At 36.2% G+C, this 71886-nt stretch overlaps 2 protein-coding genes and 1 pseudogene across 8 annotated transcripts; 1 reads left to right on the forward strand and 2 right to left on the reverse strand.

The window, feature by feature from the left end:
• Positions 1 to 1511: 1511 nt before the first annotated feature.
• LOC121235785 (cellulose synthase-like protein G3) lies at positions 1512 to 30103 on the reverse strand. Of its 6 annotated transcripts, none has more exons than XM_041132197.1 (6): positions 29401 to 30089; positions 4425 to 4577; positions 4076 to 4201; positions 3516 to 3959; positions 2447 to 2794; positions 1512 to 2256 (listed from the first exon to the last, which is right to left on the reverse strand). In XM_041132197.1, the coding sequence occupies exons 1-6, from the start codon at positions 30013 to 30015 to the stop codon at positions 1702 to 1704; spliced, it is 2241 nt and encodes a 746-aa protein (XP_040988131.1). In that variant the 5' UTR covers positions 30016 to 30089; the 3' UTR covers positions 1512 to 1701. The 6 variants fall into 6 exon arrangements, with proteins under 6 accessions (XP_040988131.1, XP_040988132.1, XP_040988133.1 ...); XM_041132198.1 differs by lacking the exon at positions 29401 to 30089 and adding an exon at positions 6013 to 6773; XM_041132196.1 differs by lacking the exons at positions 1512 to 2256; positions 2447 to 2794; positions 3516 to 3959; positions 4076 to 4201; positions 4425 to 4577 and adding exons at positions 23816 to 24554; positions 25800 to 26147; positions 26882 to 27325; positions 27452 to 27577; positions 27801 to 27953 and having other exon boundaries at positions 29401 to 30103.
• Positions 30104 to 58134: 28031 nt separating this feature from the next.
• LOC121234846 lies at positions 58135 to 63364 on the forward strand (annotated as a pseudogene).
• Positions 63365 to 63792: 428 nt separating this feature from the next.
• On the reverse strand, positions 63793 to 70422 carry LOC121234845 (cellulose synthase-like protein G3). 2 transcript variants are annotated; one of them, XM_041130970.1, is made up of 6 exons: positions 69756 to 70422; positions 67481 to 67630; positions 67090 to 67215; positions 66293 to 66763; positions 64683 to 65030; positions 63793 to 64477 (listed from the first exon to the last, which is right to left on the reverse strand). In XM_041130970.1, exons 1-6 carry the CDS (start codon positions 70392 to 70394, stop codon positions 63926 to 63928), a joined length of 2286 nt encoding a protein of 761 aa, XP_040986904.1. In that variant the 5' UTR covers positions 70395 to 70422; the 3' UTR covers positions 63793 to 63925. The 2 variants fall into 2 exon arrangements, with proteins under 2 accessions (XP_040986904.1, XP_040986903.1); XM_041130969.1 differs by having other exon boundaries at positions 63793 to 64579.
• Positions 70423 to 71886: the final 1464 nt, after the last annotated feature.

Below are 71886 nucleotides of genomic sequence, written 5' to 3' on the forward strand. Positions count from 1 at the left end.
ATACTTTTCTTGTTCTTGACCTAATTCTTCTAAGAGATTTTTCATCCATAACAACTATTTGCTAGCTTCAGCGATGACAATATACTTTGCCTTGTGGTATACAAAGCAACACATTTTTGTAGTCTGGATTGCCATGACACAACTGCCCTTGAATAAGTAATCAAGTATTTTGAAATAGACTTTCTGGAATCAATGTTGCCAGTTATATCTATATCTGTAAACCCATCAAGTATAGGCTTACAATATCCAAAGCACAAATATGTAATGGAAGTGCCTCTAAGATGCCTAAGAATCCATTTAATAGCTGCCAATGCTTTTTTCCAGGATTAGAGAGAAATTGACTAAAACCTATAACAACATGAGCGATAATAGGTGCTGTGCACACCATGACATACATTAAGCTACCCACAGCTGATGCATAAGGCACATTTTGCATGTTTTCCTTCTCTTTCTCCTATGTAAGACTACTATGAACTTAGCATCGAATAACTTTCACGTAGAGAACTCACTATTTTTACCTTGCCCATGTTGAACCTATCTAGTACCTTTTTGACATAACTCTCTTGAGATAGCCACAACTTGGCATTCTTTCTATCATCAGAGGTCTTCATACCAAGGATCTGTTTTGCAGGCACGAAGCATTTCATAGCAAAAAAACTTGCTCAACTCTTTTCTCAATTTGTCAAAATTTTTAGAATTATGACCAACTATCAATATGTCATCCACATATAGCAGGAGAATAATAAAGCCACCATCAGAGAACTTTTTAACAAACGCACGATGGTCAAAAGTAGTTTTTATCATACTCGTGCTCAACCAAAGGAATCAAATCTTTTATACCACTGTCTAGGTGTTCGCTTGAGTCCCTATAAACTCATTTTCAATCGATACACAAGATTTTTTTTCCCTTTCTGTGAAGCCCTTTGCTTGCTTAGAATATATTTCCTCCTCCAATTCACCATAGAGGAAAGCAATCTTCACATCAAGCTATTCAATTTCTAAATCATACTAGCAGCCAAACCTAAGAGAAGTTTGATAGAAGACATTTGTGATGACGTCTAGCTCGATGCGGTTCAATTTTATTTATATGACACTTTAATATAAGAGCTATCTTCCTTCATCCAAGGATTGTGAGGACATGAAGTGGATCTCCCCAACGATCGCTCCAGAATAATAAGGTGCAATCACACCAACCACCATGGTCTCTGCCTTAAGGTTCATAATCCGCTTATCAGTTTGTACTAAAATCGACATTTTTTGCAGCTCCCCCTTAGAGGAAAGGTAGGTAACATTTATTTGTTCCCAGTGCCCGTCTTTTATTTTCTTTTGTGCGGTACTAGTTTTAATGGGTGTTTTTCAAGATCCATTTCCACTATTCATATATTCCTGATCTATCTGTTAATCATTATATGTAGAGCTTGCTTAGAAAAAAAAGAAAAAAAGAAAGAAAGGAAACAATAGAGTCTAGACTCCATGCAACAGTAGAAATGCAAAATAGTAGGAAGATGCAATGAAAAAATCTCTAAATCCCATTTCCTTTTTCACAAGACATTCAACTTTTGCCATGCTTATTTTCAACTCTTAATACCACATAGCACAAATGTTGGCCTACTATATAATTTTCTGAAGGTTACAGATAAATTATATAATGTTCCACTCATATAAGAGCAAGAATAATATAGACAGTAAAAAGCAAATTGGCTAATTTGAATCCATAAGAGGAAGAGAAACTAGCCCATAAAGAGCCAAAGCTAGACATGTTGAAGTTGCAGTAGTTTTGAATGGTATTCTTCCTTTATCATTCCTCAAGACCATGGCTTCATAAATTGGCAAGGCATTCAGCACTACAAAACCTGCTAAGAACATCTGCAGAAATAGACCCTCCATTTTGCTACCTCTTAGAACTTGTACAAGCCCCATAAGAAATGATACCAAATTGACAATGGCTGCTGTTATTAATGGCACAAACATGTTTGATGAGTCTCCAAACTCAAACATACCTTGTCCATATCTTTTGCTTTGTTCATCATCGATCACTTTGTTGGTCAAACCGAAACCATATGTGGAAATGCCTAAACATTTTAGGAAGAACTCGAGGCTTCCATACCCAAAGGATGAGAGCCCTCGTATCATCCACATTCTCTGATCATTCCACCAGTTTTGAACTGTTCCTTCCTCTATCATAAATTCAAGGAGATCTTGTCCATAGGCTCCAAGGACAAGAAATACATACAAGATAAAACTAGGCTCTGATAGCTGCAATATTGTTTCACCAATAAGTAAAATCTAAATGGATGGAAGGTAGAATAATAAAAGGAGAGGCTTAATGTTCAAAAGTTTGACCATGAAAAAATGTGTTAGTAATCTTTTTCTATTCATAAAACAAAGTCTTGATTAGTAGCTAAGTAATGAATAAAAAAAAATCTATAACCTGTAAAAAGCATACCTTTGGAAATACAGAAAGTCCATGGAGAAGGCATAGTTGGGGGAGGAACGCATAGAGGGTGAGAGGAATAAACCACGTGGACCAGAAACAATAATGAGTGTAGGCAAGGCCCATATGAGGGCCCAAAGATCTAATACCGCAGGTTAAGGGACTAAAACTGGAGAAGGCAACCTGTAGAGAACCAATGGACCATCGCTGGACTTGGTTTAGGACATCGACAAGGCTGATTGGTGCATCACCCAAAAAGGCTGCCCTCTTAGGGTTGCAAAATATGGACCTCCATCCCTCGCATTGTAGTTGAAGCCCTGTGAAGAAGTCCTCTACAAGTGATCCATATCTGTAGCCCACCTATATATCCAATTTGTACATCCAGTCCATTTATTCTAATTCAGACCATAATTCTCCATTTGAATTCCAATGCTCTACAAATATCTTCTCATATTATAACACAATTAAGTGGATTGAGATTCTTGATTGTTTGGATGAATTGAATGGTTCAATACAAAGAGAAATATGTATAGTATTAAATGCATATCTGGAGTTCATACTGTCCGAAAATCTTATGCATGTTCCATTAAATGTTGTAGAATCTACATGATGTGTCTATCTCTTACCAAATTTAAATACAATTTAGTTAAAATGGTCAATTCATTTCCAATAAAATGAGAGACAATAAGAAAAAACTAAGAGGTTTCCAAGATTGTTTAACTGATGATTGAACCATGTGCTACAAATGGTAAACTCTTTTTTCAAAGAGTTTTATGATCAAGTATTGAAATAGTTTGCGGTTTACCATTTGCATTAGTTTATTTACCTTTTTTAAACCCTTTGCTTCTTATGATTCTGAATTTGATTAGATCAGCCTTTATCAAGCTCCATTACTATTTGACATGTGTAATTTAAAAAAAAAAACTATTAAACGTTAATTAATAAATAGCAAGTCTTGCTTCCTAGTAAATTTAAAGGCTTGAACTACTCCAAATAAAATGAGCTCAGATCTCTAGTTTTTTTAATATAATTGAAAGCTACTAATTAACACCATGGTGCTAAATAATAAGAAAAAGCTGACCTCATAACCCCATTTGGTCTTGTACTCATAGTTACACCTTGCAACCTTGTGTGCCAATTCCAAAACCGGTTGGGACTGGATGGACTTGTCAACAACACTGTCGGGGCAAAGTTCTGGGATCTCCGGTGGCACAATGGTTGATGGGCTGCCAAAGAAAGCTCGTCGGTTGAAGAAACATCCGGTTCCAATATAATTAGGGCCCAACACTCCATCCAATCCCAAGAGATTAGAACAAAACGGTCGTTTATATTCACAACTATAGGTATCGTTCTTGTTGATCCCATGAAAGATTTGAGGGAATTGAACATACGCTAATTTGGACATGAGTTTAGGGTCTAATAGGTAACACAATGCACGAAGAGGTGTTCGTGGGTCATTAGAATACATGTCACAATCCAGGTTGAGGATTATGGGTGCGTTGGTCATGGTGGCTGACACTCGAAGCTTCAATACATGATGACAAAGAGAAAACAAAATAAATACATGAAAATGAATGATAAAAAACAGTTAACAAAAGATAACATTGTGGAGCATTTTGGTGTAGATATAGGCAAGCTTACCATTACGTTGAGGGCACCTGCCTTGAAATTGTGGGATGAAGTCCTGCTCTTTTCCCTAGAGACATAGATGAGGTTCGGCATTAAATGGTTGGTAGCGTCTTTGTTTTTGCGACTCTCTAACAAGACCTGCTCATGGTTGATTTAAGCTGCCAATTAATATCTAATTAGGAACTAATAAACTTAATAAGACAAGAAAAATGTTATTTGTACTTATAATTTTTACTTACATAACAATCATACTGACATGTCAGTAAAAAAACTAATACAATGAGTCTAGTATATAAAATTGTAAGTATATATATATATATGTATATATATATAATGCTACTCATACGATAAATGTACGTACCTGGATTACAGTGGGATGGTCTTGCCGGGTAAATCCATGATCTACCCATTGGCTGAAAGCCTTGCGCTCTAGCTCCTCAGTGATATACTCTTCGTCAACTTTCCCTTTCTCAAGGACTCTCTCTACCCTTTGTTTCATGCTTTCATACATTTTCTGTGATAACGTACGTTTTGAACAAGAGGAGTATTGATAAATTAATAATCGAATCAACAATGAGACAATCCTACATCTAACCCAACAAAATTAGACACAGACTTTCTCAATAGAATGTAGAGAATTGAAATTTACAGAAATATTTAAGGGACGATCATCATGACCATATTCAACAATTGATGCATTGATTAATGTCTAAATAATAAATCGATTTAAAAACTTTTACGTCATACACCATTCAAGTGACATAATTTTATTTAGAAGATAAATTTAAATTTTAAATATTACAAATCAAATTATGCCATATGAATGATGTGTAGTATAAAAGTTATCAAATAACACTACTCAAGTGTTTCTTATTACACATTAAGTGGGATTAATGGGCCCATTTATATAGTATGTTGATTTAACAATATATATATATATATATTATAGTTATAAATGTAATATAATTAATCATATAATATGCGAAACATGGTAGATGACATTAATAGACGTGGCAAGATTAACATTGATTTTGTGCCCACAAAATTACTCTTTAATTTTTCTTAATGAACTAATGATTGGAAACGTCCAAATAAGCTTCCCAAAAAATAGAAGCGACAATTATTGTGGTCCATATACAGGTACTACTTAATTATCTCTGTCGGCCATATTTATCTTGTCTTGGAGCACGCTTCGTCGTCGTGCATGTATGGGGCAAAGCAAACACCTTTTTCCAGATCTTCGTACTCTTTTTGGCTAAGCTAGCAGCTTGGTTTCCGTTAATGTGAAGGCTTATCTCTGCCGAGAAATTATTTTTTTTTTTGGGGTAATCATTAGCTTTTCAACTTGCTTATTATGTGCGCTTATATGTGTGTGTATATATATATATATATATTTGGTTGATTTTACTTCCTTCGAGTATTTTCAGTCGAAACAAACATAGTCCGTGGTTCGAGTTTTCTGAAATTGTTAAAATTCTGAGATTGGTTCTCATATCTCTGCGTGAAGGCCGGAACAAGGATTTTTGGAAGAGAGAACAATTAGAGCATAGAGAATTACCTACCGTGCCGATGTGGACGGTGGTGGCCTGGATTTGTGTTTGAAATTTGGGGGAGACAGGTGATCAGGTGGTCTCGGTGCTTGGGTATGAAATTTTGATCTAGGCTTTCCGCGTATTTTTACTAGAGTAATGATTTTCTTTTTAAAAAATTTTATATAAAGCTTATGTATTTAGTTCTTGTACCTGACCTTACTCTTACTGAGCAACGCTCCAAAAAAAAGAAAAAAAGAAGAGAACTAATGCAACAATCCGACAATTGTGTAGAGTACATTGTGTCTACTGTGAGGTGGGTATATCATTTCATTTCTATTTATTGTGTGATACGTTAACATCTTATTCACAATTTAATAATTTATTATATTTAAAAGATGTTTAATCACTTATTATTACCTGAATCTCCTCTTTATCGAAGAACCATGAAGAATGATTTAATGCAAAATATGCTTCTGGGCTCCTCTCTATTATATTATTCTTCCTGCAGAATGGTAACCAGTGATATGCAAATTTAGCAGCTTCCATGCAAGCAAAGAGTGTCACCTGTGATCCCCCATCATCCGATACATAAACCGAAATCTTCTCCGTCGGATAGTCATAAGCCATGACCGATAAGGCTGTACTCACCAGCCTCAGCGGTGGCTCCTTGTACGGATCGGCGGTGCATATAAACACATCCAATCCTGGAAAGTCTGAAGAAGATTTTTTTAAGAGTAGTGTCTTCTGGAGGTTTTCAGGATATTCATCACGATAAACAATGGTCATGAGAAAACATTGACGAGTGAACCACAAGAAAGCAAGGAAAGTATCGGAGACGAGGAAGGAGAGGGAGATGAGGAAGGATGCGAAGGTGGTGGAGTGGATGAGCTTGAGTGCATGGTGATGGAGTAGCACTAAGATGGCAGAGAAGTAAACTGCCGCAAACATGCGGTTGAAGGCTGTGCGACTTGCATATCTAAGCCTGTGAAGGGGAGGATCGCGCGCAGGAGAGGTACTCAGGCCCTGATCCATGTCTGTTGGTGGTGTACAACAGTTCTAGAGGACTGACTGTAAGGATAAACTGGGGCTTAATTTATAGGCAAGTTTGGAATTTACTTTTTAATTATGAAAAAGAAGTTTGTTCTTCCGGGACTATTTTGATATAGCAGTATATTACTAAAAAACAATAATTAGTCTTGAGACTGACTATATACGATCTTTCAACGTTCACAGAACATTGAAAAACATAATCTTTTCCATTGCTGAGCACTTTTGTGGGGTGGTCTCTCAATGTGAATGTGAGGGAAACCGATTCAGCTAGGTAATTATTTGCTAATTTCTGAATAAGTAGTTTTGTTTAAACATATTTTAGTTAGAAATTTTTTTTATAAAAATAAATCTATAAATTGACGTAACTTAATGTAATACATTAGATTATAAAATTATTTTTATTGTAAAATAAATTTAATGTATTATATAAAATCATATCAGTCTAAATTTATTTTTATAAGATATTTTTGTGGTGACAACTTTTTGTTTAAAAAAATGATGTGCCATGTCATGTGTGGTGTGGAGAGAGAGGGGAAAAAAACAAAAAAAAAGGAAATTTATCTTTTTCATACACTTTCATAAGAGATTTGAGAAATCATATGTGGTTTGATTTGATGAAATTTTAATATGTTATTCTTGTTGGTGACAATTTTGTTTTGATTGGTGCTAATAATTGCAAATTTGAAATGACACTCTGGTTGTTGCAAATGCTCAACTGTTGAGATCTTTCTTATTGCTCTGGTTAATATCCAGTTATATGAAAATAATTATATGTTGAACCAAAAATATAATTAGCCTTGATGTATTGGCAACTTCTAGCGATTGCTCTAAAGAAAACAATATGTAAATGCATTAATATTGATAATAAAAGTTTTAACTGGATTAGATCCCATGTTTTTCCCTTCGCATTGGAAGGTTTTACACGTAAAAATTTTAGTGTCTTGTTGTCGGTTATTTAATTTTTTTTATCCTATTTGTGGGTTTATTTTTATTAAATTATCAATTAAATTACATAAAAAAATTATAAAAAATATTGTTGTGTTCACTCTAACAAAATGGTAGCATAACTTGATAGGGGATCACAAATAGTATGATTAAACTCAATTCTTCCTACTGATTAGAAAATTACTTAATTTGAAAAACAAGGCTAAAAGATATTATATTACTGTAAAGAGTTATTTTGACTTACTGTTGATTTGGCTGGTGTTCAATAAAAAACAATTTTTTTTGTTTTTTTTTTAATATTTAAAGAAGTTTAGTCAATATTTGAAAAAAGAAATTGATATTCGGGTTATTCGGTAACCCCACGAAGTGGATATAACATCATCCATATATATTTATAATTTTAATTGTAGATATTAAAGTTAAAATGAAGTTGAAAGAGTCAATAATTGATCCTTCGCGACTCCTTGCAGCCATATTTCCCCCGTAGAAGTGTCATTGTCTATGAGGGCCCGGAGTACTGTGCTCTGCAGTACTGGTCGATTTGGGATATCTTTCCCTTGGCTAATAACGATTTCCTCGCCAAAACATCTGAACATATTGATTAGATAAGTTTCACTCAGTTAGCCAATCTTTTCAGTGCATTATTTTCTGAATGAAACCTACTAGCAATGTCAGCTTCAGCTAGTGGTACCCATGTCTTATTAGATTTGAATCGGTCTCTTGACCGTAAAATATATATATTAAAAAAAAAAAAAAAAAGAGCACTCACGTTTCTCTGGCTCCACCATTTTGGATAGCATGGGTTGAGTTTGAAAAGTGTCGAATGCATTGTCTTTTTGTAGTTTTGATTTGAGTTTAATTGGCGAGGTTCTTTGAACTGAATTGTTAGTTTGAAAATGGGTCAAGTCTACTCCTGCCGGGGACAATTACTTTTGGAAAGAATATTTAGTTTCATATGCAAACTCTTAGGTTGGAATTAGTTAAATGCTTTAATGAAATAGCCATGTTGGTAGCTATGAGGGGAGAAATCCTCATAGGCTCGAGATGAGGCTCGAGTCCGCGTACAAGAATCGAGATGGGCCAGGATGGCACAAAAGGCCCGAGAGGGAGAATGCAGGGCAAGAGTCCTGACAAGAGAACTGGAGACCATGCAACTTGACACCACTAACCGAAAAGACAAGGGAGCCTGTGTAACTTGACACAACTAACCAAGAAGAACCGTCCGGAGCCACGTCGCATTTAATGGAGCAGAAACGAGCTTCATGGAGGCCATGTCGTATTTAACGGTGCAAGAGCAGGCAGGCATGGCAGGGTCACGCTGCATTCAATGCGCCCTAGGGGACGACATGCAACTCGAAAGCGCTCCTGGGTGTCAACAACAATTCTGGCCAGGCTTGACAAGACTAGTGGAAAGCAGGAAGTTGGCAGGGACGTACGATCCTAGTATGGAGCTGCATACGGCTCATCATGACCTCAGGATCCGCTCAGACCAAGTATAAATACCCTTCACCCTGTCGAGAGGGGGCTGACTTGCATTCTTAAACACTTCTTTGCTATCTCATTCTAGCTCTCACTTTCTCTCTTCACCTTCAACCATGGACTGACTTGAGCATCGCAAGTACCACAACCCCTGAGCTCCCCCATTCTCATTGTTGTATGAAAGAGCCCAAGTGCTGCTAGCGTGGAGTTGCTCAGGCCTGCAAAACATGACATCAACATTATTGCCATTTGAAGGATTTCTTTTCCTACAAGTAATGTATCCTTCGTATACCGACTACGATGCGCTTTCAAGTCTTGCGGTGAGAAGAAGAGTAACCTGAAGCAATGGAAGGGAGAATTAATGAGCAAGCGGCAACGATACAGAAACTCATGGAAGAGATGGTGGCCCTTCGCCAAGAAAACGCCGCCTTGAATGGGGGATAGAGAATCGGAGGGAGACCATCACAACCACAACTCCAAGATCCACTGTCCCCTGAGATGGAGACAGCCAAAGAAGAGAGGCGTAAGGTGGACCTCTGGTTCCAAAAACTTGAAAACAGATACGACGAGGTGGTCAAATGGGTAGGGCCGCCTTCCACAATAGACCAATTACTCACTAGCGTCGAGTTGCCGTATCACGCCGACGACATGGCGGTTCCTTTGACCCCGAGGTTCAAAGTCCCACTAATAGATGCGTAAGATGAGTCGAAGGATCCCCTGGAGCACCTCAAAACCTTCAAGGTGCACGACCCTGCATAGGCTCCCAAACGAGGTCGCGTGTCGGGCGTTCCCCTTAACACTGAAGGGGCGGCAAGAGCGTGGTTCAGGGCCCTACTACCCGACCATCACTAGCTTCACTGAAATGTCTCGAGTCTTCTTGACTTAGTTCATGGCGAGCCGAAAAAGGAGATGACCTACTGCCTATCTCCCGACCATAAAGTAAAGAGATGGCAAGAGCCTGAAGTCTTACCTCTCTCGTTTCATTAAGGAACGCATGACGACGAATGACCAGGATGAAAAAAGCACCCTGACAGCACTATTGAGGGGAATCTAGGCCTATAACCCCTTCATGGCGGATATTGCAAAGAAAACCCTGACCTCGTTGAGAGAGTTCATGGACCGCACTGACAGCTTCATTAATGTTGAGGATAAGCTTCGAGCTTTGACAGCCCCACGTCAAATCGAGCTAGACAGAACAGACAAGAAAGCGGCCGGTCAAAGTGATGAGGGAAGCCGAGAAGATAGCAAGAAAATGGCTTGTTTGAACTTGTAAGACTCTACTTTGAACTTAGCTTTAAATATCATGCAAGTGGAGAACTCATTGCTTTTGCCTTGTCCATATTGAACCTATCTAGTACCTTCTTGATATAACTCTCTTGAGATAGCCACAACTTGGCATTCTTTTTGTCATGAGAGGTATTCATACCAAGGATCTTTTTTGCAGGCATGAAGTCTTTCATAGTAAAAGACTTGCTCAATTCTTTTTTCAATTTGTTAATTTTTTTAGAATCATGACCAACTATCAATATGTCATCCACATATAACAAAAGAATAATAAAGCCACCATCAGGGAGCTTTTTAACAAATGCACAATGATCAAAAATAGTTTTGTCATACTTGTGCTCGACCAAAGGAATCAAATTTCTTATACCCCTATCTAGGTGTCTACTTAAGTTCCAATAAACTCATTTTCAACTGACACACAAGATTTTTTTTGCCTTTTGTTGTGAACTCCTCTGGTTACTCCATATATATTTCCTCCTCGAAGTCACCATGGAGGAAAGCAATCTTCACATCAAGCTATTCATTTTTTATATATACTAGCAACCAAACCAAGACAACAACGATAGAAGACATTTTTACTATGAGCAAAAAAATTTCTTCGAATCAATGCCTTTCTTCTAATTAACTCCCTTCACAATAAAGTGTGCCTAAGCTACTTGGCTCAGTATTCAATTTGAAAACTCATTTATTCTTTAGTTCTCTCTTATCCTCTAGTAGTTCTACCAACTTATAGGTATGGTTCTTATGCTGGCATTTCATCTTTTCTTGCACGGCTCTCAACCACTTATTTTTATGATCGTCTTGCATAGTCTCCTAATAACATTCTAGCTCTCTCCTATCTAAAAGCAAAACATATTTAGTAGCAGAAAATATGGTGGGGGGCTAAGCCTCTCTAGTAGACTTCTTAACTGATTTTTTGCATGTGATTTTAAAGGAGGTTGTTCTGCTTGTTGTTCTGATCTAATATCATCAATTCCAAGTTTAGCACTTTTAATAGCATCAAATTTTTCTTCCATGTAACCCCCATATTCATCATTCATAATAGAAGAAGGAAAAATTAAATCCATATAAACAAGTTTTCATTGAAAGACTCTAGTTTTTTTACTCTGATTTATGTCTTCAATGGTTTACCCAGGAAGATGCACTACTTGGATTTGCTATAAAGCTTGGATGTCTCATCTTTAGGAATATGTCCAAACCCTTTCAGGAATGTCACTATCCAAAGTACCTAAAGGAGAAAGGTTGGCTAAGTCAACTCTATCCTAATTGCCTTAACTAAAGGAATTAGGCAATTTTTCAAGAGAGTGAATTCACCTGATTCTTTCATAAATTGTTCTGTCCATTCTCTCTGCTACAATATTATGCTATGGTGCCTTGGGAAATGTTTTCACAAGCCTGATGCCATGACTTCTCCAACACATTTTAAATATCTTCTGGTTTTCCTTTGAACTTTCACATGTATGGTCTTGAACACATCTATCACTTGATCTTTATTTTTCAATGGAAAAGCCTACACTTTTCTAGAGTGATCATCAATAAAATTAATATAATAAAATGCACCACTGAGATTTTTGGCATTCATAGTCAAACATAAGTTTAAAAGAAGTCAAGAATATCACGTTTTCTAGATGGATAAGATTTATGAAAATAAATTCTTCGTTGCTTTCCCATAAGACAGTACAGGTCATTAGTTACATACCTTGGATATTAGATATGTTTTTTTACAAGAATCTGAGGTCCATTCTCAATAATGTGAGCAATCCTCTTATGCTATGAATCAATGGAGTTTTCATTGCCAGCAGCAATAACATCTCCAATGAGCAACCTTGCATCTGTTTTCTACAGAGTGATGATATTCCTTCCCCTGGCTAGAATAAGAGAACCTTTACTAAGTTTCCACTTTCCATCTCCAAGGTAATTATGGTAGCCTTCATCATCTAATTTTCTAATTAAAATCAAATTAAAACACATATCATGGACATGCTTGACTTCTTTGAGAAGCAATTTGCACCCAATTCTAGTTTCCAATTGCACATCTCCTATGCCCACAATTTGACAATTTGCTTCATTCCCCATCCTAACCCAATCAAAGTGACCATTGGTATAGGAAGAGAAGATATTTTTGCATTGGGGCAATATGAACAGAAGCTATTATATCAATTACCCAACTAGAATCCTAACAAGCAACATTAGCATGACCATCATCGCAGACAATGAACACATCAGCATCTGATGCAACCACTATAATTTTTTTTTTCTTTCTATTCTTCACCTTATTGTTTCAGCTAGTCCTTTTTAAACTTTATGCATTCTTTCTTTATATGCCCAAACTTACCACAATGGAAACAGTTTATCCATTTTCTTAAGTGGACTTTTCTCTTGAATCGTTACAATTGTTATCACTATGAGATTTTCTGCTTCTACTTCTCCCTCGATTTTCTATAACAAGTGCCTCTAAATGAGAATAAATACAATGGATCTTTCGTTCTTGCCTCTTCGTTGAACATAATGTCTTTTACTGTATTCATAGTCATCACACCATTAGGAGCTAAATTACTGAGAGACACAACTAAAGTTTCACTACTATCTGGCATGAAATTCAAGAAAAGTAAAGCTTGAACCTCATCATGCAAGACAAGTTTGATGGTAGACAATTCATTAAGCAATTCTTGAAAAAATTTCAGATGCTCTGCAAAACGTTGTCAATTCTATACTTTAAATTTACAAGCCTTCTTATCATAAATGCTTTGTTTTGTGCAATCTTTCGCTTATAAAGACTTTCTAATTTCATTTGCAGACTATAAGCACATACTTCTTTGGTTACATGATAGAAGACACTTTGACCAACCCATTATCTGATTGACCAACAACTTTCCTATTCAATTTCTTCCATTCATCATCAGTTTTCTTTTTTGGTTTACCATTGGCCAAATCAATAGGCTCAAATAAGCAATACCAAACATCAAGAAGTGAGTTTAATCATGCTAAAAGATGAATCCTCCATTTAATCCACATAGATAATTAGCAAAATAATCAACCAAGCTCTGGTACGACTCTATTACGGTGAACACCAAAAAATAGCAGAATATTTTCTACCATTCTTTGTACAAATTATATTGGCAATCTGATAATAATAACTCACAAGTAGAACAATGAAAATCAAGCAACCCATAAGCAAGACGCCAAGATTTTTACATAGAAAACCTTTCCAATGTGAAGGGAAATACCGCGGAACCTTGTCTAGTTAAACTTCTACTATCAACAATAATGGAGATACAGATTGTCTTCTCTAGAGCAATCCCTCGAGCATGGATTCACATGCGCAAAGAAAGATTTCCAATCCATAGAAGGACTAAGTTGCATCCTCGAGGAGATGGACCTTTTTAAATTCTTGAGAAAATTAATGAGCCTTCAATAACAATAGGTCTAAACAATAACTCTAATTCATGTCTTCCACAGCTTGTATCAAGTGGATCAAAACTGATTCTCCTTCTTTCAAGCCCATCTTGAGTTTTGGGCTTTTGGTAACTTCATCCCAAGTGGATTGCACCAAGCTTTGCATTGCTTCCTTGATCTTCTTGATTCTTGATCTTGTGATTGGCTCATCTGAAACTTGCAAATGATCTTTAAGATTAGGCCCACTTTGGTTCCCATCACTTCTACTATCAACAATAATGGAGATACAGATTGTCTTCTCTAGAGCACCCTAGAGGCTACTAGTACATAAAAAATATATATATTCTTGGTTCAACACATAATCATCACCATACAAGTGGATATGAGCCAAGGCAACAAGAAAGATCTCACCAAGTGAGTAGTTGCATTAAACGACAAGAGAGGAATCTCAACAATTAGCACCAACCAAAATGAAGCTCTTGCCATTAGGAACAACATACTAAAATTTCGTCAAAAACAAACCATAGATGATTCCTCAAAACTCTGGTGGAAGTGTGAGAAAAATTCCCACTCTTCTTCTTTTTCTTTATCTTTTCCTTTATCTCTCTTCACACGCAACAGACACGGCACAACCTACTTATTATAACAAAATCCTAACTTAAACAATTTACCAAATTAGCACTAGGGGCTTAAATGGGCTTCCCTCACATGGAGAGACCCACCAAACAAGTTGAATTGTAGTAAAGGAAATTTATGGTATATTTTTTTCACAGATGTTGAATCTGCCTTGGAGAGTTTGAGATCAAAGAAGGGTTGCTCCAAATTCCACTGTGCAAGCATGTGTTTCATGTTCAATGCATCCATCTATGACTGCACTCAAACTCAACTTGTCCACTTTGTAGATGCTTAGTCATCCCCACAAAACTTCACAATCCTGCACCACCAAGTATATTTGAGCCCTCTAGCAAGATGTCACAACTTCTAACCAGACCCCACCAACTCAATCATTGGAACAACAACAGCAGCAATAGCAACAAGAACAACAAGAAGGCGGTTCTATGTCAAACATCACTAATTTATCGAGAGATCACACTCTGATAGCTATTGAATGAGTATGATCTAGTCTCTTGCAGGGAGAATCGGATTAGGACTGTTCATCCAGGTTCTAGCCCGGGAACCATAGTTTCAAAATCGGGCCAGAACCCAGACCGGGTTAGCCCAAGTTTTAAAAAACCGGAACCCGACTTTCGGGTTGCACCAAGATTATTTTTTTTATTTTTTAAATCAAAGCCTACATGTTATGAATATTTTTTCATGAAAAGTTTCTTTCCAACCTCAATCATAGGTTGTCTCAAGCAATTGAAAATACTTGAGATTGATAATATTGGGGCAGAGAAAATTGTTGCAGTTGAAGGAGAAGTAGAAGTAGTAGCAATCTGCTTGAAGTTCCCTTAATTAACTAATTTTGCATCTTAACAAATTACAAAGGATTGCATGTTTCAAAATGGTCGAGGTTGAAAGAGAGTGAATTAAAGGATGTGAGACAGTTGTGAACCGAAAAAAAAAAAAAAAAAAAAAAAAAAAAAGAGCTGTGTACCAGGTTTTAAATTAAAACTCGATACCCGGACTGGGAGTACCCTAGTTTTTCTATGTGAGTACCAGCCCAAATTTTTTCTAGGCCGAGACTTCGATAACCCAGTTCAAGACCAGGCCTAAATCGAATAATTCGTAATCAAGAATTAGTAGTTTTACCAAGCAGAACGGCATAGGAGATTATGCAAAATAAGGCATTTTCCAAGTTGGAATAGAGTTATTAATTACACATAAGTTATTTAGGCATGCTGACAGGCACATGCCTGTTGACTATTTGGTAAGAAGGTAGTGGAGTGATCAGCATAGTTTTGGATAACCTCAATAGAGGCTTGTGTAAATTGTCTTTTTGTCTTGAGAGTTAAAAAAAGACTACTACTGCCATGCCACAATTGTGTTGGACTCTATTTTTTGTTGCATGAACTCAAATAAGTAAAAAAAGATAACAAAATTAGGATAGGTAAAACTAGAATGTGATCAAGAATACATTTTTCTAGCTTAATACTTTCAATAATTCACCAATGATCAAATAGAAAGAATAGAGTTTGGCAACCCAATTCCCCGTTTCTCTCCCAGCCAAACACCCCTTTGTAGGGGTGTAAAACCAGATTTGGATCCGGATTTTAAAAATCGAGCAGATAACTGCCTGGATAAGCCTAGAAAAAAGTCCGGGTGATAACCAAATATAAACTTGGATATCTGGGTTTGTTACTTTAAAAAAAAAAAAAAAAACTTTTATAAATGTTTTTATATTACTTTTTTTTCTTAATTGATATTTCATGTTTATTGTTTAATACCCAAATTTTTTTAAAAAAAATATATATTTTAAACACTTTTTAGAAGGGTTTTTAAAAAAAAAAAATCTTTTTAACAATTCAAAATGCTTTTTTTTTTTAATAGGCCTTTATGCTTTTTTTTTATATATAAAATAAATAATAATACATCAACACACATAATGCATGCCTACTACATAACTTGTTAAAATGAGATGAGATAATTTGTTAAATGTAGTGAAATAACTTGTGAAAAGCTTGGTGTGTTCTCACAAAGGGTTTTTACCCTTGTCTACTGCATATGCTGATCACATGCATTGGAATAGTATACGTTTTAAGTAGGGATCAATCTTGACCATGATCATCATGTACAACCTTTAATAGCGAGAGTTAAGAGTCCAACATAAGTTGTTGATTACAAAGAACATATACAAGCTGTTATGGGGTCAACAACATTCTTTTCGCGTTTGTTGCTGAGGCGATTCTAAGGCGATTTGGTGTGCTGTTTTTGGTAGTTCCGTTTTTAACGAACTTTCCTTTTTTGTTTTGTTTTTTCGAATTCTGCTCCTAGGGCTGCCTTGAGCCGACGTCCCCTGCCCCTCTGATGGCGTTGTCGTCGGCGGGGAATGCTGTAACTGGTCCTTCTTATGCCCAGGCATTAGTTAAATCGGGAGAATCCGCTGGTTTCAAAATTCCTATACGTTTCCCAGTGGATATTAACGGTGATCTGGGGTTTATTTTTACAGAACCTGAAATGGTGAAGGTGGTAGAGGATTTCCATTTCGCTCTCGTCATGAAGTTTATGCGTACTTGTCCCTCTATCGATAAGATCCGTTTGGCAGTGGTTAATACGTGGGGATTGGTAGATATTCCTACAATCAGTTTTATGGATGATTTGCATGTGCTCATTCAGATGAAGAATGAACGTGACTTTGTGCATGGATGGGCATGTAAAGGGAGACTTTTGGAGGGCTCTGTTTTCCGTTTGTTCAAATGGACGAAAGATTTTGATTTTGCTAAGGAATCACCGTTGGCTCCTCAATGGATCTACTTACCAGGTTTGCCGATGCACTTATATCGAAAGGATTGTTTGCAGATCCTAGCTACTCGATTTGGACACTATCTTGAGACTGACAATGCTACCCTTAACAGAACGAGAGCATCAGGTGCTAGAATTCGTGTATAAGTGGATTTATCAGTGGAACCGAGGCAGGGTTTTCCCATTGTTTTTTCCCCATCGAAGATTATTTAGCAGAAGGTACGGTATGAAAAATCTGGATTCTATTGTCACAAATGTTATCGTCAAGGACATACTTCTATGGTCTGTAGGGTTGGTGAGAGACGAAAGGCTGAGGGTCAAAGGAAGGAAAAACCGATCTGGCAACAAGTAGTTAAACCTAGTAAGGGCGAGTCCCCGGAGATTCAGTCGGAACTACCTATTACAGAGGAACCTAAACAAGTAGTTGTAGGGGAGGCGGAGAAGATATCTGTGGTTGATAGCCAGGCGGTGCATGAGTTGCAAGGTTCTGGGCAGATTGTGGTTTTACCAAATAATACAGAGGCTCATAACCAGTTAGTGGAAGGGGAGGCAGAGAAGTTATCAGCGCAGACTGCGGTTAGCGGACAGGTTGTGCTGGATGTGCAAGAAAATGTGCAGCAGATGGTGCTGCAAAATTTTGTGCCAGTTGAGGTGCCAAAGGATGTGCCTGAGGCATCGAGCAAGGGTGTGTTGGCGCAAGCTATGGTGCAGAATGGAGATTTGCATGAGGACGTGGTGAGTAATGTTCAGTGCAATGAGGCGGAGGGTGAGGAGTTTAGGTGCAATGTTGTTCGATGTAGTCCTGTTTTCCATGAAATTATGGTAAGTCCTGTTGAGCTGGGCAGTCCTGTTTTGACGTCCAATTCGGTGCGTCCGCATAGCATTGCTAGTCATGCAGGAGTTGCTGGTTTGCTGCAAGATGAGGAAGCTCAAGGGGTTGCGTTTGTGCAAGGTTTTGTTTCTGACCGAGGGGAGGGGGAAATTCCATCGGTTTTGGGGACCAAAGGCTACGAGTCAGATGTGGAACCGAGTCATATTTCTAGAACACCAAAGGAGCTAATAGGTAAGGCAGTGCGTAAATCACAACAGGTTCCCACCCGGTCTGAAAAGTTTAATTTATGATTGAATCCATTTTTTATTGGAACGTGCGGTGCCTCGGTCAGTCTAGAAAACATCTGAAGAGTTTAGTGACAAAGTATAGTGTTTCTCTGGTTGCAATATCGGAACCGTTTGCGGAAGAGGTTCGTATGTATGAACTTGGTAGTTTCCTTAATTTTCATCATTGGTATTCTAATGTGGTTGAAGGAGGGAAGCTTTGGCTTTTTTGGAGAGAGTCTGATATTTTTGAATTTTCATGTTGCTCGGCTCAATTGATTACGGGATGGTTTAATGTAGACAACAAAAGAATTTTGTTTCTTTTGTTTATGCTAAATGTTCTCAAGTTGACAGAAGAGGTTTATGGAGGGAACTTGCCGAGGTTCAGGTGGTGGAGCAACCCTGGGTTGTTGTGGGGGATTTTAATATCATTCGCAATGATTTAGAGCGTATTGGTGGCAACTCTCGACCACTGACTTCTATGGCAGAGTTTAATGACTGCCTTGATCAGTGTGGCCTTGTTGATCTTTCCAGTGGTGGGAATCCTATGTCTTGGTGCAATGGGCATGAGGAAAGTTCTAGAAGCTGGGCTAAATTTGATAGGGCAGTCATTAATAATGCTTGCATCACTCAGTTTCTTTATGCGCATCTGGAGTATTTGAAAAGGAAAACCTCCGACCACTGCCCTATGGTTGTGCATTTTGATTGGCCTCATTCTTCATATGGTCCTTCCCCTTTCAGGTTTCAGAATATGTGGTGCTCTCATGATGGTTTTCTGGCTTGTGTTAAAGAGGCATGGAATAGACAGGATTCGGCAACAACCTTTTGAAACTGGCCATACATCTCAAGAGAACCAAGTTGGCCTTACGAGCTTGGAACAAAAATACTTTTGGTAAAGTGGAGATTATTATTCAGGACCTGGAGGCGAGATTAGAAAATCTTGAACGTCAACTTCAACTTGGGTACTCTCAGGATGTTGGAGCTGAATATTTAGTGACTAAAATTGAGATGCAATGTTGGGAGCAAAGAGAGGCTACACGCCTTAGTCAAATTGCCAAGAAGACTTGGTTAACTGAGGTGGATCAGAATACTCGTTTCTTTCACTCGGTTATAAACCAACGGCGCAAGCAAGGATTTATTTCCCATATGGTGCTCTCGGATGGAAGGGTCTTAGAGACGGCCGAGGCTATACACCAAGGTGCCACTAATTATTTTCATGATTTTCTTATAGGGGGCACGAGGGTGGAGCTTGCAGATTTGTCTCCTTTAATTAGTTCTAAGATCTCAGAAGCGGATAATGAGATGCTCTGTGTGCTACAGTCTGAGGAGGAAGTTAAAGATGCAATTATCTCCATTCCTAAGCATAACACTCCTGGCCCTTATGGTTTTGGTTCAACATTCTATATTGAGTGCTGGGATATTATTAAAAAGGATGTGATCGAGGCGGCACGTGAATTCTTTAGTGGGATGCCATTGCCCAGGTTGTTTTCCTCCTCCTTTATTGTGCTTATTCCAAAAGTTCAGGATCCAAGGACTTTTGATAAATTTCGCCCTATAAGTCTATGCTCGGTGGCTTATAAGATTTTTTCGAAAATCCTTGTTAAAAGAATGACATGGATTATTCACAAGCTTGTTTCTCCCGAACAGGGTGCTTTTGTGCCTGGTAGAAGCATTTTTGAAAATATTACGCTTGTACAGGAAATGGTTCATTCTTTGAATAAGAAAGTTTTGGGTGGCAACGTGATGGTTAAAATTGATATGGCCAAGGCCTATGATCGTGTTGATTGGGGTTTTCTACTAAACGTTTTAAAAGCTTTTGGTTTTTCCACTAGTTTTTGTCGGTTAGTTGGGGAATGTATAAAATCGCCTTGGTTTTTTGTAATGATGAATGGTACTTTTAAAGGTTTCTTCCAACCTAATCGCGGCCTACGGCAAGGAGACCCTCTATCTCCTTATTTATTCATCGTGATGGAAGAAGTTTTGACACGGCTTCTTAAAAAGAGTTTTGAAGAAGGTAGAATTGGCAGGTTTCACCATCCGGTAGGTGCTCCTTTGATCTCTCACTTATTATATGCAGATGATCTTCTGATTTTTGTGAATGGTGGTAAACGGTCCATTAAGAGACTTGTCGAGATACTTAGTGTTTATGAAGGTTGGTCTAGGCAGTTAATTAGCAAAGAAAAATATGTTATTTTTCTGTCCAAGCACATCTCTTCTTCTCGAATTCGTGCATTATTGAGAATTACTGGTTTTCGAGAGGGAAAATTCCCGGTCACCTATTTAGGGGCTCCGATTGTGTCGGGAAGATTAACGACTAGAATCATTGAGCCTTTTGTGGAGAAAGTTAGGAAGAAGGTAGCAGGTTGGAAATTCAAACTACTTTCTCAAGGGGGTAGATTGATCCTTCTGAGACATGTGCTTGTGAGTATGCCTGTTCATATTCTATCGGTGATTAATGTGCCTTTGACTTCCATTGCTCGTATCAACTCTCTCTTGTCGAGTTTTTTTCTGGGGGCAAGTCAACGATGTTAATAAGATGAAATGGCATGCTTGGCTGAAATTGTGTTTGCCTACGGGGGAGGGTGGATTGGGTGTGAAAAACTTCAAAGAGGTTCAACTTGCTCTTCATATGAAATCTGCGTTTAGATTGATGGCCACTGACTCTCTGTGGACGGATTTTTTCCGTGCAAAGTACATTAAGGATAGACACTTTTCTTTAGTTGTTGGGAGTCATCGAGGGTCTCGTTTATGGAGGTCCATTTTAGCTGTCTTGCCTGAGGTCTACAATAATGTCAAAATTATTGTACGAGGAGGCAACACTTCTTTTTGGTATGATAGGTGGTTAGCTTCAGGGCCTCTTTCTGTGCAGGTAGAGGACATTATAAATTCTAACCTTCGGATAAATGATTGTTGGCGTGATGACGCTTGGGACGTGGATCTTTTGATAGGTCTAGTTAGGGAAAATACCACCCTGGAAATCCTTCAAAACTCACATGCGGGTAATTCAGGTTCTAATACTTTTGTGTGGATGCCGTCCAAAGATGGTAGGTTCTCCACTGCCAGTGCATGGGATGTGATTAGAAAGAAAGGGGAATAACTGCACGAAGAGGAATGGATTTGGCACCGCTTGTTACCTAAACGCGTTTCCATTTGTGTTTGGAAAGCATATTATAGTTGTCTGGCAGTAGATGAGCGGGTGCAGGCTAGAGGGGTTGCACTTGCTTCGGCTTGCGACTGCTATGTTCAGAAGGCTGGTGAGAGCATTGATCATGTTTTGTGTAGTGGTGAAGTGGCAACGCAGGTCTGGGAGTTTGCGAGCACTTTGTTGGGTGTTCCTTGTATGCATCAGATGCGTTGGAAAGCTAGAATCTTGGTTTGGTTTCGTTGTGCTAAGAAGGCTTCTGCTAAAGGCGTCCTTACTGGTTTATTACCGTGCTTGATATCTTGGCAACTTTGGATCAGAAGGTGTAAAGCTAGAATGGAAGGGGTACATGACAGTGCTACTCGTGTATGGTGGTCAGTTAAATACTGGCTTTGTTGTCTTGCTGGGGATCTCAATGTTTCTACTTCTCTATCTATGCAGGACAAGAAGATTTTGCAGGAACTACAATTAGACCTTTTAGTTTAGTGGAGCCATCAGAATCAATTGGTGGCCTGGTAGAGACCTCCTGCAGGCTGGTTCAAACTTAACTCGGATGGGAGCTGTCGTGGCAATCCTGGGAATTCAGGCAGAGGGGGTGTGATTAGAGATGATGTTGGTACGGTACGGGGAGTTTATTCTGTGCATTTTGGCCAAGGTACTAATAATGGGGCTGAGTTAAGAGCTATTACAGAGGGTGTTGGGCTTTGTAAACGGCTTAATTTGTTTAATGTCATTATTGAAAGTGATTCTAAGGTGGTTGTGGATTGGCTTCATGCGGGTAAGTGTACGTTGTGGTATTTATGGGATTATTGGGATGATTTACTTTCGGCTCTGGAAGGAGTTAATTTTATGGTTGTGCATCAATTTTGGGAAGCTAATCGAGCAGCGGATTTTCTAGCACAGCAAGCCGAGTTGGGTTGGAATTTGACTTACGAAGGTTATCGGAATTTGCCACGGACATTGAGAGGTATCCTTCATCTTGATAAATTGGGTTTACCTTGTTTACGGAATTAGTTTTTTTTTTGGTTGTTTAGGCTTGTTTAGTTTGCTTTATGGTTTTTATAGTTTGTTGTATCGTTTATTTGCTTATTTTTTAAAGGTTGATTTTTGGGATGTTTTATTTGAATTTCTGTAAATCCCAAAGGTCCTGCATGTTACCACGGTTTTCCTCCGCCACAAGTGAGGGCTTTTAATAAAATTAGTAGGGGGTCACTCATGGACAGGTGGCCTTCGTCTCTTCTTAAAAAAAAAAAGTTTTATGGAGTTTTGACGGAGAAGAGATAAAAAATTGAATAAAAATATTATAAAATTAAAATATTATTAGAATATAATTTTTATATATTATTTTTGTTTTGAGATTTGAAAAAATTAAATTAATTTTTGTATTGTTTTTAGATAAGACCCGGTTATATAACCAGATCCATAACCGGATCCTAACCGGATCCGATTTTATATTATCCGCTAGGATTCAATCCGAACAAATCACCACCGAAATTCACCCGAATTTCTGGTTCCAGACACGACCCAAAAACAAAATCTGAAAGTGGGCACGTATTCCTCACAAGCGGCCGAAAGTGGCATGTGGTGACCACACACCTCCCTTCCTTGAAGCTATATCCACTAAACGCACTGGCCCAATCAATTCCCGCCCTCAGATCCTTCATATTTGCCCCACACAATCATGACATGGCCAACGTGTGCCAGTGTAGATTTCAGAGTTTCTAGGAATTCTTCCAAAAGGATTTTTGCCTCTTTCTTAGTCATTTTCCTAAAATTAGGAGATAAGATACCCTTATATGATTATATCCAAAAAAAAAAAAAAGATCCGCTAACGGTCCAACTATCACTACCACTCTCATTATCCCTTAGCAGTCTCTTCATGTCACAACCCACGAGCTCCATCTTTTTTACTTCAGCCCTAAACATGAGAACCCCATGTATCCTTTTAGGAGAGTGCAGAAATTTGCGATGGTGTGTAACGTGAAGCGGTTCAATTTTTTATCTAGCACTTTAATATAAGAGCTATCTTCCGTCACCCAAGGATTGTGAGAACGGGGAAGTCGATCTCCCCAACGATTGCTCCTGAACAATGAAGTGCAATCCACCAACCACCATCATCTCTGGCTTTGGGTTCATAATCCGATTATAGGATTTTACTAAGATTGACATTTTATGCATCTTCCCCTTGGGGGGAAAGTTAGGGAACATTTATTTGTTTCCAATGCCCGTCTTTTTATTTTCTTTTGTGTTTTTCTAGTTTTTATGAGTGTTTGTCGTGGTCCCCCACCAACTATTCATATTCCTCTATCTGTTAATCATTATCTATAGAGCTTGCTTAGACTAAAAATAAATAGGAAACAATAGAGTCTAGACACCATGCAAGTTGCAACAGCAGAAATGCAAAATAGTAGGAAATGCAATGAAAAATGCTATAATTCCCAGTTGCTTTTTCACAAGACATTCAACTTCTGCTATACTTATTTTGAGCTCTCGCAACCACATAGCACAAAGGCTGGCCTATATAATTTTCCAAAAGGTTACAGATCATAAATTATGTAGTGTTCCACTCATATCAGGGCAAGAATAGTTTAGACAGTAAAAAACAAATCTGCTAATTTCGATTCCCAAGAAGAAGAGAAACTAGCCCATAAAGAGCCAAAGCTAGACATGTTGATGTTGCAGTAATTTTGAATGGTATTCTTCCTTTATCATTCCTCAAGACCATGGCTTCGTAAATTGGCAAGGCATTCAGCACTACAAAACCTGCTAAGAACATCTGTAGAAACAGACCCTCCATTTTGCAGCCTCTTAGAACTTGTAAAAGCCCCATAAGAAATGATACCAAGTTGATAATGGCTGCCGTTATTAGTGGCACAAACATGTTTGATGAGGCTCCAAACTCGAACATACCTAGTCCATATCTTTTGCTTTGTTCATCATCAATCACTTTGCTGGTCAAACCGAAACCATAGGTGGAAATGCCCAAACATTTGAGGAAGAACTCGATGCATCCATACCCAAAGGCTGAGAGCCCTCTTATCATCCACATTCTCTGCTCGTTCCACCACTTTTGAACTGTTCCTTCCCCTATCAAAAATTCAAGGAGAGCTTGTCCATAGGCTCCAAGGACAAGAAACACATACAAGATAAAATATGGCTCTGACAGCTGGAACATATTTTCACCAATAAGTAAAGAGTAATGTTAGATATAAGCCTCAAATAGACAAGTCTCATACAAGTCTTTTGTAAAATAATGAGTCCCACTAATAAATAATAATTTGTTTTACACTTTTTTAAGGTAGGGTCTACTTTTTTACAAGGGCTTGTATGTGGCTTATCTATTTGAGGTTTGTACAAATCATTTCTCATAAGTAAAACCCAAATGGATAAAAGGTCGAAACTCAAAAGGAGAGGTTTAGTTTACATCATTGAAACGATTGAGCGAATGGATTAATTAAAATTTTCTGTCAACTAGGTTTTTAGGATTATCACCAAAAAAATAAAATAATTAAAACAGCCCCCTCCCCTTTGACTACCAAACAAATCTGTAATAATCATATTTTTCAAAAGATAATGTTTGGGTTTTGTTCAAATTCAAAATCTAATATCAAATTTATATTAAAAGAAAATTGATTTTAAAAATAAATAAATAAACCCTTAAAAGCTCGATAATTAAATTTTTTTAAGATAAATTATATTTGCAATTCTAGAGTGTGCAGTCTCTACCTACTCCCTTTGAAAATAAATGGGTAAATCTAGAACCCATATGGAAAAGTTATTTTTTTAATAGTGGCCCCAACTTTTTTTATCAAATGGAGTATGCAGTGGGACTACACACTTCAAGATTGTGTATAACATTATCAATTTCTTAAAGTTCAAAAGCTATATATATGGAAATGTGTTAGTAATATTTTTCTATTCAAAAAAAAGAGACTTATATTAGTAGGAGTATCGCTTAGGCTTCCAACTTTAGCTAAAATTTAGGCATTGGTATGTAAATTTAGTATGTCAATATGTTGAGCTAAGTAACTTAGCCAAATGAATTTTATATTATTTCTCACTCTTTTGTAAATATATTTTGTATATATTTTAATATTTTGTGTTTGAAAATGAAGTTAATTTAGGTTGATAGATATATTTTATGTATTTTAATACATAGATTGTTGGAAATTATGAAAATAAAAATAAAGAGTATTTAAAAATAAATAATGCATTAAATAAGTAGATAAAGTAATTAAAAAAATAACATTATTTCATTATTATAAAAAGTGATAGGGCTAATCCAATATGTAATTCAAGTTTTGAGTGATTAGTCAAAGGGTAAAAATTGACATAATAACTAAACTTGCCTAAACCGAGAATGCTATAAAAAAAATTAAAAATAAAAATCTGTAACCTGTAAAAAGCATACCTTTGGAAATATAGAAAGTCCATGGAGAAGGCATAGTTGAGGGAGGAACGCATAGATGGTGAGAGGAATAAACCAGGTGGGCCATAAACAATAATGAGTGTAGGCAAGGCCCATAAGAGGGCCCAAATATCTAGTACCGAAGGTTAAGGGACTAAAACTGGAGAACATAACCTGGAGAAAGCCAATGGACCATCGTTGGAGTTGGTTTAGGACATCGACAAGGTTGATTGGTGCATCACCCAAAAAGGCTGCCCTCTTAGGGTTGCAAAATATGGACCTCCATCCCTCGCATTGTAGCCGAAACCCCGTGAAGAAGTCCTCATTCAGTGATCCATATCTAAAGCCCACCTATATATCCAATTTGTACATCCAATCCATTTATTCTTATTCAAACCATAATTCTCCTTTTGAATTCCAGTGCTCTACAAATATCTTGTTATATTAGCATACAATTTAAGTGGATTGAGATTCTTGATTGTTTGCATGAATTGAATGGTTCAATACAAAGTGAAATATGTATAGTATTAAATGCATATCTGGAGTTCATACCTCTATGCGTGTTGCATTAAATGTTGTAGAATCTACATTTTACGTCTATCTCTTTCCAAAATTTAAACACAATTTAATTAAAATGATCAATTCATTTCCAATTAAATGAGAGACAATAAGAAAAAACTAAGAGCTTTCCAAGATCATTGTTTAATTGATGATTGAACCATGTGCTATAAAAGGTACACTTTTTTTCAAAGAGGTTTATGATCGAGTACTGAAATAGTTTGCGGTTTACCATTTGTACTAGTTTATTTACCTTTTTTAAACATTTGCTTGTTATGATTCTGAATTTGATCAGATCAGCCTCTATCACCCTCCATCACTATTTGACACGTATAATTAAAAAAAAAAACTATTAAAAAGTTTAAAAAAAAATGGTAAAATTGATAAATAGCAGGTCTTGCTTCCTAGTAAATTTTAAGGTTTAAACTACTCCAGATAAAATGAGCTCAAATCTGTAGTTTTTTATATAATTCAAAGCTACTAATTGACACTATGGTGCTAAATAATAATAAAAAATAAAAGCTTACCTCATAACCCCATTTGGTCTTGTACTCATAGTTACACCCTGCAACCTTGTGTGCCAATTCCAAAATCGGTTGGGATTGGATGAACATGTTGACAACACTGTCGGGGCCAACTTCGGGGATCTCCGATGGCACAATGGCGGATGGGCCGCCAAAGAAAGCTCGTCGGTTGAAGAAACATCCAGTTCCAACATAAGTAGGGCCCAACATTCCGTCCAATCCCAAGGGATTACAACAAAACTCTCTTTTATATTCACAACTATAAGTATCGTTCTTGTTGATCCCATGAAAGATTTGAGGGAATTGAACATATGCTAATTGGGACTTGAGTTTAGGATCTAATAGGTAACACAATGCACGAAGAGGTGTTCGTGGGTCATTAGAATACATGTCACAATCCAAGTTGAGGATTATGGGTGCGTTGGTCATGGTGGCTGACACTCGAAGCTTCAATACATGATGAAAAATAGAAAGCAAAATTATAAATATATACATGAAAATTAATGATAAAAAACTGTTAACTGGAATAAAATTGTGGAGCATTTTGGTGTAGATACTGGAAATTGAGCTTACCATGACGTTGAGGGCACCTGCCTTGAAATTGTGGGATGAAGTCCTGCTCTTTTCCCTAGACACATAGATGAGGTTTGGCATCGAATGGTTGGTCGCGTCTTTGTTTTTGCAACTCTCTAATAAGACCTGCCCATGGTTGATTTAAGCTGCCAATTAATATCCAATTAGGAACTAATCAACTTAATACGATAAGAAAAATATTATTTGTACTTATAATTTTTACTTACATAACAATCGTACTGACATGTCAGTAAAAAAACTAATACAATCAGTCTTATATGTAAAACTGTAAGTGTGTATATATATATATATATATATATAACGCTACTCAAACGATAAATGTATGTACCTGGATGACAGTGGGATGGTCTTGTCGAGTAAATCCATGATCTGCCCATTTGCTGAAAGCCTTGCGCTCTAGTTCCTCGGTGATATACTCTTCACCAACTTTCCCCTTCTCAAGGACTTTCTCTATCCTTTGTTTCATGCTTTCATACATTTTCTGTGATATCATACGTTGAGAACAAGAGGAGTACTAATAAGTTAATAAACGAATCGACAATGAGATAATCCTACGTCTAACCCTACAAAATCAAACACAGAGAATTTCTCAATAGAATGTAGAGGAATTGAAATATACGGAAATATTTAAGGGACAATTATCATGACCATATTCAACAATTGAGGCATTGATTAATGTCTAAATAATAAATCTATTTGAAACTTTTACGCCATACACCATTCAAGTGACATAATTTGATTTGAAAGACAAATTTAAAATTGTGAATATTAAAAATCAAATTATACCATATGGATAATGTGTGGTATAAAAGTTTTCATATAACACTACTCAAGTGTTTCCTATTACACATTAAGTGGGATTAATGGGCCCATTTATATAGTATGTTGATTTAACAATATATATATATATTATATAGTTATAAATGTAATATAATTAATCATATAATATGCGAAACATGGTAGATGATATTAATAGACGTGGCAAGATTAACATTGACTTTGTGCCCACAAAATTACTCTTTAATTTTTCTTAATGAACTAATGGTTGGAAACGTCCAAATAAGCTTCCCAAAAAATAGAAGCGACAATTATTGTGGTTAGGTACTTAATTATCTCTGTCGGCCATATTTATCATGTCTTGGAGCACGCTTCGTTGTCGTGCATGTATGGGGCAAAGCAAACACCTTTTTCCTGATCTTCGTACTCTTTTTGGCTAAGCAAGCAGCTTGGTTTCCGTTAATGTGAAGGCTTATAATTATGTAGAGTCTTGGTAAAGTCTGGGTTTTCTGAAATTGTTAAAAGTCTGAGATTGGTTCTCATATCTCTGCGTGAAGGCCGGAACGGGGATTTCTGGAAGAGAGAGATCAACAATTAGAGCATAGAGAATTACCTACCGTGCCGATGTGGACGGTGGTGGCCTGGATTTGGATTTGAAATTTTGGGAGAGACAAGTGAGGTGCTCTCGTGCTTGGGTATGAAATTTTGATCTAGGCTTTCCTCGTGGATTAAAAGAAATCTCAAATGCACAAGTTTCGCCCAAAAGTTTAAAAAGAAAATGGATTTTGTACGGATTCACTATAAAAAGTGTGAAAAATTTTAATTTTTCTTAATATGATCTACTATTTAGAAAAAGCTTATATAATGTTTATGTATTTAGATCTTATACCTAACGTTAGTCTTTTACTTGATTCAACAACGCCATCTTGTTTGATTGAAAAAAATAAAAAAGAAGAAGAAGAAACAAAAAAAGAAAGAGAGAAAGAAAGAAGAGAAAACTAATGCCACGATCCGACAATTTTGTAGACTATTGTGTAAACTGACGTGTGTATATCATTTCATTTCTATTTATTGAGCAATGATAGGCTAACATCTTATTCACAATTTAATAATTTATCATATTTAATAAATATTTAAATACTCATTATTACCTGAATCTCATCTGTATCAAAGAACCATGAAGAGTGATTTGCTGCAAAATAAGCTTCTGGGCTCCTCTCTATTATATTATTCTTCCTACAGAATGGTAACCAGTGATATGCAAATTTAGCAGCTTCCATGCAAGCAAAGAGTGTCACCTGCGATCCCCCATCATCTGATACATAAACCGAAATCTTCTCTGTTGGATAGTCATAAGCCATGACCGATAAGGCAGTGCTCACCAGCCTTAACGGCGGCTCCTTGTACGGATCGGCAGTGCATATAAACACGTCTAGTGCCGGAAAGTCTAAAGACGATTTTTTTAGGAGTAGTGCCTTCTGGAGGTTTTCAAGATATTCTTCACGATAAACGATGGTCATGAGAAAACACTGACGAGTGAACCACACGAAAGCAAGGAAAGTATCGGAGACGAGAAAGGAGAGGGAGATGAGGAAGGATGCGAAAGTGGTGGAGAGGATGAGCTTGAGTGCATGGCGATAGAGCAGCACTAGGATGGCACAGAAGTAAACTGCCGCAAACATGCGGTTGAAGGCTGTGCGACGTGCATGCCTAAGCCTGTGAAGGAGAGGAGCGTGCGCGGGAGAGGTACCCAGGCTCTCATCCATTTCTTTTGGTGGTGTACAGCAGCTCTAGAGGATTGACAGTAAGGATAAACCGGGGCTTAGTTTATAGGCCTGTTTGGAATCTTCTTTTTAATTATGAAAATGAAGTTTATTCTTGCACGACTGTTTTGATATATATCGCAGTATTACTACAAGACAATAATTAGTCTGAGTGGATATAACATCATCCATATATATTTATAATTTTAATTGTAAATATTAAAGTTAAAATAAAGCTGAAAGAGTCAATAATCGATCCGTCGCGAGTCGCGACTACTTGCAGCCATATTACCCTCGTAAAAGCGTCATTGTCCATGAGGCCCGGAGTACTGTGCTCTGCAGTACCGATCGATTTAGGATATCTTTCCCTTGGCCAATAACGATTTCCTCGCTAAAACATCTGAACATATTGATTAAATAAGTTTCAGTCGGTTAGCCAATCTTTTGAGGGCATTATTTTCTGAATGAAACCTCGTAGCAATGTCAGCTTCAGCTAGTGGTACCCATGTCTTAGATTTGAATCAGGCTCTTGACTGTAAAATATAAATAAAAAGAGCACTCACGTTTCTCTGGCTCCACCATTTTGAATGGCATGCATGGGTTGAGTTTGAAAAGTTTCGAATGCAATTGGCGTGGTTCTTTGAACTGAATTATTAATTTGGAAATGGGTCCAGTCTGTTACTGAAGGGGACAATTGTTTTTGGAAAGAATATTTAGTTTCATATGGAAGCTCTTAGGTTGGAATTATTTTCGTAAAGATTATTTATCATCTGGCCTTAATTGAGTAAGAAAAACCTTATTTAAGGTCTCAATTATATTATTATATGTTTAATTTGATACGAAAACATCTAAATTTTATATGAAACTTAATAAATTAAGTAGATTACACACTAGAATGAAAAATTACCTTCTAAAAGATCACTTGATAGATTTTATGAAAAAAATAATTTTAAATATTTCATTACAAAAATAATAATAAATGAATATTATTCAATGAAATATTATCATCATAAATCTGAAGCGTATATTAAGTTGTGTTTTAAGAATTTTAATTTTACGCGTATATAACAAATTATTGAAATCTGATTTTATAAATAGTTATATTTTCGGAATTTTTAACCTCTTTTTTTATTTTACATAAATATGTCAGACGATAGAAAATTGATCCCTCAAAATAATGGCTAGTTCCACCACTGTATATGGGTGCGGAAAATGATAGTGATGCGAACCACAGAGAATGATATGTAAAATGATATGTATAAAATGATGAATCCAATACTAATAAAGTCAAAGATGAGAGCTCAAATAATCGTCCAACTCTACACCCGGTCCCAAGTGTTTGACTGGTCTGAGGATCCTGTACAACAACACCAGAAAAATCAAACACAACTTTATAACCAAGTTCACACAGTTGGCCAATAGATAGTAGATTAAATGAGTCTAGGTACATGGAAAACATTGGGAACATAAAGATTGGATGTATTAATATTGCCAATAGTTTGAACAGATCACATAGTGGAGCCATTAGCTGTGTGTATGGGAGAGAAATGCGATAATATGGTAGATGTGGTAAATGTAGATTCATTGGGTGTCATGTGATTACAACATGCAGAATCAAATAGCCAAGGAGAAACTTTACCTGGCAAGACTGAGAAGGCAGAGGAGAATGCATTACCAGAACGAACGAGAGCCCGGTTGATTCAATCCTCGAGATCAGCTCTGGAAATATTGAAAGTAGGCTCAGAAGACTCACTAGAGGGACCGGTGAGAGAAGTAGGACTCTTTGTATAAGCAGCAAATGCAGTGGGTTTAGGAGCATTCGGGGACATCTACAATTCTCAATATAAGTGTGCCTTGAATACTTGCAATAGCGATAATATTCTCGATTCTTGAAAGGGAGGCGATGAGTATCTTTCTTGTTAAGAGACTCTGACTGAGAAGATAATGAACTAGAGGATGTGGTTGCAAGAACTGGAGTGGTATTCTGGGACTGCAGTATTTGCAGGCAAGTCTCATCTCGAACTAACTCAAATATAGTTATTTCCAATGATGGAAGAGAACTGCGAAGCAAAAGTTGCACTCGGACAGGCTCAAGATCATCCTGAAGAGCCATCAAGAGTTGATAAAGTCGATGTTGGTCTCTATGGGCAACATATAGCTTAGCATCGTCTGGATCCTTCCAAATTGAATTTGAGAGAGAAAGCTGATCCCATAAGAATTGCATTCGAGCAAAAAATTTGTTGATACTTTGACCCCAATCTTGCTTCAGCAAGCAAAGATCAAGCATCAATGGAAATGTTCGGAAACCATCGATCGAGGAGTAGCTAGAGGCAAGCATATCCTAAGCAGACTTGGAATCGTCAAAGGGGCAAACAAGACACTAATTGAGGGAACAATAGTATTGCGAAACCATGTAAGAACCTGATGGTGACTACTCTCAAAATCAAGAAGATGATTGCAAAAAGCTTCATCAGACTCAGAAGTGCCATTGATGGGCTTTGGAAAATCCCCAGTCACATAGGGACAAAGTTTACGGCCCTTCAGAAAACTACGCATAGATTGAGCCAAATAGTGTAGTTTGTGCCATCCAAAATAATGGGAATTGGACGAGAACTATCGTTTTGAGCCATTTCGAGGGATATTATGCAAAAACGGATTGGGAATATAACACATGGCGCGGTCTCAGCTTATGCATGGCACCAACATGGATGACGGGTGGAGGCACGTGGTAGAACTTCTTGCGGCGTGTGAGAGCTCTAGTGGGAGATCTAGAAGCAGCTCTAGCAAAAAAATAAAAAGAAAATTTTGAGTGATCTTGAAGCAATGCTCTGATACCATGTTAGAATTGGTATGCTTTATTACTCACAAGATGAAAAAGAATACACAAGGTGACCTACATATACAAAAGTAATGCCTAACCAATATGGGACTAACTATTTACTAACTACACAAGGCCATACAATGTAGTGTTTAATCAATGTGGGACTAATAGTCTAACTATTCTAACAAAAAATTGTCTTAGATTGAGATAAGCAAAGCTATTTAGAGAAGGTTACGTAGTGAAAAGTGGTACAAAGGGCACATATATATATATATAACATGACAGACATCCATTTCATATAGGGTAATATTAGATATAATCTTATAGTGTGACCTTTGAGCTTGAGAGGATATTCTTGAATTGCCAAGCAACATATAACTAAACAACTTTGAGCTAACTATTGATTGTCAGACAAATAAAAGCTCTATTATGAGTCAAAAATAAACTATTGACATTGACATTTTTGGCTATACCTGGTAAGAAACAAAATAAATTTTACTCAAAGGGCTATACATATTGTTTGATCATACGCAATACTGAAAATAGTGGAAACAGGATGTATGCATAAATAAATAGTGAGAGAGAAGACTAATGTGCAAAAAGTGGAAACTGAAAGAATAATAGTGAGATTAGCAAACAATTAGTAGATCAGTCCACCTGATGCAGAATTTTTCACTATATTACTGATTTCCCTAAACCGTGATCTCGAAGAAAGGATTGGAGATCTCTCTAAAAATCATCTCAAGACAACAAGCAACAGTGCACCAGCCACTCTCACCGCTTTCAGCAGAGGTTCCACCATTACTAGTGGTGGTTCCATTGTTCTCAATTTGTTGCGAACAAATTATTTCCGTCTTTTAAGATGCATCATTTTAAAACATGGGTGAAAACCAAGAAATTAGTCTTAAAAATCAGTTTTTTTTCTTTTTATCCACACCACTTTGCACCGTTGTTATTGTTCTGGAGTGTTTGTTGGGGAATCTCATCTCCTCCTCTTATATCATCTAATCTTTTCTAATGAAATATAATTGCTTGCTTAAAAAAATAGTGAGATTAGCAGAATGGCAATTAATTGATTAAAAGTGAGATCTGCTAATTATAAAAACTTACTTGGTGTGGCAGTGGCAAGCCATTCCAACCACTGAACAAGCCCCGTTGGCAGTATATGAAATGAAGCCAAGCCGTAGGGGTCAAGGCTTCCATGCTCAAGTCTCTATCATAGTCTTTAAAACCTTTGATCGGGAATCATTCCAAAACGCTAAGGGATCTCTATGAATTCGAGTGGTAAAGGAAGAGACAATGCTTTTAACTTTTTTATGGGATGGATTACCCTTAGGGGTATAAATTTTAATCGAAAAATTGGTCCAAACTGGCCCAAGCTCGTGGAACCAATCCAACCCGGAATTGATTTCTAAAATGTTAAAATTGGTCCGATTCTGATTCTATGATTTTTGGGACCGGACCAGACCGGTTCACTATATTATTTTTAATATTTTTTATATTATATATAATTTTTATATATAATGTATATAATAATATAAATTATAATTATATATAAGATAATTTTATTATAATTATATAAATTATTTAAGATAGATAATAAATAATTTGTTGTAGGAATAATTTGTAGCAGAAAATGATACTCCAATTAATTAATTCCCATCCTGCACAAAAGGACGAGATCGATATATCAGAGTCCAGATCAGTCATGTGGCATCTTATAGTAACTTACCACATGGCACATGCACTACAAACTAATTGGCACCCCACAAATGCATCGATCAAGAATTAATATTACTTTCTCATTTCACTTATTCAAAATTTAAGATAATGTTATTACTATTAGTATTAGTAAATTTAGTAGTTATACTAATATTATATCACTATAAGTCTATATGATACTATAGTGAATCAGTGATATAGTAATAGTATAACTATCAGTGATATAGTTATATTAATGATAGTTATACTAATACTATTATATAATTATACTAAATTAAAATCACTATAACAAATAGTAATATATAGTTGTACTAATCACTAATCACTATAACAGATTTTTTTTTTTCCAGATTTCTTGTTTCAATTTTTGTTTTATAGCAGTTTTTCATAGCAGAATTTTTTTTACATAATAGATTTTTTTTATAAAACAATTTTTGTACATAGTAACAGATTTTTAAACAAACAGAATCAGACCGAACCGATAAAACTGGAGGTACCAGTTTAGGAGGATAGCAGTGCGTAATCGGTTTTGAAAAATACAAAACTAGTTTCCAGTTCTAAATTTTATCCAAAATAGGAACGGACCGATTACATCCCTAATTAAACCCTTTTTGCTTTTTTTTTTTTTTTTTCAAATGAGTTTTTCATGCTTGTACACTTGACTTCACTTGGGTGATTTTGATCCTCCTGTTTTTAATCCGCTACACACACTAACGAAAGCTCCGTCCACACGTAACTTGTAAGTCGCATCATCACCAATAAAAATATGTCGCATGCCACGACAAATAAAAATTTAAATTTTAAAAATTAAGAAACGCCTAAAATTCCAAAAAGTTTAATTTAATAAATTAAAAAATAAAAATAAAAACGGCTCGGAAGGGAAGGGTCTCCCTCATGCCACCCCAAGATCCCACGAGGCACTAGGGTGCCCTTTTTTTTCTTTTTCTTTTTTTACCCCAGCTTGTTGGGTTTAGGTTCCTAGCTTCCTGTTAATTCCTAAACCAAATTCTTTTATGCTATGATAGGCTATATATAATAATAATTTATATCGTTGAGCTTTTAAAATTAGTGTTGATTTAATTTACATTAATAGCTAGCTTGCGCTACTCATTTTCATTCTGTATGGCTCATATCTAACTCCCATGGGTTGCTCGAGGTGGCCGATAGCTTCCTTGTCAAGGTAGCCCTTGGCCTATGGAGGTTCTGTATTTTCTTTTATTTGAATGGAGCTTAAAAATGAGTAATACGTTAGATTTATTTTAAAATAAAAATAACTTTACAAGTTAATGTATATGTTAATCTATAAATTTATTTTTATAAAATCTCTTTATATCTAAAACGTTTCTCATAAACTAATATAACTCGTCCAAGCTAGCATGCAGTACCGTGTAATAAATGGTATAAGAACGTACCTTTTTTTTACATACGTCCCATAATAATTCATCATTCATGTTTGCATACATGAAATTATTTTACTCAGTATAAAATAAACTAGAAAATAAAAGGTCACATTGAAACCTTGTGTGGGAATACCCACAGACTTGAGAAAGAACTCCAAGAATCCAAACAAGTAACATGTGAGGCCCCTTATATTTCACATCCTCTGATCACTCCACCATCTTTAATTTGGACCGTTCCACCGTAGAACAAAATGTTGAGGAGATCCTGCAGATAGGCTCCTAACAAAATCTTGACACTTCACTAGTCACACACAACTTTTTGATTAAATTAAAAAGTTGTGTCTTTTGACACTTTCTTAAACATCACCCCTCATGGAAACCATCACCATGTTAGAGGGTGTCATTTCAAGGAGTACACCGTTTGGTGATCACACATCTTAGAATAATATCTCCTACTTGATCACACAAAATGGTGCTAATCCAGTTGAATATTTTACCTTGGTACCAATATAAGTTTTCCGCTACTCAACTTTCATCTGCTACTCTTGCAGATCGGCGTCAGAGCATGACAAGTCTCTACATGCACATGTTTTTTGTCATTACCTTATTTGAGCGCACCATTTACCATATGTGCTCCTACTGATCACATATTAAGAGTGACTTCATTTCACTAAAAAGAAAAATTTAGTGAACGTTATCAATTTTTCGTGACTGGATCAATAGTCAATATCCTGTGATTAGATCAATTATTCATTCCCCTGACACAATTGACAACTTCAGCCAAATACATAACATATGTATCGACCTGCGCTGAATTTCTTTACGTACTTCCTCTAGAGGCTATTCCTGAGGTTTTCCCTAATCATCTTATCAACGACTTTACAAATGATTAACCGTTTACTTGGATAATCAAATCACATTTCACCAAAACTTTAGTGAATGACACTAAAATTTCGTTTAAGTACTTACTCACCTGAGTTTTTCTTTAATCACCTTATCAGCGACTTTACCATGATCAACTTTTTACTTGATTAATCAACCTGCACTGAAATTTCATAACTCCAATTTTCTAGGCATCCCCAGAATTTGTTGAGTTATGCATATCGACCATGAGATTGCTTCACTTAGATTTCTCTCAATCTCATTATAGTCACATGTTCTCTGAATTTCTCCAGAGATAAACATTTGGTCATCAGATCTGCTACCATTTCGGTCGAGGAAATAAAATTAACATTGACCTCATTTCTTTCCATTATATCTAAAATATAGTAATAATACACATGAATGTATCTTCCTTTGGAATTCTGTGTTTCACTTTTTATCAATGAAATGGCAGACTGATTATTACAAAACAAATTGATTGATTTTGTGGATGTACTCAAATTTAAGCTTTCAACAAAGCGTTTTATCCACACCGCATTACTCACTGAAGTATTACAAGCAATATATTCTGCTTCCATAGTAAACTTAACGACACAATCATGTTTCTTACTTAACCAACAAATTGTTGTTCCACCAAATAGAAATATATATCCAGTTATAGATTTTCTATTATGTATATCACTTCCAAAATCAGCATCATTATAGCCGATTAATTCTATATCACTGTTCCCAAAACACATATTCAAATTTTTGGTACCTTGTAAATATCTTAATATACGTTTCACTACTTGCCAATGTTCTTTACCTGGATTGGATTGAAATCTACTTACCAATCCTACTGCATGACAAATATCTGGTTTGGTACTTGTCATTGCATACATGAGGCTTCCCACAGCTTGAGCATAGAGAACTTTAAGCATTTCACTTATTTCCTCTTCATCTTTTAGGTACATACTTCTATTTAAAATACGAGTTTTGCAAACAGGCATGCTTAAAGATTTACAATTTTCCATACCAAATCTTTTAAACACTTTTTTTAGATATTTTTCTTGATTTAAATACAATATATTTGAATTTCTATCTTTAGAAATTCTTATAGCAAGAACATAGGCAGTTTCGCCCATGTCTTTCATTTCAAATTTAGATTTCAAGAATTCTTTTGTTTCATGCATCATATCTAGACAATTACCTGCCAGTAATATATCATCAACGTACAATGATAATAATGTTAATTTATTATCATTTTTCCATATGTATACACAATGATCTAATGGACTCATTTCATATCCCATTTCCAAAATGATTTGGTGAAATTTCAAGTATCACTATCTTGAAGATTGATTAAGTCCATACAGTGACTTTCTCAACCTATGGACTTTCTCTTTATATCCTTTAAATTAGAATCTTTCTAGTTGAATCATAAATATATCATCTTTTAATTCACTATTGAGAAAAGTTATTTTTACATCTAAATGATGTAATTCCAAATTCCTGGCAACAATGGACAAGATGATCCTTACGGATGTGAACTTCGCCACAGACGAATATATATCCACAAAGTCTACACCTGGTTGTTGAGTATATCCATTGGCTACTAACATTGCTTTGTATCTTTCCAAACTACAATCAACTTTAAATTTTCTTCTGAGAACCCATTTACAACCAATAGCTTTTCTATCTTTTGGAAAATCTGTTAACTCCCAAATATTATTTTTATTTATTGATTCTATTTCATCTTTCATGGCCTCAAGCCATTTATTTGAATCAATACCATTGATTGCCTCAGAAAAATTTTCAGGATCATTATCTAGATTTTCCAAATTGGTATTTAGTGCATAATGATCTTGAAATAATATTGATGGTCTTATGGATCTTTTACTTCCACTATCTATAACATCAGTACCTGAAGATTGATTTTTATCTGACTTTATTTTATTTTTATTATTTTGGATTTGAATAATATCATAATTTTCATTGTCAGACTTTGTGGAGATCTGTTGATTCTCTAAATCAGTTAATAAATCTATCCAATCAACAGGAGTAATAAGGTTTGTATTTTCCAAGAAAACGGCATCCCTACTTTCTATCAGTCATCTTTCAAAATGATAAAATCTGTAGACACTTCCGTTTTCTACATACTCAATAAACCTACATTCATAGGTTTTATTTTTTAATTTATCCCTTAGCGGCCTTGGGATAAGCACTTGTGCTTTACAACCCCACACTTTGAGCTTACTTAAGTCTGGTTTATGTCATGTTCATAACTTGTAAGGTGTAAGAGGTTTTACTTTAGTTTCAACTTTATTCAATATATATAGCAGTCGATAATACGTCACCCCAAAAATGTATTAGTAAATCAACATATGCTATCATCGATTGTACCATATCCAATAGAGTTCTATTTCTTCTTTCTGCAATGTCATTCTATTGAGATTTATATAGCATAGTATAAATTTTTCATATACCATTCAATTTGTAGAAATTATCTAAAACTTCAAATTCTCATCCTCTATCACTATTCAAACTTTTAATGGGCCTGTCCAACTGGGTTTCTACTTCTAATTTAAATTCTTTAAATTTCTCAATTGCTTCAAATTCATGCTTGAGTAAGTAGATATGCCCATATCTTGAATAATCATCAGTAAAAGTAATAAAGTACTTCATTCATCTATTGGTTTTTGTTTTAAATGTCCACAAACATCAGAATATATAATTTCTAGTAAATCCGCGGATTTTCAACTTTTTGAAAAAGATTTACTACTCATTTTTCTTTTGATATATGGTTCATATATATCAAAATTATCTGAGTTTATTTGTAGTATTAATCCACTTTTACACATTCTGATCATCTTATTTTTATTTATATGGTCTAATCTTAAATGCCATAAATATGCATAATCTGCAGACACATTCAAATTCTCAGAGATAGGTACTTTATTAATATCAAAATTCAGTACATACATATTGTGATCTTTCACTCATTTCACTGATACATTGCCCCTACTTATTATAACAGATCTAGACTTAAACTCAATTGTGTAACCTTTCTAATCTAGTACAGGCACTGATACTAAATTGCTACGAATACTAGGTACATATAAAACATCACTAAGTAAAATAACGGAACCATTCACTTTGAATTTACATGTACCTTGCGCCAAGACATCGCAGTATGTATTGTTGCCCATATACACTTTATGTTCTCCTGTTTGTTTATCTTCAAGTTTGACAAACATATCTTTGTTCCTGCATATATGTCTTGTTGATGTAGAGTCAATCCATCATGAATCTGACGTTGGTTCCACTAGCATTACTTCTGAGACTGTCATCACAATTTCTTTACTTTCTTGTACTTTTCCTTTATTATGACATTATGATTTATAATGCTCGTTCTTTCCACACTTAAAACAGCTTTTAGAAAATTGTTTATTTTGTTTCCTTTTTAACCATTTATTTTTCTTAAACTGTTTTGGTTTCATCTTGTTCTGTGTAGAACGCTTGTCCTGAGCTATCAATAAATTGGATGACTCACTATCTTTATTTATTATCTTCATCATTTCTCCTTCAAGTACTAAAAGTACTAGAAGCGATATCATTGTTACTTCATTTCCACTATATGTTAAAAAAGTAACAATGTGATCCCAAGATGAATGAAGACTATTTAGTATGGTTGTAACTTGCATTTTATCAATGAGAGGATGACCAATATCATGTAATTCTTTTACAATTAACTCCATTTGAAGTACATGATCGCCAATATCATCATTCTCTTTCATACATGTTCGGTTATACTTATCCAATAATAAGTGTATATAAGTATCTTACCTTAAACCATACTTTTTTTCAACTGCATCCATAATTTCTTTAGCAGTTCCATAGTCTTCAAATAGATGAATAATGTGATCACTCATGCAATGCAAAATTAAAGCTTTTGCCCCATGCATTGTGTTCTATCCATTTATCTTTATTTGAAACTCTGCTCCCACTTTCACTTTCATCATTTTCTACAATTTCTTCTCATGACTTTGGTGTTGTTAATGTATATAAGGTTTTTTCATGGATTAGAAGAAAAGTTATATACATTTTCCAGGTCCGGAAATTCCTTCCATTCAGTTTTTCTATCCCTGAGGGATCAATACTTTTCTTCAGTGCCATAAATAATAAACCTTAAAAATTAATCAACAAAAAGAATGTAGAAATAATAAATGTGTACTATTTAAATATAATAGTCCAACTGTGCAAAAATTAAAACTATTACAAATTTAATAGTAATAATAACTCTTAGATTTAATCCAAGGTGGCAACTTAGAAATTCTTCTATTATATTTTAAATAAGAAGGATAATGAAAGTGAGGCCCCGATCAAGGATATCCACAACCTTTCTTTGATATTTCACCTTTTTCAAAGAATTTATGGCGATAATTTCGACCAACAAGTGCTTTGTAATGTTTTGGCTTGAAATTTGGAACACAATGGCTTTTGAACGGACCAAATTGAGCCTGAAATGATCTCGAATGGTCTGATTCAACAAATCTGTCACGAACCGGTTCAGGAAACTGAGTAAACCGCTTCAGCCGGTTCAAATCGGGTTTTGGAGAAAACTGGAAGTTGGCGGCTTTGTCAACAACTCGGTCAACGACTTGATCAACGGCTCGATCAACGGCTCCATTCGCAGCTCGGCTATGAGAATGACTTGCATCTCAACTCAGAGAATGGCTTGGTGGCTCGGCTCAACTTGATGGCTCGCTCCATTCTTCAGAATTGGGCATTGCCCTTTTTTATCCTCCCTTGGCTGAACAACAATGTCGTTTAGCCAAGATAAGTTTGAAATTATTTTACCGTTGTTCCGTTTCGTCTACCTCCTTCTTCCTCGCGCTGTACTTCTTTCGAAAGAGAAAAACTAGGATTCTCACTTCCATCCGGCGAAATGGTCATCGGCTTTGAAGATTCCAACGTGCTCTCGAGGTTCACTAAGTCCGGCAGCAGTGATGAACTCCGAAGACCCCTCGAAACAGTAACAGTGGGTGATGAAAAATTGGAAAATATATTATTTCTTAGTGTAAAAATATTTCAATAATTTTCTTCAACATAATAACAATTTACAAGATTTTGAAGATTCACAGTGTACTCCAATCCTCCCACCATGATTTAAAAAAGTTTCTCTTTCGAATTTTCAAGCAAATGAAGATGATTATAATATGTAATTGTGGTTGCCAAACTAAGTACTTCCCTATTTATCATCTTCACAATGCGCAAAAAAATTCCCTCTGACATAACCTGGCTCTTATACCACTGTAGAATAATTAAGAACAAATGGAAGTAAAATTTTGACAATATAGTGACACTCTCGTGAGGGTATTTGTCCCACAAGTTGGTGATAAACAAAAGAAATTAAGTACATTTATTTGTGCACCAATGGCCCCTATTTATAGGTCATTATGCACTAATTGGCAAAAGGCACAACTATTGGTAAACCAATTGTAACCCAAAAGTCACAACTTTAAGAAGTGACACAACATTTTGACTAGATCAAAAAGTTGTGTCTCTTGACACTTTACTAGTCACACACAACCTTTTGACTGAATCAAAAGGTTGTGTCTTTTGACACTTCCTTAAATATCACTCCTCATGGGAACCATCACCATGTTAGAGGGTGTCATTTCAAGTAGTACACCGTTTGGTAATCACACCCCTTAGACTCATGTTGATTATTCTTGACAAAATGAAAAATTATTATTCTCAATTACACATTCATTGCTCAATCCTATATGCCCACATCGATAACGTAATCTCATCCCTCATTGCAACCATAGTTTGGGCGTCACCGTTTTAATGGGCCAATTCACTAGACATGTCTACCATAAGAGAGAATTCACTTGCGTCATCATCCGCAGCCATATTTTCCATTGAAGCCCAATGATCTAATATATTCTAAATAAACTCATCATAGGGCATCACTGTTTTAATCATTTTGCGTAGTGTACAACATGCAGTAACAATCATGTCTTGCGTGACTGGGTGATATCGAGGCATGGCATCCAATATTTGAAACCGGATTTTCAATAAAGTGAATGTGCATTCAATCACATTTTGTAAGGATGAATGACAATAATTGAAATAATCTTTATATCCCCAAAATTGACGTCCATTATAATGATCAAACCAGTGATATTTTTCTCTTGTATAGGGCGGCATAAACATTTATATCCAGGGAAAAATCACATTGACAAGATAATAATAATCTGAACACATTTATAAATCAACAAATTTAGTTATTTGCCAAATAAATAATTTGACACAAAATTCCAAAAACAGTGTTCTCCAATTATTATTTATATAAAATTTACCTAGGGTGGCCATAGAAATTGATTTCCACATCAACATAATGCATCCATGAAAATGTGTACATCATGGGTTGTTCTCTCCCACCCAGTATGCACATACGTGAACTTCATATCGGAGTCACATAAGCACAAAACATTTTGTTCAATTTGGTTATAACGATTTCTATATGCATTATTTAGACGAGTGGGTGCAACAGTTGAAATCATCGTGCCTTCCATCGTACCAAGACATTTCTACAAAACTATTACCATATAACACAGCTCAATTATAACAATTATAATTATAACATGAAATCAAAAAACTGGAATGATAGAGTTCAAATCTCGGAAAGTCATTACCTAAAACCATGGATAATTGTTTGGGTTTCCCACAATGTAAGGATGGACCCCAGTTGTGTGTGTTGGCCTAATCAGGATCTTTAACTCATGCAGCGCCCGTATAACAATCTTTACATGGCAGTTAATACTTTCGCTTAAATGTTGGAAGTGGCCCCCAATGATACGTTGACCATGTGCATGGCCAACAAGAAGGCAAAACATGCCCAATGATTCCTCCACCGAGACCCTCTCTGTATGGTCCATAATCATTGATTGTTGTAACCAGTCGCATACATCATGGAATACGGGCACTTCCATGTGAAACATTTCGAGGCAATTCCGGGGGTGTCCATTCAACTTCCTGAATATATTGATCCACCTGGAGACCTATATTGTGTTGGGGCCTTCGAAGCCGACCGCCAGAATTTTGGCATGCCATCCACATCATAAAAACTAGGTTCGTCTCCTGCAGTGCCAATTCATCTCTACTCGAATTATATATCTCCATTCCCTCGTCTATGTCGCTGTTGCAATAAATATTTAAGCTTGTCTCTTCATTCTTGTTGTTTGCTTCCATCGAATGGGCATCATCAGAACTACTATCGTTGTCCATTCTAAATAACCTTCTTGTGTGTGTGTTCAAAAAATAACATGTTAGCAAAAATTATAAACTCAACATATGCTCAATAAAATGTGATCATAGCTTATATTACCCATTTCATAAATGTTCATAAGTCACAGAGTAATGTCACACATTAATTATCAATTGCATAAAACTTAAAAATAAATAACTGCAAAGTCATCCAACATGAATAATTAAAACAAGCATAAATAGCATAAAACATAAAGTCAGATAAATGCTTATCACTGAAGCTGATAAGCATAAAAATAACAATATGGCAGTCACTTCAATAAACCATTCATCAAGAATACTCAGATCAATCTCCAAGCCCACTGACTCTTGCGTATATCAGAGATCAATACTAACGATCTCTGCACTGCAAGATCAAGTAATCGGTCGAAGGCCTTGTTAAATTACTCAGGAGGTAGAGGAGGTTCCACTTCTTCCAGCAACTTCATACAATGGGTCTAGAGATCAAATGCACCATCAAACTCCATGCTATTCACCCCTTTGTTGTGCTTCCCAAACATGCTCCCATACCTCGCATCCTCAGCAGCCTTCTGCCTGGCTTCAGCACTACACTTAATTTCCTCTATGCATTAACTAAATTGCTCTTCAAGGGTAATGGACTGGGAAGGCCCGCCCTCCCCTCCGTTGTTGACGAGATCCACTACCGTATGAGGCAGCTAAGGGCCTTCCTGATTGCATGGATACGTCCATACCAGCTGCTGGCGATGGGCCCCCTTCATGATTAGCCACCGGTTCAACCACGATTTTGCATCTCTTCGTCAAGCATCTGCTCATCATCACTAGTTGGGGTCTGGTCAATCGATGCCCAATGTAGTGTCCCAGTCACAACTGAACAGCCAAAGATTGCACAGAGTTGTTCATATTTTGGGCATCCCCAAGTCTTGAAATGTTTGAATGATGATCTCACTTAACATTAAAGTTGTAATTAAATACAATGAGAACAAGTTTAAAAAACTATAATTTAATAATTCAGATTGTGAGTTTGTACCCTGATTGCATTCACCCAGTGTTCCTCGCTAGCAAGTGGAGCCTTCCTCTTAGGGGTCCACCCCCAAACCGGTTTGCTCATTGTCTTCTCTTAAGACAAACAATTTTGCCTTTAACTTGATCGGAATTAAAATTCTTTGTCCCAATCACAGACAACCATTCAACAAACCGAATATGGTCTCAGTATGTGATCTTCCCTCCCCTGAGTGTGTCCATTAGCATTTCTTGGTACAACATATCAATCAGGATATCTTCCATCACATCACTCCACATGTCCCAATCACGAATCGAGTCGATCGGTTCATCCATATGGTGTTAAAATATGCTCAAATGACAAGGAAAAATTTTGAAACCAAATCACATGTTAGTAAATGTCAACCAAATTCAACATGCATACAACATGTAAATAAGATGGTCACATGCTATGATAGATAACATGTTTATAGGGATAACAAGAAAATAACTATATTTTCTCACGCATTATATGAAAACAATGAATATGTCATACGTTTCGAGATGATAACGATGATGATGAGCGTACGTAGTAACGCTACAACATGAAATGAAATAAGTTAGATAATTCGTGAAGTGGGGGAATATATTTAAGTTGAGAACAAAAGCAAAGTTTAATTTTTAATTTTCTCACTAAGCTTCCATCACAAATAGCCAAACTTTAAAAATGGTAACTCAACACTCAACTTGAGCATTGAGCCTGAAAAATCGAAACTCATGAGTGGCTTCATAAGAAACCAAGCAAACTTTCAAGTTTTTGTAATAAGTTCATGGGTGAATACACACAAGACTATTGAGTCTTGAATGGAGTAAATCCAAAAGAAACATAAGATGAAAACGCAGATGACAAAATCCTTCATTCATACAGACCTTCGCTCACACACAGAGCTTTGTTTCCTTTGTTCATTTCGTGCTCTCAGATTACTCTCTCTCAAATTTCGTGCAACCTCTCTCTCAGGTCTCTTCCTCTCTCTTAGATTGAGAAATATCTTCTCAATTCTCTTCCTCTCTCTCTCAGACTGTGAGACTATGGGACTTATGAGGGGAAGGAAGGAACAGACATTAGCTTACGAGGGGAAGGAAGGGACAAGCATTGGATTGATTTTCATTTCCTTTGTACTGTATGTATAGTTTTCATCTCCACCGACAAGAAGGTAAAGAGAATGGTGAAGAAACAAAAATGGACTTACTTTGTAGCGGTGATATTGGTCATATGACACTTCACCAGTCCCATTCTTAGCAACAATCCTTAGCTTTGTTGGTACTTTTATTTTATTGTATTACTCTAGACAGCTTCTATAGATTTTATTTTATTGTATCTTTTCCTATTTCTACCAAGTTTAAGGAAAATCACATCAGCTTTGCTGGTACTTTACCCACAATCTTTATTCTATTTTTTTTATCTTTACTTAATGATTGTGGTGGCTTTCACTGTACAAACGCCAAAGATAAGTGCAACAAAGAAAGTGCCTCTCCCGAATATGTATTTAATTCTATATATTAACAATTTAGAAATATAATATTTCAAACAAAAGAAGAAGAAAAAACAACTACCTTTCTAGAACACATATATGCATATTGGTGGAGGTTTAATATTACCTATCTCTCTGTGTTTCTTTAACAATACCACACTGGAAATAATCCATATGCATTTAATTTCATCATACTCTGTTGTGGGGGTACTTAATTCCCACCAATAATATCCTTTTGCAAGCGTGCCTTTGCAATCGGTCCAGCCAATGATGCTCACCGCTACAAGTTCAAGACACAGTGGAAGAAATTAAGTTGAGAGAAGTTGGATCGCTGTCTATTTGTGCACTTTAAGTGTCATTCTTGATGCTATGTACTGGTCCTTGTTTTAATTTGGGATACTGTTACTTTCACGTATTTTTTTGCACTTTGAGTTTCATTCTTGATGCCATGTACAAGCAACTTATGTTAATTTGTGATACTATTACTTTGGTGTATTTGTACAGCACTTTGGGTGTCATTGTTGATGCTATGTACAAGGAACAATATGTAGATTGTTGTGTAATATCTGAGTTAGATATAACTTGAATTCCCCCTGATTTATTTCTAAGTCTTGTATTTCTGCCAACCTTGACAAGTTCTTGAAGTCGGATTTGGAGGTCTTGGCTTGAAGTTAGATTGGTATTTCTTGAAGTGCATCACCTGTCTTGAACTTCAGGTTGGTATTTTGTCAAGTCAGATTTCCAGATATATAATAATATATTTTTAACTTATTTTCCTATTGTACTCTTACAGCATCACCTCAATCGGAGGTCTTGACTTACAGTAGTTTTTTTCTTTTTTGGGTGGCTTGGCAATCTAAAGTTTATTCTCTTTGGGAAATGGTTCTAGAGTAGTAACAAATAAAAAATCATAAAATAAAGTCTGCATTAGAAACTCAAGCATCCCTGCCAGACATTCGACATTCCAAATTTAACATCAAGTCTATATTAATATACGTAAAGTCCCTAACAACAAAATCCGCAATAATTGCCCCCATTGCAAATACTTGGTCCCTAACAACAGAGTGAGTGACTGGTTGATCGAGATTATATACAACAAAAATCTCCATTAATTGAGGCTTCACCTTATCGTATCAAGTACAATGATTGACAAATATGCAATGACCCCAATACATGAAGTAGTGTGCGTGAATGCCGCATGTCTACTTCTTGCCTTCGCAGCTCGACTTAGGAGCCGTTTAGATTGAGAAACACTCTCAATCCATCACATCTTATCTCATATCATATCATATCATCATTACAACTTTTTCAAATTTCTATACAAAATATAATAAACAATTTAACTATTTCAAATCCCAAAACAATGATAATATTAAAAAATAATATTCTAACAATATTTTATTCAACCCATCTAAAAGCATCTTATTTCATCTCTTCTCATCCCATCTTACTATCCAAACAGCTCCTTAATCATTGTGGAGTACCAACTCCCTTTTCCCAATTCCCTCCTCTCTTTTGAAGCTCTTCTTCATTCCTTAATAATTCAATTACTCTCTTTACAACTTCTTTCTCTCTGTCTTCACTCCTCGTCCATTTGAAATAATTGTACCATGATAATTCTTGATGATACACAAATAAACAAGTATGTTTGATGTCAAAATTTTGAAAAAATACATTAATATGTCAAATCGAGGATTGTGTCTACTTCTATATTGTACTTTGGAGACCCAAAAATTATATAATTCACAAACAGCACAACACTTTTCCAAATATAAAAGGCATCTAACTAATGTAACTAAGATGGATCTCACTATTAACATACTGCAAACGTTTGGTGCAAGGGCTAATTAAAGATTGAATCGTGCTCGTAAATTAGTCACTAAAACTTAAGCTCAAAGATTTATAAATGCGATTGATAAATGCCTATCATTCAATAGTGATGACCCTTAAGTTAAACGGGGTAGTTCTTCATTCAAGTAGTACCCTTTCCATATCGCTGCAAGGAACTCATTGCTAAAAACAAATTAATTTATTCTACTTTATTATTACTAGAAAAGTTTCAATAAAATGAATTGAAACTAGAAAACAATATGCTAAGAAATAATTAGTAACAAAATGGGCTTGTGTTGAAAACCAACAAGATTAGAGAGCCAAAACAGTAAAGGAAACAGAGCAGACCAGAGATGGAAACAATATGCTTAGCAATAATTAGTAACAAAATGTATTTGTGTTGAAAAGCAAGAAGAGTAGAGAGCCAAAACAGTAAAGGTAACAGAGTAGACCTGAGATGGTTTAAGTAACTTAAGTCGTGAAAAAATAAACAAAGTAGACCTGAGAATGAATAGGACTATGAAGCAAAACCCAACTAAGAATCAATCATACTCATGAGTTGTCTGTTAGAACAGAGACACGTAGATACTCTGTTTTTTCTGCTCGAGAAGGTGGTATTGTACAAGACCTTGATAAAGAAACTAAAGTACCAGTGTTTTGGGGTATAAATAGGGCAAAATCTATTAAGAAAGTTTTAGACCTCTTGACAACCAACTTGAATATTTTTTTTATTTATATGTAACTAGGTTTTGCAAGATATAACAAGTTTTAGACCTCTTGACATGCAACTTGCAGTTTTAATGAACCGAAACCGACGGGACCGACCGACCGTTACCCTATTTCGGCTAGCCGAATTATATGCTATGACTTTTGGAGTTTCCGCACCAAAAGAGAGAGAGAGAGAGAGGGAGAGAATTGTAGGTACCTGCAGCAACATTCAGGCTCGAGTCAAGAGAGTTATAAGAGCAAAACGAAGTGATCATGATTTGAATATGAGAAATCCTTCAAACCGGTTCCGCTATTTTTATTCAATCAACAGCCCTCCAATAACAGCCTTCCACGTAAGTTCTCTATTTTACATATTGTGCATTTATCTACATCTGATCAACACCTCATCACAACCCTCCCTCCTGTGCCCTCGTTCCTCTTCCACCAAAGAACCATCACAACGAAAGTGCAAAAAATACAGAGTAGATGGACCTTGCCACCGAGCTGCGACAAAGCTCGATCAGTTTGAAGGAGTTCAAGGGTATTGCAAAACCGATTAGAAGAGTCTAGAAATTATATGCGTCCATGGAATTTTGATTGTATCAAGAGAAATTGCGAAAGAAGGAAAAAGAAAGCTATATCGATTGGAAGGGTCCAAAAACTATACGAAAGAGGCGAACGATGGTGGGTGACTCTCACGTGCGTGGCCATCCCTCGTAGAAACTCAATTTCTGAGTTTCTTGAGTTTGCTTTCAACCCAGAACGTTTCTTTGTCTTTGCATTTGCTTTCGATTTCTGATATCTATACATAAATGTTCTCTTTGGTCTTTGAATACTTATGGCTTGTTTACATTGCGTGTATAAATATGAAAGTTAATGTTTGAATACTTCGGTCAGTGTTTTTTTATGAAACTTGTTTAAATCCCCTAACTGTTAGATGAAAGTGAGTGTTTAAAATACTGAAGAAGGGGTTTTGCAGATCAGATAGCTCACAGGTGAAGGGATTTTTATTAATTTTCGATTGCAGTTCAAGGAGGTGAAATCGGTGCAACTGGATGGTGGGTCTGTGATCGATGGAAGAGGGAAGAAAAAAAGATGCAAGGGAGGGGCTCGTTGGTGAAATCTGTAACACCCCGTATTTTAGTGTATTTTCACTGAAGGATTATTTTTATTAATTCAAAAATTTATTCTCTTGTTTTAAAATTATTGGATATTTTAAATGGGTTATTTTATGATCTTTAAATTTGATATATTTTCTTAATATTATTTATTGTTGTACATTAAAATTGTTCTTCTTTTTAAATTAATTGATTATGGGATTTAATTATTTTATTTTCATTGTATCATTACGTTTAATTTATTTTAATTGGTTTGCTGTTTTAAAATCATTTTCGTTGGATCATTTTTGTGACCCAGAATGTGAGAATTGGACCTCATTTCTTTTCCCCACTTTTCTTTTTTTCTCTTTTTCTTTCCTCTCTCTCTCCTTTCTCCCCCAGCTCTCCCCCGCGCGGCACCCTTCTCTCCTCTCACCCCGTGTCTGCGTCTCCCTCACCCAACCCACCACCGTCGCGCCACCGTGCGCGACATCGCCCAGCCCAACCTCTTCCCCACCGGCCGGCGACCCTTCCCTATAAATCCCAGCCTCTATCTCGCCGCCGATAGCCCTCACGCACCACACCCAGCCGCGGCGCTCTCTTCACTCCAGCGCCGCCGTCGCGCCACCTCCGGCCACCATTTCTTCACCACTTCATCCTCGACCTCCTAGCAACCCAATGGACCCAACCCCAGCTCCGATCCGTCACCGGTGAAGCACATCCAACCCCATTTCCGATTTGGGTATTTTTAGCCTAAAACCACCATTTGCGCCGCCACCCACGGCAAACCACCACCACCATTGGCTTCACCGACCTCTCTAGGCCCTACCCTATCAATTTCGGGTCTTAGTTTGTCTCCGTTGAAAAGTGAGTTTTTGAGACCCACGGCCACAGTGTATTTTACCCTATTACGTTGTTGAGCCGCCACTTCTTGTAGTTTCCTGATCCTTCGAAAATTATTATATAGCACTGTAAGTATTTTTTCAAAGAACTTTCGTGATTTAAATGTATTTTTACACTAACACATATTATTGTGATCTGGTTGGACATGTCGGACTGAGTCCGAGGAGTTCGGAGGTCGGATGGATTATGGACGAAGTTGTGTGTTTGGTTGGTATTGTGAATTGTTGGTTGTTGTGGTGTTGTTTCATATATATGACATATTTGCACGCATGTTCATGTTTGTAAATGAAAACTAGGTTTTCACATGATTCCATACATGTTGTGTTTATTTGAAAATTAGATTTTCATGTGAAATAATTTGAGTGTGTTTGAAACGACTAGATTGACTGGTTTGAGAAAAAAGAAAAGAGACTGTAGGGACGGTGGTAAGCAGGGATGGTGATAGAGTCTCGCCTGTGATTCCCGCCTACAGTGCAGGTGGTAGGGATCGTGGTAAGCAGAGATGGTGATTGTGTCCCACCTGTGATTCTCGCTTACGGTGCACGTGGTAGGGATGGTGGTAAGCAGGGACGGTGGTAGAGTCCCGCCTGTGATTCCCGCCTACGGTGCACGCAGTAGGGATGGTGGTTGTGTCCCGCCTGTGATTCCCGCCTAAGGTGCACGCGGTAGGGATGGTGGTAAGCAGGGATGGTAGTATAGTCCCGCCTGTGATTCCCGCCTACAGTGCTCTGATAAGTATTTTTAGTGTGTGATAAGTATTCATTATATGGAAAGGAACTGTAGGGATGGTGGTAAGCAGGGATGGTGGTAGAGTCCCCGCCTACGGTGCACGCGGTAGGGATGGTGGTAAGCAGGGATGGTGGTTGTGTCCCGCCTGTGATTCCCTCCTACGGTGCACGCGGTAGGGATGGTGGTAAGCAGGGACGGTGGTAGAGTCCCGCCTGTGATTCCCACGTTCAATGTCCGATAAATGGTTTGTTTTGTGTGAATCATTTTCTAGAAAAATGACAGAATGTGTTTTTGGGCCAAAATGAGATTTTGGCGTATGTTGGAAATAATCATTTTTAGAGAAAAATGATATTTTATGGCTAAGTGGATTTTGTCGTATGAATGCATGTTGGTTGCATTAATATGTTTTTATATCAAGAGTTGTTTGGTTTATACTTACCTGTGGTACCATTTTATGGTATCGCAAATTTTGTTGCAGATGAGGATGACGAGCCTTAGCTTGGCTCCGTTGGTGGAGTGATCTGGGATTGCTCATGTTTATCGAATTTCATTTTTTATCAATTTATGTGTTGCCTTTGTAATATATTTGGGATGACTGTATAACTTTTTAAAGGTAATTTGTTTTAAATATTTGTATTTAAATTTCTGGTACTTAGATGACTTATTTATATTATCCGCTGCGATTTTTATTATGCACTATTGCATGCTGCACACACTTGAGCACATTTCGTTGGGATGCGTGACCCGTGTTGTCATCATCCTGACGTCACGATTCTCTTATTTTTGTACGTGGGAGTCGGGGCGTCACAGGTGGTATCATAGCAGTTCGGCTCTGGGTAAAACCACATGTCCCATAGGTGGAGTACCAGAAAGTTTAAAAGTTGTGACTTGAAATTATTTGGTTTGAAGTATGTTATTTTAATGGTTTGAATTTATTTATGTTCTTATAATTTGTTGGTTTTATTTATTTTATTGTATACTACTTGTATATTATTTTATTTTATTCGTTTTATTTTATGGTAGGTTATTTTATTTTTTAATTATTTTATTGTGTACTGCTTCATTGTTTTCTTCATTTTGTCTTATGATATTTTATTATTGGCTTTATTCTATTTTATTTTATGTTGTATTGTCGTATTTTAATTTATTTTACTACAGTTGTATTTTAATTTGCATGAGTTGAAAGTGAGGTTAAGGTTACGCTATGTCAGGAAGATGATGCGATCGAGAATGTTATTGTTAGGCTTGAACATTTAGTGTAGTAGGCCTGAACTCTTGGTGTTTGGCTTGTTTTTAATATCGAGACTTGAAGGGAACGGCATGGTCTGGGTGAACTCTATGGAGTAGGAACTCAAGTCGCAACTGAGGAGTGGAATAGTTTTAAATCGCTTAGATTAATTGAGGTCATAGCTTCCGTAGAAATTAAGTAGTGAGTTTATGAAGTAGGAAGTTGTAAGTTCAACGAATTTCAAGGTTAGATTTTTGAGAAGTTCATCTAAGGTTTGAGGCTCAATAGTTTTTAGGAAATAAGTTTATAGGATTTAAGGTGGTAGGTTCAACAAACAATTAAGGGATTACTTAGATTAGAAGTTTTCGATCTTGCCGACCTTGGTAAGCTATTTGATAATATTTGGGGTTTTAGAATTTACAAGTTTTATAAGGTGAATGTTTTAGAATTAAGGTCATCGATCTGCAAGATTTTGGGAAATGATTTTTATCTGGTTTAAGGTTTTAGAATTGCAGAGTTGAATGACTGAATTAAATAGGATCGATCTGAGTTGAGTTATTGATATGAAAATTTCTTTGGAAATGGAAAGTGATGATCTTGTTCATGTAATTTCTGGGGATTGAAGATGTTGATCTAGTTCGATAAATGATTGTTTTTAGTTCGAGGTCACAGTGGCAGGTTAAGGATATAATCCATATTAGTATTAAGGATAATAGATGGTGTTGATTTAGGAAATAATTCTTGTTGATTTCGAGGATATAGGTCTAGATGATGAAAATGATAGTGATGGACCACTTGCACATTTGGAGCATATTTTGTTTTGGCTAAGGGTGCATGAGATCGATACGTATTAGTGGTAGTGTTTATGGAATTCGGAGAGTACAGGTCCTAGTCTCATTTTTTTTTTGGCTTGGAAGAAGTGGCTTTGTGGTTGTTGTAGAGGAGTCGATACAATAGTATTAAATTCAAGAGATTTTGGCTTAGAGTTTTTGGTTAGTCAATCCGAGTGTGTAGTCGAAGCGGATTACTCAATGAAATGATGGTTGACAATAATTATTGTGATTATCTACAGGAATTAATTGTGACTTGAGGTTACCTAGAAATTTAAATTTTGAGGTTATACTTTCTTTGAAGATCGAGCATCCAGTTGGTTGGATTAAGGACATTGTTATTTAACTTGAAGAGAGATTGATGGGTCGTCATGTAAGGTGTATGATAAGATTTTAGGAGTTGAAGCTTAGGCATCAACGGTGGATAGCATAATCAAGTATGTGAGTTAATCAAGCATTAGAATCCTTTGGTGCTTTGCAATGGCTTTTGGTGGATTGAAGATTTGAGCAGTATGGCTTGCCTTGGGGTTTAGTAGTGATGTGCTATTGAAGGAACTAGTCGTACTGATACTAGCTCATAGGAGTAGAAGAAGGTGGGCGAGTTACTGAGAAGGTTTCGATAATGTTTTGGTGAAGTCAATGATGGTCCGTAGTGAGTTTAGTCACCGCTAGATTAGATGTTATTAAGAATGTAAGGTGGTAAAGGTTTTCTGGTTAGTAGGTATGGAGCCACCTTGTACTCGATGGTGCTAGTTTTTATGAGGACATAAATTTTATGCTTGTGGTGAATATCAGAGTGCGCAGCAGAAGCGTGATATTTTTGTTGTAGTTAGGAGTTCGGATATTGTGCTGATCTTGAGGAATTAGTGGTAATTTAAATTTTTGAGACGATACTTGTAGTTGAAGATTAATCATTTGGTTGTGCCAATTATGTTATGGATGGTTAACTTTGGAAGTGGCCATTAGGTTACCAAAGGTAGAATTCAATGAAAGTTTATAAGTTGTAGCATAGGAATTGATTGAGGTTAGCATGGATTATTGTATGAAGTTATTAATCATTGGAATATATTGGATATTGTATTAAAGTTCTTGGTGAAAGGAGATTTTGGATAACATAGCCACCATAGGAATATTAGGCGTAATGTGCCACTGGGGGACTAATGCGAGTATGATGGAATTGCCTATGGAATTATCCTGTTTTAGCATAATGTATGGCCTTACAAATTTCGAGGACGAAATTTTTTTTTAAGGGGGGAGAATGTAACACCCCGTATTTTAGTGTATTTTCACTGAAGGATTATTTTTATTAATTCAAAAATTTATTCTCTTATTTTAAAATTATCGGATATTTTAAATGGGTTATTTTATGATATTTAAATTGTGAAAATTAAATTTGATATGTTTTCTTAATATTATTTATTGTTGTACATTAAAATTGTTCTTCTTTTTAAATTAATTGATTATGGGATTTAATTATTTTATTTTTATTGTATCATTACGTTTAATTTATTTTAATTGATTTGCTGTTTTAAAATCATTTTCGTTGGATCATTTTTGTGACCCAGAAGGTGAGAATTGGACCTCATTTCTTTTCCCCACTTTTCTTTTTTTCTCTTTTTCTTTCCTCTCTCTCTTCTTTCTCCCCCAGCTCTCCCCCGCGCGGCACCCTTCTCTCCTCTCACCCCGTGTCCGCGTCTCCCTCACCCAAACCACCGCCGTCGCGCCACCGTGCGCGACACCGCCCAGCCCAACCTTTTCCCCACCAGTCGGCGACCCTTCCCCGTAAATCCCAGCCTCTATCTCGCCGCCGATAATCCTCACGCACCACACCCAGCCGCGACGCTCTCTTCACTCCAGTGCCGCCGTCGCGCCACCTCCGGCCACCATTTCTTCACCACTTCATCCTCGACCTCCTAGCAACCCAATGGACCCAACTCCAGCTCCGATCCGTCACCGGTGAAGTACATCCAACCCCATTTTCGATTTGGATATTTTTGGCCTAAAACCACCATTTGCGCCACCACCCACGGCAAACCACTACCACCATTGGCTTCACCGACCTCTATAGGCCCTACCCTATCAATTTCGGGTCTTAGTTTGTCTCCGTTGAAAAGTGGATTTTTGAGACCCACGGCCACAGTGTATTTTACACTGTTACGTTGCTGAGCCGCCACTTCTTGCAGTTTCGTGATCCTTCGAAAATTATTATATAGCACTGTAAGTATTTTTCCAAAGAACTTTCGTGATTTAAATGTATTTTTACACTAACACATATTATTGTAATCTGGTTGGACATGCCGAACTGAGTCCGAGGAGTTCGGGAGTCGGATGGATTATGGACGGAGTTGTGTGTTTGGTTGGTATTGTGAATTATTGGTTGTTGTGGTGTTGTTTCATGTATATGACATATTTGCACGCATGTTCATGTTTGTAAATGAAAACTGAGTTTTCACATGATTGCATACATGTTCATGTGTTTATCTGAAAATTAGATTTTCATATGAAATAATTTGAGTGTCTTTGAAACGACTAGATTGACTGGTTTGAGAAAAAGGAAAAGAGACTGTAGGGACGGTGGTAAGCAGGGATGGTGGTAGAGTCCCGCCTGTGATTCCCATCTACGGTACATGCGGTAGGGATGGTGGTAAGCAGGGATGGTGGTTGTGTTCCCGCCTGTGATTCCCGCCTACGGTGCACGCGGTAGGGATGGTGGTAAGCAAGGACGGTGGTAGAGTCCCGCCTGTGATTCCCGCCTACGGTGCACGCGGTGGGGATGATGGTTGTGTCCCGCCTGTGATTCCCTCCTACAGTGCTCTGATAAGTATTCTTGGTGTGTGATAAGTATTCATTGTGTAGAAATGAACTATAGGGATGGTGATAAGTAGGGATGGTGGTAGAGTTCCGCCTGTGATTCCCGCCTACGGTGCACGCCGTAGGAATGGTGGTTAGCAGGGATGGTGGTTGTGTCCCGCATGTGATTCCCACCTATGGTGCACGCGGTAGGGAGGTGGTAAGCAGGGACGGTGGTAGAGTCCCGCCTGCGATTCCCACGTTCAATGTCCGATAAATGGTTTGTTTTGTGTGAATCATTTTCTAGAAAAATGACAGAATGTGTTTTTGGGCCAAAATGAGATTTTGGCGTATGTTGGAAATAATCATTTTTGGAGAAAAATGGTATTTTATGGCTAAGTGGATTTTGTCGTATGAATGCATGTTGGTTGCATTAATATGTTTTTATTTCAAGAGTTGTTTGGTTTATACTTACCTGTGGTACCATTTTATGGTATCGCAGATTTTGTTGCAGATGAGGATGACGAGCCTTAGCTTGGCTCCGTTGGTGGAGTGATCTGGGATTGCTCCTGTTTATCGAATTTCATTTTTTATCAATTTATGTGTTGCCTTTGTAATATATTTGGGATGACTGTATAACTCTTTAAAAGTAATTTGTTTTGAATATTTATATTTAAATTTCTAGTACTTAGATGACTTATTTATATTATCTGCTGCGATTTTTATTGTGTACTCTTGCATGTTGTGCATACTTGAGCACATTTCTTTGGGATGGGTGACCCATGTTGTCATCATCATGACGTCACGATTCTTTTATTTTTGTACGTGGGAGTCGGGGCGTCACAAAATCCGTATCTTGCAAATGATCTATTCTATGTGATTGAGAGTATTGAAATTATTGTGTCATTTCTGACGTGATTGTAGTTGATAGGACGGCTGCTCTGCTTCATATAACATCCTGACCACTTAGAAGCGGTTCTGTTTGAATATATAGGATACTAAAATATATATAACTTTACATTGAGCTGATTTAGTTTGTAATTAGTAGTGCTCCGATTTCTTTGACCACGTTTGTCAAATTCTGAGATATAACCACAATACTTGGTCTATAAACTAGATAATACATATATAATACACTTACGAAAACTACATATACATTAATAATTAATCTGACCCCTTTTCTGAAGGAACGGCGGATTCGAGTCCAGATCGATCAGGCAAAACACCGTAATTAATTTATTATAGGGCAGTTCAGCTTTATTCTTTTTGGATAATATATACTAAGTGACTGCATGCATGCACGCTGGCCGCTGTAACTTTTGTCGATTCAAAGGCATTACTGGGAAAGTGGCCCAATTATAAAAACTTGTTCATTATAAATATTTCCAAAAAATCATTCGAGGCTCCACATGTATCTCGCTACAATTAATAATTATTTGATCAACACCATCAGCCACCTCCCCACATGGCTGGTGACGTATAATTCAAGACTTTAGTGTGTTCATTACCCTTATGATCATTCTTCGATCATCGATCCTTCTAATACAGCAACAGAAAACCGTATCGAGAAACCAAGGAATGGCGCGCACCACAGCGCCCGGCGCCACCCATGCTTCTCCTCTTAACGCCACCAGGCTGATGCGCCGCACGGCCCTGAACCGTGCATTCGCTGCAGTCTACGCATGCGCCATCGCAGCCCTGTTTTATCACCATGTACTTAAGCTCAGCAACTCCACCACCTTGATCACCTTCTTCCTCTCCCTCTCCTTGTTACTCTCTGATCTTGTTCTTGCTTTCATGTGGATCACCACCCAGTCTTTCCGCATGCGACCAATCCGCCGTGAGGCATTCCCTGAAAACCTCAAACAAGTCGTTGTCGACGACAAAGGTTTCCCGGCGCTGGACGTGTTCATATGCACTGCGGATCCATATAAGGAGCCACCCATGGGCGTGGTGAACACGGCCTTATCGGTCATGGCTTACGACTACCCTACAAATAAGGTTTCAGTCTATGTTTCTGACGATGGGGGCTCGCAGCTTACCCTCTTTGCTTTCATGGAGGCTGCCAAGTTTGCAAGGCACTGGTTACCCTTCTGCAGGAAGAATGATATTGTGGAGAGGAGCCCCGGCGTGTATTTCTCTTCAGATCATGATCATCACCCGCCATTCTGCTCTGAAACTGAGAGTATTAAGGTAAGTATATATTGAGAGTACGTAATACCAGCTAATTCCTTTCCTTTAAATTCATGAGGTTTGTTCCTTTTTCAATTAGGGCGACAAGGTACTCATTTTTTTCAACCTAATTTGATTGTCTTTATCAGAAGTACTCAAAGCTTATGTCTATATTTTTTATTATAAAAAATAAAAGTGTTTTCACTAAAGTTGCGGATTGATCTGATCTCTATCATTCATTATTTCAGTAGTGATAAGTATCACCCAGAGAGTCCTCGATATCTATGGAATCTTTCAAAATCCAAAGCTGACATGATCAATCTTGTCAATAAATTGACTCAAACAAAAAGTATATGCAATTTATTTTATTGAAGTATTGGGACTTGGGAATGCAAACTTTCATTATTATGCCATAGCTTCGTGGGTATGAAATTATTTACTAAACTGCATATTTTATAATATATTTTACGAAATATATTTTAAAGTGACGATATTTTTATAAAATAATATTTTACTAAATTATTTTTTATTTTAAAATATAATTATATAATATATTATGAAAAGTGATGTGTATTTATCATTTTTCATGACATTATGAAGGATAATAATAGCTTACTATTTCTTATCTCTTGTTTATTATTTTTTTTAATTTTTTAATTTTTTTATTTAATAATTAAGAATGTGATTATCAGTGAAGTTGTATATTTTTTTAATGATTAAAAATGTTAAAACTATTTAAAATAATAAAATAAAAATAAAAATTTCAAATGTATTATAGAATAATAAACTTGATATTAAGAAGTATATAGTAAGCTATCATTATTCAATTATGAATGATAAAAGCATGGATATACGGTCAGTTGCTTTCGTAAAAACTTAATTATAACGGCATTCAACGAGACCAAATCATAAGATGCTTGGTTACTACGAGAAAAGGCAATTACAAAACCAAAAAAGGGTGAAGAATAGTAGTACGTACCGACAATGCAACAAGACAAACAGTTTCCTAGAGGCTAGCTAGTGATGTAGAGAATGTCGAGATTTATTATATCAACTAATGAATAGTTTTTTTATTTTTTCATAGGAAAAATTATATTTACAATTTGATATAAAAGATACACAGTACTCCATATTGATTAAATTTTCTTATTAATCAAATTACAGGTGTCTACAATACCGAATTGTAAGCAGTACTATTGTTGTTTTCATAATTATAATATATATGTCCTATGTACAGGAAATTGTATGTTGCATACCATGCTTATATATATAACAAAACTCTTATAATCAAAATAGAAATTAATTAGTGTATTCTTTTTCGGTTGCTAATAAAGCAAGTTGTATAAATCTAGACGATGTACTATAGCATGAAGGCGAGGGTAGAGAATATTATTGAGAGAGCTGGAAAAGTTGGTGAGGAATACATTGCGAGTGAACAAGAGCACGAAGCTTTCAACAAATGGACTGCTGGATCATTTACACGTCAAGATCATCCTACCGTTATTCAGGTTATAATGCCCACTTTTGTTGAATTAATTGTGTTTCGTATACTACTTTTGAAAAACAAAAATAAAAAAAAAAAAATAGGTCCTAATTTATTATAAAGTCCTGGATTTGGAAATTTTCCTCGCAAGAATAGATCAACAACCACGTAGCCAAACAGCACAGGCGGCTGGAGTAATATGTAAAGCAATGTTTTCTTGGCGGCCTACTCTTTGTGACAAGTACTACGGACATGAACACAGGTTCTATTGGACAGCGACAAAGACAAAGACATCACAGGCCATGTCATGCCAAATCTTATATATGTCTCCAGAGAAAAGAGCAGGACTTCACCCCACCATTTTAAGGCTGGCGCCCTTAATGTCCTGGTAAGCATCCCTACCTAAGAGCCAAACCTGTATTATAATTAGTTGTCTCCCGGTGATTATCTGGTGATCCATTCATTCTAACCCATATATATTGAAGTACTTGTATATAATTTGTTTATAGAGTAATTCTACTTCTCATGATCGTTTTTCTCAGTCAGTCACATATGTTAATGTCCCACAGTTTAAATGATATATTTTTTTGATAAAATAAATTAAATGAAAAATCTCTTAAAATGAGTTATATCAACCGGTGTGACTAAAAATAATAAAATCTAAAATAGATGAACAATGTATCTTTTTGTCTCTAATATCATATACTTAATCATGGGTTATGTATACATGATATCCTTCCAATCGATCATAGATGTGTGTGTATATATATATTTATGTATGTATGTATGTATGTATGTATGATATAGAACAAGAGATCCTCAATATCATGAGTAAAATGTCTATAGTCGCTAATGTTTATATTAATAACAATCTCAAACAACTTGAGATAGTTACTATTTTAACCATTGGTTTTTCTGGAATGCTTTGACATTGGTGGGATAAATATCTCAAAGACTTATGAAAATATTATGAATGTTATTTTCGATTCATTCACCCATTTCACCATTATTTACATTAATGATATTCTTATATTTTTCAAGTCTTTTGATGAACACTAAAAACATTTGCATCATATATATATACACTCTTTTCTTCATGAAAGAATCCACACACACACACACACACACACACATATATATATATATATATATATATATATATATTATATAACATGCTTAATTTTTTGCTTGGTTGTTTGGGTCCATGCAATATTGAAGCTTCGAGTGTCGGCTATCATGACGAATGCACCAATCATTTTGACCCAAGATTGTGATATGTACTCCAACGATGCTCAAACGCCTCTACGTGCTCTATGTTACCTATTGGACCCTAAGTTTCAATCAAACTTAGGGTACCTTCAGTTCCCTCAACGATTTAATGGGATCAACAGGACAGACATCTATGCTTGTGCTTTTATGCGTTTGTTTCAAATTAATCCTTCTGGAATGGACGGACTTTTAGGCCCCAATTATGTCGGAACCGGATGCTTTTTCAATCGGCGAGTATTCTTTGGAACCCCATTATCTTTGGTGCCACCGGAAATTCCAGAACTGAGCCCCGGCCACACTGTTGATGACAAGCCTATCCAGTCCCGACCAACATTGACAATGGCACACCATGTAGCCAAATGCAATTATGAGAACCACACCACGTGGGGCTCTAAGGTCAGCTCAGCTCATTAATCAATTCATCTTATCTCAACTCTCAATCCAAACGAGACTTAGATCTTTGTAAATTTTAAATGGTTTTAAGTGTCAACCACTTTAATTTAAATTGACAGATTAAATATTTGTGCAGATAGGGTTCAGATATGGGTCTCTAGTGGAGGACTTCTACACAGGGTATCGACTAGAGTGTGAGGGATGGAGGTCCATGTTTTTGTATCCTGACAGGGCAGCCTTTTATGGGGATTCACCAATCAACCTTGTTGATGTGCTAAATCAGACTAAGCGATGGGCCATTGGCCTCCTCGAGGTGGGCTTCTCTCGATATTGTCCTTTAACCTTTGGGGCACGGTCCATGGGTCTTCTCATGGGCCTCTCCTATGCACATTATGCCTTCTGGCCCATCTGGTCCATTCCAATCACGATTTATGCCTTCCTCCCCCAGCTTGCCCTCCTCAATGGGATTACTATTTTCCCAATGGTATGTTCTCCTACTTACAGCATTTGATATAGTAATATACAATAAATTGAGTGAAAATCATGAATGACCATTAATATTATAGCTTACCGCGGTCATAAATTCTTTGTTCTATGCAGTATAGTGCCTAATTTTTTGAAGTGAAAATCGAGTTGCAGGTCTCAGAGCAATGGTTTCTCTTGTACGTGTTTCTTTTCCTGGGTTCCTACGGGCAGGATTTCCTGGATTTTTCCTTAGCTGGAGGAACCTTGGAGAGTTGGTGGAACGAGCAAAGAATGTGGATGATAAGGGACCCTCTTGTTACTTGTTTGGTTTAGTTGAGTACTTGCTCAAGTCCATAGGCATTTCCGCACAGGGTTTCAACGTCACCTGCAAAGTTCTGGACGACGAGCAAAGCAAAAGATACGAACAAGGTATCTTTGAGTTCGGAGTCTCATCGCCCATGTTTGTGCCGCTGACAGCGGCGGCGATAATCAACTTTGTCTCCTTTTTTTGGGGGCTAGTGAGAGTTTGTACAGGCAGCAGTAGATGGGAAGGAGCGTTCGTGCAGATGTTCATAGCAGGTTTTGTCACCCTGAACTGCTGGCCAATCTACGAAGCCATGGTGTTGAGGAGTGACAAAGGAAGGATGCTTACTAAAACTACTCTGATATCAACTTTTCTGGCAACTGCCCTCTATATAACATCTTTTCTTGCCCTAAGAGGGAACTGAGATAAGGGCTCTCTTTGTGGTTAAAACCTTCTCATTTTATTTCCTATTTGAGATTAATTGAAACTTTTGTATTTTCATATAATGGACTTCTGAATCACAATAATGGTTTTGTAGTTAGATATCTCGTATTATATATATAGTTGTGGAGTGGACTAAAACAATGCATGACGAATAAGGTCATGGGTCTGGTTCTCAAAATAGATAATAAATAAATCACCCTATCGACAAGTAGCTAGCATAACTTTATTTATCCATAAAAAAAATTGCAGTCCAAAGAACTAGATTTGAAAGAATAGATCATCCGGAGAAAAGAAGTGCTAACAAAGATATTATAAAAATAAATTTACAAATTGATATAGCTTCAAATGATAATATTACCTTAGATTTACTTTAAAACAAAAGTAATTTTATAAGCTAACGTATATGTACCACATAATCAAGACACGTCAATCTATAAATTTACTTTCGTGAAATCTCTTTGTATTTAAAACATTTCTCATAAACTAATATAAGTCGTCCAAGCATGCAGTACCGTGTAATAAATGGTACAAAAAGTACTTTTTTTTTTTAACATACCATAATAATTCATCATTGTTTGCATACAAATTCTTTTACTCAGTTAAAAGTAGCAATATTGAACCTAGTATAAAATAAACTAGAAAATAAAATATCGTAATTTCAGCTCGTGGCAAAAGATGCTGCAGCAACAAGAACACTTGCTATAAATGTTGAGATCATGGTAGTTCTAATATGTAATTTTCCTTTATCTCTCCTCCAGACCACACTTTCATAAATTGGCCAGGAATTCACTACTCCGAAGCCTGCTAAGAAAATCTGCACAAACAGTCCCTCCACCTCCACTTTGCTGCCTCTGAAGATCCATACAAGCCCCCAGACAAATGAGACTAAGTTGACAAATGCTGCCGTTGTTAGTGGCACAAACATGGGTGATGGGACTCCAAACTCAAAGAAGCCTTGCATGTATCTTTTGCTTTGTTCATCGTCAAGCACTTTGCTGGTCACATTGAAACCTTGTGTGGGAATACCCACAGACTTGAGAAAGAACTCCAGGAATCCAAACAAGTAACATGTGAGGCCCCTTATATTCCACATCCTCTGATCATTCCACCATCTTTGGACCGTTCCACCGTAGAACAAAAAGTCGAGGAGATCCTGCAGATAGGCTCCTAAGAAAAGGAACATATACAATAGAAACCATGACTCTGACACCTGCAACATATAATTTTTCACTTTGAATATGTCAAACAAATAAAAATCTATGAATATTAGAAAAACTCTATTTCGAGAACACATCCTCCACTCCAACTTGATCTGTTACAAAAATTATGTCATTACTTGTAAGTAGAAAGACTCATCATGTTAATCTACGGACGTAGAAAAAGATAGCTTATAAAAAGTGCTTGCATGTACATACACTTGGGAAGATGCTGATCCCGTTGAGGAGAGCTAGCTGGGGGAGGAAGGCATACATGGTGATGGGAATGGACCAGAAGGACCAGAAGCCAACCTGGGCATAAGCAAGTGCCATGAGAAGACCGATGGATCTGACGCCGAAGGTTACTTGACTAAACTTAGAGAAAACCACATCAAGTAGGCCTATGGACCATCGCTTTTGTTGATTCAGCACGTCGACAAGGGTAATTGGTGCGTCACCCAAAAATGCTGCCCTCCTTGGACTGCAGAATATTGACTTCCATCCCTCGCAGTGTAGCCGATAACCCGTGAAGTAGTCCTCAACCAATGATCCATATCTGACACCAATCTGTGCAGTTTGCCAAAAAAATTAATTAGTTTGTCAGTACAATTACCCTGCTAGAAAGATCCTTCTTTTTTTTTTTCTTTTTTTTTTTTTCTAAAAACTTCATTAAAATAAAAGATAATATATGTTAGAGGGGTAGAATTTTCCAACAAAATATCACAAAACAACAACAACAGTACAAATATGGTGAAAAAAAAAGAACGAAAAAAAAAAGGGTTCTGAGATCAATTTTTTGGTCTCTACTCAAGCCCTACTAAGAGGGAACCGTCTTAAAAGACATTTTAAAGGTAAGCCACCGTTGGAAGCGGTGCAATCGGATGCACTGTAGTTGAAAGTCTTTAGGTATTTGTTGGTGAGGTCCTTAGTCTCTCTCACAAGATCACCAGTTATAGAAAGCAATAATCCAGATAGACTGGCATGGGAAGGGCAAATCTGCAACGCCTCTGGAGTGGCGCTTGAGGACCACGCGCCGGTGGAATGGAGGAGGGGTCTGGCCGATCTGAAGGATCGGAGGTTGGGGAGTCTGCTGGTGCAGCACGTGTAGCCGATGGAGCTGTTAGAGTGCAGCAGCGCATGAAGACCACACGTGGAAACAAACCACGCGTGAATGCCATGCGCCAACATTTTGGGCGCGGTTCCATGTTGTCCCAGTAGATTGGTGGGAAGGGAACGTCGTGGTGGGGCGCATCTCTACTGTTCATGGCCAGAGTGCAATAGATATGAGAAAATTCACGCCAATGGAAAAACACTACCATAAAAGCATATTCACAAATAGGTAGTGGAAAGGAAGATGAAAATGAAAAGGAAATGGAGTTCCTCTCCAGGGACGGCACTTGGAATGATTGGTTTTCTTTCTAGAGAGAAGGCAGAGCTTCTCTATCTAATTCTTAAGGAAGCCTTGTTCCTTCTTAGTTTATTAACAAAAAATTATGATATATATATATATATATATCAGATAACTATGTTACGTTGATGAAGGCTTGCCTCTTTTAGAGAAAAAGAGTTAATCCAAATTATTCTAGTAGCACTACACTATAATGACATGGAATAAAAGTAGGATGAGAATGTAGTGTATATATAGCATTTTTTTATTATTAAGAATTGCAAACATCTCAATACACCCAACTCTCATATATAGAGAATTATATCAATATATAAGTACTAGTGATTTAGAGTTAAGATTCATGCCAAATATATAATGCTTGGAGAAAGGCAAAATATACAGGTACGTAATTACTAATTATTAAGAATAATTAGCTGGTTACCTCAAAACCCCATTTGGTCTGGTTCTCATAATTGCAGCTTGCGACCTCGTGTGCCAATTCCAGAATTGGTTGGGACCGAATAGGTTTGTCCACAACATGGAAGGGACCTAATTCAGGGATTTCTGGTGGCACAAACGTTGATGGACCTCCAAAGAACGCTCGTCGGCAAAAGAAGCAGCCGGTTCCAACATGGTTAGGCCCAGCTAGTCCATCAAACCCCACCGAATTGATTTGAAACAAACGTTTATATTCACAAGCATAGGTGTCATTCTTGTTAATCCCACGAAAGTGTTGGGGAAATTGAATGTATCCTACTTCGGTCGACCGATCAAGTTGAGCTTGTGTACTAGTACTACTAGTGTTGAGCAGGTAGCATAGCACACGCAGAGGCGTACGAGGATCATTGGAGTACATATCACAATCTAGGGTAAGGATTATGGGAGCATTTGTCATGGTCGCCGATACCCGGAGCTTCATGCATGGCCACAAAATTTTAAATATATATATATATATATATATATATATAAAGACATTAAAACAAACAGATCACCATGATTTTGGAAAGATTTAACATGCTAGTTTACAAATAAAAAATTGTTTGGTAGTATGGGAGTACTATATATATATGAATGACGGATTTCTCATATATGATCCTATCAATAAATGTCATATATTTGAAATTTTTTACATAAATAATAATTTTTAATAAATGATAAATATTGTACTAATGTTTATACTGATCTGAGTCTGTCTAATGATCTGTCCTGATAAATATATAGATCAGTACTTATGCTTACCAATGCATTGAGGGCACCAGCTTTAAAATGGTGGGGTGAAATCCTGCTTTTTTGTCTGGAGACATAAATAAGATTTGGCATCAAATTGCCGGTGATGTCTTTGTCTTTCCTATTCTCCAACAAAACCTGCTCATTCATTGTCCACAACTCCACATGATATACATCAATAAGTCTGTTTTCGTCACAAATAATTCGTCATAAATGTTCGTTTTTCTTGTAGTGTTAAAGTTATTTTTTATTCTGAATTTTATTATTTTTGGTCACACATTTTAAACAGATTTAAATAAAAATGATTGATATAACTAAAGATGAAATTACATTTATTTTATTCAACAGTTGACTAGTAAAGCAGGTAATTTAATTGGCATATATCCATATTCACAACACAAACCTGGATCACAGTGGGATGATCTTGGCGTGTAAATCCCTCTGTCCATTTGTTAAATGCTCTGCGCTCTTCTTCTCCAGTCATGTACTCATCCCCAACTTTCCCTCTCTCGACAACATTATCTACCCTGATTTTCATGTTATCGTACATTGTCTGCAACATACAAAAACACTATTGTTTTAACTTCTTTTACGACTATAATAAATTTCGTATTTACACATGACAAACTCGTATATATAAGCAAAACTTTGTACCTATAGTGTAAAAGTTGTTTTTAATTGCAAATTAGTATGGAAGACAAATACGTACCCATCACATCATTACAAACATGAAATAATTTGATTTGTAAAATTGAAACTCTTCAAAAAATTCTTACAAATCAAATTATATTCTATCAGCTATGTGTACTGGCTCCGTTTGGATAGTAAAAATATTTTATCTTATCTCATCTTATCATTATAAATTTTTTAAATTTTCACATAAAATATTATAAACAATTTAACTTTTTCAAATCTCAAAAGAATAATAATATTAAAAAATAATATTTTATTTAACTTTTAATTTTTATCTCAAATGTCTCATATTAACTCATTATCCTACTAACGACACCTAAATCTGATATAAAAAATGAAAGAAATATATATATATATATATATATGTATATAATATATATAGCATCCGATAAATTAAATATATAAGCATCCACTATTGAATGACAGTTCAAACCACAAGTGACGTCAGCTACGAATTAGGGGCAAGGAGACTTGGTACTACCTACTAGTTTATGTTTAGATAATGAGGTATTCTTAGATATTTTGTGAATAATAAATAAAAAATTAATGATAAAATATTTAATAGTAGTGAAAAATAAGTAAAATGTAATAATAAAATAATAAATAGTAATTAAGTATTATGAGAATACTCCTCATATCCAAAATAGTATATATCCCTTGTTGCGTGTTTAATTTTTTAAGGTAAGAATCTTTTAAAATAAGTAGTTAAGGCATCAATTAAATATCTTGGATAATTTTATAATATAAAGTGAGAAATATACTACAAGTTATAGGTGAAAAGTATTTTCTAGTTTTATAAAAAAATATCATATGCTCTCAATTGTCCTTTTTCATAAATGAGGTCAACATATTTTCATGATAAATACAGCTTAATTCCTCAAAATAATATTCAGTCAGTTCACAATTTGTTCATTTTCAGTTAAAGATTAGTGGTCTAGTTGTTCTTACTCAATGGCGTTGAACTAATTAACACTCAAGACCTAATTAATTAATGCCATATATTGAGTTGATTCTTTTATATATATATATATATATAGAGTAACATTAATTCTTGAATTCTTTCAACACCAAATAATTAAACAAGCTAATTATGACAATACTTAGGGCTCGTAAATTTGGATACATAGAATATTTCAAAATATCTGTAAATAGTAGAGAAATATTTTGTGAATGATAGTGAAATAATGTGAGTTAAGATGTGTTATTGTGTTTTGGAAAATAAGAGAGAAAAAATAGAATAAAAATATTATAAAGTTAAAAAAATGTTTAAATATTATTTTATGATATTATTTTTATTTTAAAATTTGAAAAATTTGTATTATTTTTTGTATTTTGTTTAAGAGTTTAGAAAAGTCGTAATGATTAAATGAAAAAGTTAAAAATTTGAAATTAAAAAAAGTTTTGTATTTGAGTCATGGTGTTTGAAAATGAAATATCTGAAAACACTACCACCCTTATGTTTCCAAGCATACCCTTAGTTTTTCTATTTTTGTTTCTTTTTATATATCTGCATATGAGAAATTTTATATGGAAGTCTTACAACATGTGATTTATCATTTTTTACCTTCTATCTTTTTTTTTTTTTTCTAAAGGTAGAACAATTAAACTTTATTCATTTAAAACGGGACGTTACAATTTTGACTTGAGATGTACAAAATACAAGTCAACTAATACTTTTAAAGCTTTTCAATATACAAATTTCTTTGTAACTGACATGGTCTAGTTTATTACTGTAACTCTTTACAGACAAACCATATGAAAGACAGCACTCTGTCCTAAAATAGATTTTACATTCAATCTTAATGCTTAAATATGTGTATTTAAATAAAAATATAAAAATGACAAATTAATCATATATTTATTAGGTAGAAATATGTGGTGTAAGGATTCCTTGTAGCATTTATAATCTCCATGTCCATGCATGGATAATTGATAGATGTGTACTCCAACATAATATCATTATATGTGTGTGTGTAGTGCGTTACCTTGATCTTCTCGGCCTCAAAGTTCGGAGAATTATTCAGAGCAAAATATGATTCTGGGCTTCTTTCTACTAGGTTATTCTTTCTACAAAAGGGCAACCAATGGCTTGCAAACTTAGCAGCCTCCATGAAAGCAAAGAGAGTGAGCTGCGAGCCCCCATCGTCTGATACGTAGACTGAGATCTTCTCTGTTGGATAGTCATATGCCATGACAGATAAGGCCGTACTCGCCACGCTCAATGGCGGCTCCTTGTACGGGTCGGCGGTACATATGAACACGTCGAGTGCAGGAAAATCGGATTGATCTTTCACAACCCTATTGAGGTTTTCGGGGAATTCCTTGCGGTGGATTGGACGCATACGGCAAGACTGGGTGCCAGCCCACATGAGAGCAAGCACAAGATCAGAGATCAGCATGGAGAGGGAGATAATGGAGGAGGCTAAGGCGGGGGAGTTTATGAGCATGAATGCATGGCGATACAGGAGGGCGAGGATGGCAGACGCGTAAACTGCAGCAAACAGACGGTTGAAGAGAGTGAGCTGAGAGTGCTCAATCTCATAAAGGGGAGGATAGCCTGAGGCTGAGGCATGGGTGGTGGACGGCCTGCTGGCAGCGGTGCGGCCTGGACTCGTTCCCTCCATTATTGTGGCGTACTTTGCATGTGAGTCCGCGTCTTGGTTAATTAATAGGCCTAGCTAGCTGTGGATATGTGTGTGGGATGACACAACACAGTGAACACACGGTCCAGGGGCTTCGAGAGCAGAGTACACATGTACCAGCGGAAAACCGGAGCTGGCAGGGCTCCACACCACTGGTCCTCCCTTTCATAATGACGTGCACGGCATGCAGATTGATTAAGGGCAGTGCTAGACAGTGGGTCCCGACGCCGCCCACCAATACGGCCATATCATTTTTCTTTTTCTTTTTTTCATGTATTTTTTTTATCTCTTTAGATATTTTTTTAAAAAAAAAATTTACAACATTATTTAAAAATATTTACATAGATGAGGTTTGGATATTGAATTGCGATAAAATGAGTTAAGATAAAGATAAAAATTAAATAAAATATCGTTAAAATATTATTTTTTAATATTATTATTTTTTTAGAATTTAAAAAAGTTAAATTATTTATTATATTTTATGTAAAAATTTAAAAAAATTTTAATAATTAGATGAGATGAGTTGAAGGTTTTTTATATCCAAATCAGGCATTAATTATTAAATAAAAAAAAATCAAGATCCACTATCGTCGTAGCAATCATCGTGGCGCATAGCATTTTTCATTGGTTAATGATGTGGTCCAACATAACTATGAATTATTATGCATATTGTATAGATGTAGGAAATAAGAGAAATGATATTTATAATTATATATTTTTTTAAAAAAAATAAGTAAATATAGAATTTATATAAAAAATTAATTTTTTAATAATAGATACTACTCTTTTTCAAAATCAATATATAACATAACATAATCTATAACTATATTTAGGATTACTCTAAAAAAAAAATATCTCTATATACTGTTGAACTCTTGAATAACGACAAGCAAAAGCAAACGTATGCACATTAGACTATTAACCTTGACATAATATCTCATGTGCTTTTGGAGTACACAATAACTTAACTTTATTTTCTTTTTATGGCACTTCAATAATGACTTTTCAGATAGATTAATAATGGAAAATGCAAATTTCTTGGTAATTACCTTAGTCAAGATATTAACGTACGCGCATGCTCATCTATTCCACGTGCGTGATTTGTTTTTTCTTTTTTTTTGTGTCCAATCAGACATTTCGAGTCCTAGTTCAGGAATACATTTCGACACTTTTCTGCAATTATATATATATATATATATACATATATATACATACTAGTAGTAGGTAACGTCCAAAGACGTTTGTCTAATTTAGTTAATTAAGAATATGATCATATTTAAATTATGTTAAAATTTTAATTATTTATATAGTTTTACTTTTTTCAAAATATTTAACAAAATTTTATCATTTATTTAATGATGAAATATTAGTATTTTATCAATTAAATTTGATAATTTATTTATGATATGATATTTATATGTTGATTATCTATTTTAAATTAATTTAAATCAGTATTTAAACTTTCACCATTTGA

Source organism: Juglans microcarpa x Juglans regia, chromosome 6D, assembly GCF_004785595.1.
Source record: "Juglans microcarpa x Juglans regia isolate MS1-56 chromosome 6D, Jm3101_v1.0, whole genome shotgun sequence".
NCBI classification, from domain to species: Eukaryota; Viridiplantae; Streptophyta; class Magnoliopsida; order Fagales; family Juglandaceae; genus Juglans; species Juglans microcarpa x Juglans regia.

Excerpts from the sequence above, each read along its gene's own strand:
- LOC121235785 (XM_041132197.1), bottom strand. The coding sequence starts at position 30,015 with ATGGATGAGAGCCTGGGTACCTCTCCCGCGCACGCTCCTCTCCTTCAC. Across the intron at positions 4,578-29,400 it reads TTGATACAGATGAGATTCAG|AAAATGTATGAAAGCATGAA; the intron begins GTAATAATGAGT and ends ACGTTATCACAG. Across the intron at positions 3,960-4,075 it reads CAGGTGCCCTCAACGTAATG|CTTCGAGTGTCAGCCACCAT; the intron begins GTAAGCTTGCCT and ends CATGTATTGAAG.
- LOC121234845 (XM_041130969.1), bottom strand. The coding sequence starts at position 70,394 with ATGGAGGGAACGAGTCCAGGCCGCACCGCTGCCAGCAGGCCGTCCACC. Across the intron at positions 67,216-67,480 it reads ATCATCCCACTGTGATCCAG|GTTTTGTTGGAGAATAGGAA; the intron begins GTTTGTGTTGTG and ends ATGAATGAGCAG. Across the intron at positions 66,764-67,089 it reads CTGGTGCCCTCAATGCATTG|CTCCGGGTATCGGCGACCAT; the intron begins GTAAGCATAAGT and ends CCATGCATGAAG.